The following is a 72,089-nucleotide window of genomic DNA, read 5'->3' as shown; positions in this document are numbered from 1 at the left end:
ATCCCACTGTTGGTCACCCTTGGTTGTTACCCCAAACACCGTCGATAGCCTCTGGCCCTTGGTTGCTCAAGACCGGGAATGCACTACGTATGCCTAAGTCAACCCATGAAATGAGCGTGCGGGTGCTCAGCTGGTCAGAGAGCCAGAATGCGTAAGCTAAGGATCGACCCGATCCCCCTCTACGTGCTGTCAATCTAGCTATGGGTCCTTCGGTCCGATTGGGCCTTAAACTGGGAATGAACTCCGTATGCCCAAGTCAACCCACGAAATGAGTGTGTGGGCGTTTAGTCGGCCGAAAAGACAGGATGTGCAAGTCGAGAATCGGCTCGATCCCCCTCTGCATGCTACTACCAATCCAACTACTGGTCTGATCTTAGATCAGGAATAAAATCTGTATGCTTAGACTGGGAATGAACTCCGTATGCCTAAGTCAACCCACGAAATGAGCATGCGGGCGCTGAGGCAACCGAAGAGGCATAATGTGCAAGCCGGGGATCAACTCGATCCCTCTCTGCTTGTTGTCGGTCCCACTGCCACAACCCTCAGTTTGGCTAGGGCTTAGACATGGAATGAGCTCTGTATGCCTATGCCAACCCATGAAACGAGCGTGCAGGTGCTTAGCTGGTCGGAAAGGCAGAATGCGCAAGCTGGGGATCGACCCGATCCCCTCCTGCATGCTGTCGATCCTGCTGCTGGTCCTACTACCGTAACCCTCAGTCTGGTCCTGTCTTAGACTGGGAATGAACTCTATATGCTTAGACTAGGGATGAACTCTGTATGCCTAAGTCAACCCACAAAACGAGCGTACGGGCGTTCAGCCGACCAAAGAGGCAGGATGTGCAAGCCGAGAATCGACCCAGTCCCCTCTGCATGCTGTCGATCCCGTTGCGGGTCTTACTATCGCAACCCTCAGTCCGATCTGATCTTAAACTGGGAGCGCACTATGTATGCCATAGTCAACCCACGAAACGAGCATGCAGGCACTTAGCCGATCGGAGAAGCGAGATGTGCAAGCCAAGGATCGATCAAGTGGTGGGTAGGTTCAGGCACATCTTCATATTTCTGCTGTGCCAATGCCATTTTTATGGCTTGTAAATTCATATAATGGTCCCTTAAGCCTTCATGTGAAGTTTCGTGGCAAGGAGTTTTGGCCCTAAATTTGGTAGACGTGAGCCTTGTATTTTTGTTGGCACGCACAAAAAAATTCAGCTAAAAACTCGAAGTGGAGAAGATTTTGTGACCGTTTGAAAAAAATCTCCCCATTTCAGACACTTTAATGGCTACTGGTAGCAAACCTATAAAATCTCAAATACTCTTTAAGGGGTGTGAGTTCTCAAGGTTTGATGAGGGATAGGGGGCCAATATAAGGGCCAAGTACCAGTACCCATCACACATCATGTGCGCACACCCCCTGGCCCCCACAATCATCAGAACCCCCAATGCCGTCGGTTAGGTTCTCTGATGATGCTCACGCAATAGTGCCCCGGGCGAAAAAAATGGGGCACCAGCACATGCCCGAGCCCAGCATGTGCAACGTGGCTCAAAATCAAACTTCGGCCAAGGCCTCGACCATCAATGGTAGGTGATGGTGCATGGTGATGGTGTCACGCACTGGGCGGGCGCGCCAGGCACATCAGGTGGACCAACAAGCGAGCCAGAGGTTGAGGGCCGTAGACCAGGCATGCTAGCGGGTATCTACGTGCAAAGCCTAGCAAACGAGTTCAGAACACCCGCCCAACTTGCAGGCCAGCCCATGAGACCAAGGCCTGGCATACAAGCTACCCGCACCATATCCAGAAGGGCCCAAGGTGCTGGACACACAAAGGAAGCTTCTGGAAGCAGGCAGGATCAGCAGGAGCATCCTGGCAGATTTGGTTGACCCTGAAAATCAGGAGTTAGCATCCTGATTGATTGTAATCCCATGATTTTAGCCTTTATTCTAGGGATATTGCCATTAAGTTGTAGCTGGAGCCTCAACTATAAATAGAGGGCTGCTCCACCCTTATTTGTACAACATCAAACACTTCTGTTTCAGTGAATACAAGAGCATTTCTAGAATTCTACCTTCTTATCCTGTTTCTCTTTAACTTGCGTAATCAGCCCTTGTCGTTGTTCTAGTCCCCACACACTTGTGTTTTAGGTTGACTTAGGGATAAAGGAGGAGATTTCAAGCCTAAGGCCACATGGATTCTGAGTCTAAGGTCGGAGCCTGTGACAGTTGGTATCAGAGCAAGTTCGATTCTGCGTGTTTGTGTTGTGTAGGTTAGATCGTGATTGAGGAGATGGCATCCCAAAGCAATGTTGCTAGCCAATAACCAAAGGCCCAAGAGCATGGGCGTGGAAGAGGCAAGAAAGCCAGTTCTAGAGATATCTGGTCTACCATGGACGATAGGCTGGCCAAGGTGGAGGTGACCATGGGCGACATGGGGGAGAAGCTTGAGGAGGTAGAGACTCACATTGCATTGTTAGACTCCATGGGGGAGGAGATCCAAAGTGAGCTGGAAGTTGCTCTCAACAAAGGCATGGACGTGATCACCTAGAAGAATAAGGCCTTGGAGGTTAAAGTGCTAACCTTGCACGATGGCAAGGAGGCCATGCGCTAGCGGATGGAAGAGCTTGCCAGTGAGCTTGTTGCTTGCAAGACTGCCATTAGGAATGGCATGTTTGCCGGAGTGTCCAAATCTAGATTGGATGTCCCTAAGCCTAGGGAGTTCAAGGGGACTAGGGCGGCCAAAGAAGTAGGCAACTACCTTTGGGGTATGGAGTAGAGTAGTACTTCCAGGCCATGGGCATGCAAGACGAGGCGATAAAGGTAAGCACTGATGCTATGTATCTCACTGATGTTATGTATCTCACTGATGTAGCCTTATTGTGGTGGAGGTGTAGGTGTGATGATGTCAGGCATTAGAGTGCAAAGATTGGACCTGGGCAGAGTTTCGAAAAGAGTTTAGAGAACAATTTTACCTAGAGTATGCCAATGATGAGGCACGGGCAAAGTTGCGCAGGCTGAGCCAGCAAAGGAACATAAGGGAGTATGTCCAGAAATTCTCTGAACTAATGCTACAGATCTTGGATCTAGGTGAGAAGGATGCTTTTTTTGCTTTCATGGATGGGCTGAAGCCGTGGGTGAAGCATGAGCTACAAAGGAGGGGAGTTCATGACTTGGCTAAAGCCATGACTACTACCGAGGCCTTGATAGAGTTCAAGCCTCTGAACAAGTTCGAGTGTTCCAAGCCCAAGGGTAAGGGCAGGGACGATAGAGACTGGAAGAAGTAGTCCAAGAGGAAGGACCCTGGCCGAGAGTCTAAGGATGAAGATCAAGACTGTTCAACCAAGGATGGCGAGAGGAAGCCACCAGCAGGCAAGTGGAAAGCAAAAGGGGACTGAGAGCCACTAGTATGCTACCTATGTGGAAGGAGCCACATAGCACGCAATTGCTCACAAAAGGGCAAGCTAGTTGCTGTAGACAAGGAGTCTGACGAGGAGCCAGAGTCAGGGGTAGCAAAGCTTGGGTCGTTGGTGCTCAATGCTGTCTAGAGTAAGGGGAGTCGCAAGCCAAAGGGCTTGATGTTTACGAATCTAATGGTTGCGGGTCAGAAGGTGAGCGCACTGGTGGACACAGGTGCCTCACACTTTTTATTTCAGGTTATGGAGCCCAGAAGCTCGGACTAAAGGTGCAGAAAGGGACTGGTACAATTAAAACGGTGAACTCCAAGAAAGTTCCAGCCATTGGAGTAACGCGGGGAGTGGGGTTGCAACTTGGAGACTGGAAAGGCAAAGAGACCATAAAGGTAATATCCCTTGACGACTATGAGTTTGTGATTGGGTTGGATTTCCTTGTTCAGATTAACGCCCTCCTTGTGCCTTTTGCCGATTATGTTTGCATCTTGGATGCAAGGTGCCAATGCCTAGTACCATTGAAGAGAGGGTCTGGAGTTAGGTCACGGGTGGTGTCAACCATCCAATTTGCCAAGGCGGTAAGCAGACAAGAAGACACCTTCTTAGCAGGCTTGAAATATGATGAGCCAAGGGAGAAAGAGACCGAGTCACCCTTGGAGGTGCTAAAGGTGCTGAAGACCTTTAGTGATGTGATGCCCACAAAGCTGCCTAGCAAGCTATCACCTAAGAGGGAGGTGGACCACAAGATTGAGCTGGTGTTCGAGGCCAAGCCACCAGCTAGAGCCCATTACCGAATGTCTCCACTAGAGTTGGAGGAGTTGAGGAAGCAGCGCAAAGAGTTAGTTGATGCTGGCTTCATCAGGCCATCGAAGACACCCTATGGTACACCGATTCTATTCCAACGCAAGCATGATGGGTCGTTACGACTGTGCATAGACTACCGAGCTTTGAACAAGCTGACCATCAAGAACAAGTACCCCATCCCACTCATTGCAGACTTGTTCGATCAACTTGGAAACGCAAGGTGGTTCACCAAGTTAGATTTGAGGTCGGGCTACTATCAAGTTAGGATCACGGAGGGAGATGAGCCAAAGACAGCATGTGTCACCCGGTATGGTTCGTATGAGTTCTTGGTGATGCCTTTTGGACTCACGAATGCCCCAGCAACATTTTGCACCCTTATGGACAAGGTATTTCAGTTATTCCTTAATCGGTTTGTTGTGGTTTATTTGGATGACATTGTGATCTACAGCTAGACTTTGAGAGAGCATGTAGACCACTTAAGATAGGTGTTCGAGGTGTTATGGGTGCACAAGCTATTTGTCAAGAGGGAGAAGTGCTCATTCACCTAGCAGGAGATCTCGTTCCTTGGCCACATAGTGGGAAGTAGCAGGATACGCATGGATGAAGGCAAGATACACACCATCCTGGAGTGGCAACCACTAGCCAAGGTCACTGAGTTGAGATCGTTCCTCGGGCTGGTTAACTACTACAGGCACTTTATCAAAGGTCACTCAGTAATAGCCACACCATTGACTGACTTGCTCAAGAAAGGGAGAGCATGGGAGTGGAGCGCAGGGTGCTAGGAAACTTTTGACAGGTTAAAGCGGGCTGTGACTGAGGAGACAGTCTTGGCCTTGCCAGAACATGCCAAGCCATATGAGGTGCATACGGATGCATCAGACTTTGCCATAGGGGGCGTGTTGATGCAGGAGGGACGTCCAGTCACGTTCAAGAGCAGGAAGCTGAATGAGACTGAACGTAGGTACACAGTCCAAGAGAAGGAGATGACTGCAGTGGTGCACTGCTTGCGCACTTGGTGCCATTACCTGTTGGGGTCGAGGTTTTTGGTGAAGATGGACAATGTGGCGACCAGCTACTTCTAAACGCAAAAGAAACTGTCCCTTAAGCAAGTGAGATGGCAAGATTTTCTTGCAAAATTTGATTTCCAGATTGAGTACAAGCCGGGGGGTGAACCTAGTGGCAGACGCCCTGAGCAGGAAGGCTAACCTTGCTGCCATTAGCCATTCGGAGGGGTCACTGGTGTCACGCATCAAGAAGGGACTTGCACATGATCCTATAGCCAAAGCTCTGATGGAGCACGCCCAGCAAGGTAAGACTAGGTGATTTTGGTTACAGGATGGCTTGCTGTACACCAAGGGCAGTAGACTATTTGTGCCGCAGCATGGGAAGCTCTGAAAGTAAGTTTTGCAAGAGTGTCATGATTTAAGGTGGGCTGGACAACTCGGAGTGAGCCGCACCTTGGCGCTGATCGAGGATCGATACTACTGGCCACACATGAGGGACGATGTGGAGGCCTATGTGAAAACTTATCTTGTGTGCCAACAAGACAAGGTGGAGCTCAAGAAACCAGGTGGTCTCTTAGAGCCATTGCCAGTGTCAGAGTGACCACGGGAGAGCGTTTCTCTGGACTTTATAGTCGGTCTACCCAAAGCAGAAGGGTTTGGAAGCATCATGGTAGTGGTGGATAGGTTTTCCAAATATGGAATCTTCATTCCAGCAACCAAGGAGTGCCCAGCCGAGGAGGCAGCTCGATTGTTCCTGAAGAACATGGTTAGGTACTGGGGAGTGCCGAGGACCATTGTTAGTGATTGGGACGGGCGGTTCACGAGCAGGTTCTAGACTGAGTTGTTCAAGTTGTTGGGGTCAGACTTGAACTTTTCCACTAGCATGCATCCGTAGACCGATGGGTGGACAGAACGAGTGAATGGACTATTGAAGGTCTACCTCAGGCACTATGTGAGTGCCATACAAAGGGACTGGCCAAAGCTGCTAGATATTGCGCAGTTTTCCTACAACTTACGAAGGAACGAGGCAACGAACCAGAGCCCATTTGAGGTTGTGATAGGGCAACAACCACTAACACCCGGTTTGATTACTGCAGGTTATATAGGGCCGAATCCAGTAGCATACAAGTTTGCTAAGGCATGGCAGGAGCAAACTGACTTAGCCAGAGTTTGTCTACACAAGGCAGCCAAGAGGTCGAAGAAGTGGGCAAACCAGAAGAGGTGGGATGTGTAGTTCTAGGTTGGAGACTTTGTGTTGGTTAAGCTGCATCCCATTGTGCACCATAGGGAGCTACACAAAGGCCTAGTTCGGAGGTATGAAGGACCTTTTCAAGTAGTCAAGAGGGTAGGCAAGGTTGCCTACAAGCTGGATATGCCACCTAAGCCGAGGGTACACCCGACGTTCCATGTGAGCATGCTTAAGCCATTCCGTGAGGATGAGGAAGAACCAGGATAGGCAGAGTCAAAGCGTACGCCATTGGGAGCAAAGGCTTCATATGAGAAGGAGGTCCACAGCATCATAGCTGACCGAAGGTGAGACGAAAGAACTATCAACCAAGACATGAGTACTTGGTGTGCTGGAAGGGACTTCCAGACAGTGAGGCGAGCTGGAAACTAGCAGGACTATGGCAGTTTGGGGACTAGATTAGGCAGTACCATGCAGAAGACACAATAAGGGCATTGTGCAATCAGGTGGGGGAGAATGTCACACCCTGGGCGGGTGTGCCAGGCACATCAGGTGGACCAGCAGGCAAGCCAGAGGTTGAGGGTAGTAAAGCAGGTGTGCTGGCGGGTATCTGCATGTAAAGCCTAGCAAACGAGTTCAGAACGCCCGCCCAACTTGCAGGCCAGCCCGTGAGACCAAGGCTTGGCATACAAGCTGCTCGCACCACATCCAGAAGGGCCCAAGGTGCTGGACATGCAAGGAAAGCTTTTGGAAGCAGGCAGGATCAGCAGGAGCATCCTAGCAGATTTGGTTGACCCTAAAAATCAGGAGTTAGCATCCTGATTGATTGTAATCCCATGATTTTAGCCTTTATTCTAGGGATATTGCCATTAAGTTGTAGCTGGAGCCTCAACTATAAATAGAGGGTTGCTCCACCCTCATTTGTACACCATCAAACACTTCTGCTTCAGTGAACAAAATTCTACCTTCTTATCCTATTTCTCTTTAACTTGCGTAATCAGCCCTTCCCATTGTTCTAGTGCTCGCACACTTGTGTTTTAGGCTGACTTAGGCATAAAAGAGGAGATTCCAAGCCTAAGGCCGCATGGATTCTGAGTCTAAGGTCAGAACCCGTGACAATGGCACATGCATCGACCATCATCAGCACAGGCTACCCTTTGGTACGAGCACTTGCCTCGACAGCCATCGGGATAAGCTGGGCCCTAGTGAGGGCGATTGCCTCGATCGCCATCGGCACATGCCGACCCTTGGTGAGGGTGATTGCCTCGACCACCATCGGCACATGCCGACCCTTGGTGAGGGTGATTGCCTCGACCACCATCGGCACAAGATGGCCCCTGATGCAGGCGGTTGCATCGAACACCATCGGCACATGCTGGGCCATGGTGCGGGCGGTTATCTTGACCACCATCGATACATGCCGAGCCCCGGTCGACCCTTGAAATGAGCATGTGGACACTGAACCGACCGTTGAGGGCGGGATGCGTGAGCCGACCAAGGATCTAGCTGCTGGTCCCCCTCGGTTGTTACCCCAAATGTCGTCGATAGCCTCTAGCCCTTGGTTGGTCAAGATCGAGAATGCACTACGTATGCCTAAGTCAACCCATGAGACGAGCATGCGGGCACTCAGTCGATCGGAGAGCCAAAATGCATAAGCCGAGGATCGGCCTGGTCCCCCTCTGCATGCTGTCAATCCCGTTGCGGTCCCTCGATTCGATTGGGGCTTAGACTGGGAATGAACTTCGTATGCCTAAGTCAACCCATGAAACGACCGTGTGGGTACTCAGCCGACCAGAGAGGTAGGATGCACAAGTCGAGGATCGACCCGGTCCCCCTCTGCGTGCTACTGTCGATCCCGCTATCGGTCCGATCTTAGACTGGGAATGAACTCCATATGCTTAGACTGGAATGAACTTCGTATGCCTAATTCAACCCACAAAACGAGCGTGTGGGCGCTGAGTCGGCTGAAAAGGCCTAATGCGCAAGCCGGGGATTGGTTTGGTCCCCCTCTATGTGCTACTGATCCTGCTGCCACAACCCTCGGTTCGGCTAGGGCTTAGACATGGATTGAACTCCGTATGCCTAAGCCAACCCATGAAATGAGCGTACGGGCTTGGACTACTTTTTTTGGTCCCTATCATCCCTACCCTTACCCTTGGGCTTGGTAGACTCGAACTTGTTCAGAGGCTTGAACTCTATCAAGGGCTCGGTAATAGTCATGGCTCTAGCCAAGTCATGAAATCCCCTCCTTTGTAGCTCATGCTTCACCCATAGCTTCAGCCCATCCATGAAAGCAAATAAGGTGTCCTTCTCGCCTAGATCCGAGATCTGTAGCATCAGTTCAGAGAATTTCTAGACATACTCCCTTATGTCCCCTTCCTGGCTTAGCCTGTGCAACTTTGCCCGTGCCTCATAATCGGCATACTCTGGGTAAAATTGTTCTCTAATCTCATTTTGGAACTCTGCCCAGGTTCCAATCTTGGTGCTCTCACGCCTGACATCATCACACCTACGCCTCCACCATAATAAGGCTACATCAGTGAGATACATAGCAGCGGTGCTTACCTTTATCACCTCGTCTTACATGCCCATGGCTTGGAAGTACTGCTTTATACCCCAAAGGTAGTTGTCTACTTCTTTGGCTGCCCTAGTCCCATTGAACTCCTTATGCTTTGGGACCTCCAATCTGGATTTGGACACTCCGACAAACATGCCATTCCCAATGGCAGTCTTGCAAACAACAAACTCACTGGTAAGCTCTTCTATCTGCTGGCGCATGGCCTCTATGCCATCGTGCAAGGTCAGTACTTCAGCCTCCAAGGCCTTATTCTTCTAGGTGACCACATCCATGCCTTTGTTGAGAGCAACTTCTAGCTCACTTTGGATCTCCTCCCCCATGGAGTCTAGCAATGCAATGTGAGTCTCTACTTCCTCAAGCTTCTCCCCTATGTCACCCATGGTCACCTTCACTTTGGCCAGCCTACCGTCCATGGTAGACCAGATATCTCTAGAACTGGCTTTCTTGCTTCTTCCATTCCCATGCTCCTGGGCCTCTGGTTGTTGGCTAGTAACGTCGCTTTGGGATGCCATCTCCTCAATCACGATCTAACCTGCACAACATAAAGACGCAAAATCAAACTGGCTCTGATACCAACTGTCATGGGCTCTGACCTTAGACTCAGAATTCATGCGACCTTAGGCTTGGAATCTCCTCTTTTATGCCTAAGTCAGCCTAAAACACAAGCATGCGGGCACTAGAACAATGGGAAGGGCTGATTACGCATGTTAAAGAGAAACAGGATCACAAGACAGAATTCTGGAAATGCTCTTGTATTCACTGAAAGAGAAGTGTTTGATGATGTACAAATGAGGGTGGAGCAGGCCTCTATTTATAGTTGAGGCTCCAGCTACTACTTAATGACAATATCCCTAGAATAAAGGCTAAAATCATGGGATTACAATCAATCAGGATGCTAACTCCTGATTTTCAGGGTCAACCAAATCTGCTAGGATGCTCCTGCTGATCCTGCCTACTTCCAAAAGCTTCCCTTGCGTGTCCAACACCTTGGGCCCTTCTGGATGTGGTGCGGGCAGCTTGTATGCCAGGCCTTGGTCTCACGGGCTGGCCTGTAAGTTGGGTGAGCGTTCTGAACTCGTTTGCTAGGCTTTGCGCACAGATACTTGCCAGTACACTTAGTCTGCGGTCCTCAACCTCTGGCTCACCTGTTGGTCCGCCTGATGTGCCTGGCGCGCCCGTCCAAGGTGTGGCACTTAGACATGGAATGAACTCCGTATGCCTAAGCCAACCCACAAAATGAGCGTACGGGTGCTCAGCCAGCCAGAGAGGCAGAATACATAAGCTGAGGATCGGCTCGATCCCCCCTGCGTGCTGTTAATCCTGCTGCTGGTCCTACTGCCGCAACCGTCGATCCAGTCTGATCTTAGACTAGGAATGAACTCCGTATGCTTAGATTGGGGATGAACTCCATATGCCTAAGTCAACCAACAAAACAACCATGCGGGGCGCTTAGCCAGCCAGAGAGGCAGGATACGTAAGCCGAGGATCGACCCGGTCCCCTCGACCATCAATGGCACATGATGGTGCATGGTGATGGCACATGCATCGACCATCATCGACACAGGCTGCCTTTTGGTATGGGCACTTGCCTCGATCGCCATCGGCACAAGGGCCTTGGTGCAGGTGGTTGCCTCGATCACCATCGACACATGCTGGCCCTTGGTGCAGGTGATTGCCTCGACCACCATCGGCATAAGATGGCCCCTGGTGCACGCGGTTGCATCGAACACCATCGGCACATGCTGGGCCGTGGTGAAGGCGGTTGCCTTCACCACCATTGGCACATGTCGAGCCCCGGTCGACCCCCGAAATGAGCGTGTGGGCATCGAATCGACCGCTGGGGGTGGGATGCACGAGCCGACCAAGGATCCTACTGCTGGTCCCCCTCGGTTGTTGCTCCAAACACCGTTGATAGCCTCTGGCCCTCGGTTGGTGGAGACCAAGAATACACTACGTATGCCTAAATCAACCCATGAAACGAGCGTGTGGGTGCTCAGTCAGTCGGAGATCCCCATCTGTGTGCTATCGATCCTGCTGCGGGTCCCTCGGTCTGGTTAGGTCTTAGACTGAGAATAAACTTTGTATGCCTAAGTCAACCCACAAAATGAGCGTGCGGGCGCTCAGTCGGCCAGAGAGGCAGGATGCTGAAGCCAAGGATCGGCTCGGTCCTCCTCTGCATGCTGCTGTCGATCCCATTGCCGGTCCAATCTTAGACTGGGAATGAACTCCATGTGCTTAGACCGGGAATGAACTAAGTATGCCTAAGTCAACCCATGAAACGAGTGTGCAGCACTAAGCCGACCGGAGTGGTATAATGCACAAGTCAGGGATCGGCCCGATTCCCCTCTGCATGCTGTCAGTTTCGCTGCCACAACCCTCGGTCCGACTGGGGCTTAGACATGGAATGAACTCCGTATACCTAAGCCAACCCAAGGAACGAGCGTGCAGGCGCTCAGTCGACCGGAGAGGCAGAATGTGCAAGCCGGGGATCAGCTGTTGATCCTGCTGCGTGCTGTCGATCCTACTACTGGTCCTACTGTCACAACCCTCGATCCGGTCGGATCTTAGACTAGGAATGAACTCCATGTGCTTAGACTGGGGATGAACTCTGTATGCTTAAGTTAACCCACGAAACAAGCGTGCGGGTGCTCAGTCGGCCAGAGAGGCAGGATGTGTAAGTCGAGGATCGACCCGATCCCCTTTGCGTGCTGTCGATCCCGTTACGGGTCCTGCTACCACAATCCTCGGTCTGGTCTGATCTTAGACTGGGAGCGCACTACGTATGCCTAAGTCAACCCACGAAATAAGCGTGCGGGCACTTAGCAGGCCGGAGAGGCGGGATGCGCAAGCCGTGGATCGATTGAGTGGTAGGTGGGTTCAGGCACATCTTCATATTTTTGCCGTGCCAATGCCATTTTTATGGCTTGCAAATTCAAACAATGGTCCCCTAAGCCTTCATGTGAAGTTTCGTGGCAAGACGACCCGTTTTCTATTTTTCACGATTTTTAAAAACTTTTTACGGTTCGAGATTTTTTAAAATATTTTTAGAAGGAGTTTTAGCCCCAAATTTGGTAGATGTGATCCTTGTATTTTTGTTAGCATGGACTAAGAAATTCAGCTAAAAACTCGAAATGGAGAAGATTTTGTGACCGTTTGAAAAAAATGTCCACATTTCAGACACTTTAATGGCTACTGGGAGCAAACCTATAAAATCTCAAATGGTCTTTAAGGGGGTGTGAGTTCTCAAGGTTTGATGAGGGATAGGGGGCCAATATAAGGGCCAAGTACCAGCACCCATCGTACATCATGTGCGCACACCCCCCGGCCCCCCTAATCATCGAAACCCCCAATACCGCCGGTTAGGTTCTTCGGTGATGCTCCGACGATGGTGCCTCAGGCGAAAAAAATGTGGCACCAGCACATGCCCGAGCCCAGCATGTGCACCGTGGCTCAAAATCAAACTTCGGCCAAGGCGTCGACCATCAATGGCACATGATGGTGCATGGTGATGGCACATGCATCAACCATCTTTGGCACAGGCTGCCCTTTGGTACGGGCACTTGCCTCGACTGCCATCGGCACAAGCTGGGCCCTGGTGTGGGCGGTTGCCTTGATCACCATCGGCACATGCCGGCCCTTGGTGTGGCTGATTACATCAACCACCATCAGCATAAGATGGCCCCTGGGGTGGGCGGTTGCATCAAATACCATCGGCACATGCTGGGTCGTGGTGCGGGCTGTTGCTTCAACCACCATCGACATATGCCAAGCCCCGGTCGGCTAATGAAACGAGCGTGCGAGCATCGAATCGACCACTGGGGGTGGGATACGCGAGCCGACCAAGGATCCCGCTGCTGGTCCCCCTCAGTTGTTGCCCCAAACGCCGTCGATAGCCTCTGGCCCTTGGTTGGTTGAGATCGAGAATGCACTACATATGCCTAAGTCAACCTATGAAAGGAGCGTGCGACTGCTTAGCCAGTTGGAGAGCCAGAATGTGTAAGTCAAGGATCAGCCCGATCCCCCTCTGTGTCCTATCGATCCCGCTACAGGTCCCTTGGTCTGGTTAGGGCTTAGACCGAGAATGAACTCCGTATGCCTAAGTCAACCCATGAAACGAGCGTGTGGGTGCTCAATCGACTGGAGAGGCAAGATGCGAGAGCCGAAGATTGGCCCGATCCCCTTCTGCGTGCTGCTGTCGGTCCGATCTTAGACTGGGAATGAACTCCGTATGTTTAGACTAGGAATGAACTCCGTATGCCTAAGTCAACCCACGAAACAAGCGTACGGGCATTGAGCAGGTCGGAGAGGCATAATTCGTAAGCCAGGGATCGGCTCGGTCCCCCTTGCGTACTGTCAGTCTCGCTACCACAACCTTCGATCCGGCTGGGGCTTAGACATGGAATGAACTCTGTATGCCTAAGCCAACCCATGAAAGGAACGTGCAGGGGCTCAGTCGGCCGGAGAGGTAGAATGTGTAAGCCAGGGATCGGTTCGATCGCCCCTTGCAAGCTGCCGATCCTGCTGCCGGTCCTGCTACCACAACCCTCGATCAGGTCTGATCTTAGACTGGGAATGAACTCCATCTACTTAGACTGGGGATGAACTCTGTATGCCTAAGTCAACCCACGAAACGAACGTGCGGGTGCTCAATCGGCCAGAGAGGCAGGATGCGCAAGTCGAGGATCGACTCGATCCCTTCTGCGTGTTGTCGATCTCGCTATGGGTCCTGCTGCCACATCCTCGGTCCGATCTGATCTTAGACTGGGAGTGCACTACTTATGCCTAAGTTAACCCATGAAACGAGCATGCGGGCACTTAGCCGGTCGAAGAGGCAGGATGCGTAAGTCATGGATCGATCGAGTGGTAGCTGGGTTCAAGCACATCTTCATATTTTTACCATGCCAATGCCATTTTTATGGCTTGTAAATTCATGCAATGGTCCCCTAAGCCTTCATGTGAAGTTTCGTGGCAAGACGACCCGTTTTCTATTTTTCACGATTTTCAAAACTTTTTACGGTTCAAGATTTTTTAAAATTTTTTTAGAAAGAGTTTTGGCCCCAAATTTGGTAGACGTGATCCTTGTATTTTTGTGGGCATGCATAAACAAATTCAGCTAAAAGCTCAAAGTGGAGAAGATTTTGTGATCGTTTGAAAAAAATGTCCCCATTTCAGACATTTTAATGGCTACTGGGAGCAAACCTATAAAATCCCAAAAGCTCTTTAAGGGGGTGTGAGTTCTTGAGGTTTGATGAGGGATAGGGGGCCAATATAAGGGACAAGTACCAGCACCCATGACACATCATGTGCGCACAGCCCCCGGCCCCCGCAATCGTCGGAACCCCCAATGTCGCCGGTTAGGTTCTCCGACGATGCTCCAACGATGGTGCCCCGGGCATAAAAAATGTGGCACCAGTACATGCCCAAGCCCAGCATGTGCACCGTGGCTCAAAATTGAACTTCGACCAAGGCCTCGACCATCAATGGCACATGATGGCACATGGTGATGGCACATGCATCGACCATAATTGGCACAGGCTGCCCTTTGGTACGGGCACTTGCCTCAACTGCCATCAGAACAAGCTGGGCCCTGGTGTGGGTGGTTGCCTTGACCACCATCGGCACAAGATGGCCCCTGGTGCAGGCAGTTGCATCAAACACCATCGGCACATGCTGGGTCATGCTGCGGGCGATTTCCTCGACCACCATCAGCACATGCCTAGCCCCGGTCGGCCCCCGAAATGAGCATGCCAACATCGAATCGACCACTGGGGGTGGGATGCGCGAGTCGACCAAGGGTCCCACTACTGGTCCTCCTCGGTTGTTGCCCCAAATGTCGTTGATAGCCTCTAGCCCTTGGTTGGTCAAAATCGAGAATGCACCACGTGTGCCTAAGTAAACCCATGAAATGAGCGTGCGGGCGCTCAGCTGACCAAAAAGCCAGAAAGCGCAAGACGAGGATCAGCCCAGTCCTACTCTGTGTGCTACCTATCCCGCTGCGGGTCCCTCGGTCCAATTGGGGCTTAGACCGAGAATGAACTCTGTATGCCTAAGTCAACCTACGAAACGAGCGTACGGGTGCTCAACCGGTCAGAAAGGTAGGATGCGGAAGCTGAGGATCAGCTCGATCCACCTCTGCGTGCTACTACCAGTCTGATCTTAGACTGGGAGTGAACTCCGTATGCTAAGACTGGGACTGAACTCTGTATGCCTAAGTCAACCTAAGAAATAAGCCTACGAATGCTGAGCAGGCGGAAGAGCCATAATCCGTAAGCCAGGGATCGGCCCGGTCCCCCTCTACGTGCTGTCAGTCCCGCTGCCACAACCTTCAGTCCGGCTGGGTCTTAGACATGGAATGAACTCCGTATGCCTAAACCAACCCACGAAAAGATCGTGCGGGGGCTCAGTTGGTTGGAGAGGCAGAATGCGTAAGCAGGGGATCTTAGACTGGGAATGAACTCTGTATGCTTAGACTGGGGATGAACTCTGTATGCCTAAGTTAACCCATGAATGAGCGTACGGGCACTCAGCCTGCCAGAGAGGCAGGATACGCAAGCCGGGGATCGACCCTGTCCCCTCTACGTACTGTCAATCTTGCTGCAGGTCCTGCTGTCGCAACCCTCGGTCCAATCCGATCTTAGACTGGAAGTGCACTATGTATGCCTAAGTCAACCCACGAAACGAGCGTGCGGGCACTTAGCCGGTCGGAGAGGCGAGATGCACAAGCTGTGGATCGATCGAGTGGTAAGTGGGTTCAGGCTCATCTTCATATTTCTGTCGTGCCAATGCCATTTTTATGGCTTGTAAATTCATACAATGGTCCCCTAAGCCTTCATGTGAAGTTTTGTGGCAAGACGAGCCGTTTTCTATTTTTCATGATTTTCGAAACTTTTTACGGTTCAGGATTTTTTAAAATTTTTTGAGAAGGACTTTTGGCTCCAAATTTGGTAGACGTGATCCTTGTATTTTTGTTGGCACGTACAAACAAATTTAGCTAAAAACTCGAGGTGGAGAGATTTTGTGATCGTTTGATGTCCCCATTTTAGACACTTTAATGGCTACTGGGAGCAAACCTATAAATTCTCAAATGCTCTTTAAGGGGTGTGAGTTCTTAAGGTTTGATGAGGGATAGGGGGCCAATATAAGGGCCAAGTACCAGCACCCATCGCACATCATGTGCGCACACCCTCCAGCCCCCCAATCATCGGAACCCCCAATGCTGTCGGTTAGGTTCTCCGACGATGCTTTAACGATGATGCCTTGGGCAAAAAAAATGTGGCACCAGTACATGCCCGAGCCCAGCATGTGCACCGTGGCTCAAAATTGAACTTTGGCCAAGGCCTCGACCATCAATGGCACATGATGGCGCATAGTGATGGCACAAGCATCGACCATCATCGGCATAGGCTACCCTTTGGTACGGGCACTTGCCTCGACCGTCATAAACACAAGCTGGGCCCTGGTACGAGCGGTTGCCTCAATCACCATTGGTGCATGCCAACCCTTGGTGCGAGCGATTGCCTCAACCACCATCGGTACAAGATGGCCCTTGGTACGGGCAGTTGCATCGAACACCATCGGCACATGCTGGGTCGTGGTATGGGCGGTTGCCTCAGCCAACCGAAGAGGCAGGATGCGCAAGCTGAAGATCGGCCTGATCCCCCTTTACGTGCTACTATCGGTCCAATCTTGGACTGGGAATGGACTCTGTATGCTTATACTGGGAATGAACTCCATATGCCTAAGTCAACCCATGAAATGAGCGTGCGGCCGCTGAGCAGGCCGAAGAGGCATAATGCGTAAGTCGGGAAGGCCCAGTCCCCCTCTGCATGCTGTCGGTCCCGTTGCCACAACCCTCGGTCTAGCTGGGGCTTGACATGGAATGAACTCCGTATGCCTAAGCCAACCCACGAAACGAGCGTGCGAGGGCTCAACTGACCGAAGAGGCAGAATGCTCAAGCCGGGGATCTACCCGATCACCCCCCGCGTGCTGCTGATCCTGCTACTGGTCCAGCTGCCGTAACCCTCAGTTCGGTCCGATCTTAGACTGGGAATGAACTCCATATGGTTAGACTAGGGATGAACTCCGTATGCCTAAGTCAACCCATGAAACAAACGTGCAGGCGTTCAGCCGGCCAGAGAGGCAAGATGCGCAAGCCAGGGATCGACCCGATCCCCTCTATATGCTATCGATCCCACTGCGGGTCCTACTACCACAACCCTCAATTTTGTCTGATCTTAGACTGGGAGCGCACTACATATGCCTAAGTCAACCCACGAAATGAGCGTGCGGGCAATTAGCCGGCCGGAGAGGCGAGATGCGCAAGCCGTGGATCGATCAAGTGGTAAGTGGGTTCAGGAACATCTTCATATTTTCGCCATGCCAATGCCATTTTTATTGCTTGTAAATTCATACAATGGTCCCCTAAGCCTTCATGTGAAGTTTCGTAGCAAGATGACTCGTTTTCTATTTTTCATGATTTTTGAAACTTTTTACAGTTTGGGATTTTTTAAAACTTTTTTAGAAGGAGTTTTGGCCCCAAATTTGGTAGACCTAATCCTTGTATTTTTGTTGGCACGCACAAAAAAATTCAGCTAAAAACTCGAAGTGGAGAAGATTTTGTGACTGTTTGAAAAAAATGTCCCCATTTCAGATACTTTAATGGCTACTGGGAGCAAACCTATAAAATCTCAAATGCTCTTTAAGGGGGTGTGAGTTCTAGAGGTTTGATGAGGGATAGGGGGCCAATATAAGGGCCAAGTACCAGCACCCATCTACATCATGTGCGCACACCCCCCGGCCCCCTAAATTGCTAGAACCCCTAATGCCGCCGGTTAAGTTCTCTAGCGATGCTCCGGTGATGGTGCCTCGGGTGAAAAAAATGTGGCACCAGCACATGCCCGAGCCCAACATGTGCACCGTGGCTCAAAATCAAACTTCGGCCAAGGCCTCGACCATCAATGGTACATGATGGTACATGGTGATGGCACATGCATTGACCATCATCGGTACAGGCTACCTTTTGGTACGGGCACTTTCCTCGACCGCCATCGACACAAGCTGGGTCCTGGTGCGGGTGGTTGCCTTGACCACCATCAGCAAAAGATGGCCCCTGGTACAAGTGGTTGCATCGAACACTATCAGTACATGCTGGGTCGTGGTGCAGATGATTGCCTCGACCACCATCGACATATGCTGAGCCTCGATCAGCCCTCGAAATAAGCGTGCGAGCACCGAACCGACTGTTGAGGGAGGGATACGTGAGCCGATGAAGGATCTCGCTGCTGGTCCCCCTCGGTTGTTGCCCCAAACATCGTCGATAGCCTCTGGCCCTTGGTTGGTCGAGACCGGGAATGCACTACGTAAGCCTAAGTCAACCCATGAAACAAGCGTGCGGGTGTTCAGCCGGCCAAAGAGCCATAATCCGTAAGCTGAGGATCGGCTCGATCCCCTTCTGCATGCTGCCAATCCCGCTACGAGTCCCTCGGTCCGGTTGGGGCTTAGACTGGGAATGAACTCTGTATGCCTAAGTCAACCCATGAAACGAGTGTGCGAGCGCTCAACCGGTAGGAGAGGCGAGATGCACAAGCCAAGGATCTGCCCGATCCCCTCCTACATGCTGCTGCCAGTCTGATCTTAGACTGGGAATGAACTCCATATGCTTAGACTGGGAATGAACTCTGTATGCCTAAGTCAACCCATGAAATTAGCGTGTGGGTGTTGAGCTGACTGGAAAGCATAATGTGCAAGTTGAGGATCGGTCCGATCCCCATCTACGTGCTGCCTGTCTTGCTACCACAACCTATAGTTCGACTGGGGCTTAGACATGGAATGAACTCCGTATGCCTAAGTCAACCCACGAAACAGGCGTGCAGGTGCTCAGCCAGCTAAAGAGGCAAGATGCATAAGCCGAGGATCGACCCGATCCCCTCTGCGTGCTGTCGATCCCGCTGTGGGTCCTCTAGCCACAACCCTCGATCTGATTCTATCTTAGACTGAGAGCGCACTACGTATGCCTAAGTCAACCCACGAAACGAGCATGCAGGAACTTAGCCGGTTGGAGAGGCTGGATGCGCAAGCCGTGGATCGATCAAGTGGCAGGTGGGTTCATGCACATCTTCATACGTATGCTTAGACTGCGAATGAACTTCATATGCTTAGATTGGGAATGAACTCCGTATGCCTAAGTCAACCCATTAAATGAATGTACAAGCGCTGAGCCGATCGAAGAGGCATAATTCACAAGCTGGGGGTCGGCCCGATCCCCGTTACGTACTGTCGGTCCCGCTGCCACAACCCTCGGTCTGGTTGGGGCTTAGACATGGAATGAACTCTGTATGCCTAAGCCAACCCACAAAACGAACGTGCGGGGCTCAATCGGTCGAAGAGGCAGAATGCGAAAGCCAGGGATCGGCCCGGTCCCCCCTGTGTGCTGTCGATCCTGCTGCTGGTCCTGCTACCGGTCCTGCTACCGGTCCTGCTACCGCAACCCTCGGTCCAGTCAGATCTTAGACTTGGAATGAACTCTATATGCTTAGACTGGGAATGAACTCCGTATGCTTAGACTGGGGATGAACTCCATATGCCTAAGTCAACCCATGAAACGAGCATGTGGGCGCTCAGTCGGCCAGAGAGGCAGGATGCGCAAGCCTGGGATCGACCTGGTCCCCTCTACGTGCTGTCGATCCCATTGCATGTCCTGCTGCCGTAACCCTTGATCCGGTCCAATCTTAGATAGGGAGCGCACTACGCATGCCTAAGTCAACCCATGAAACGAGCGTGCGGGCACCTAGCCAACTGGAAAGGCGGGATTCACAAGCCGTGGATCGATCGAGTGGTTGGTGGGTTCAGGCACATCTTCATATTTCTGTCATGCCAATGCCTTTTTTATGGCTTGTAAATTTATACAATGGTCCCCTAAGCCATCATGTGAAGTTTCGTGGCAAGACGACCCGTTTTCTAGTTTTCATGATTTTCGAAACTTTTTATGGTTCGGGATTTTTTAAAATTTTTTTGGAAGGAGTTTTGGCCCCAAATTTGGTAGATGTGATCCTTGTATTTTTGTTGGCACGCACAAACAAATTCAGCTAAAAACTTGAAGTGGAGAAGATTTTGTGATCGTTTGAAAAAAAATCTCCCCATTTCAGACACTTTAGTGGCTACTGGGAGCAAACCTATAAAATCTCAAATTCTCTTTAAGGGGGTGTGAGTTCTCGAGGTTTGATGAGGGATAGGGGGCCAATATAAGGGCCAAGTACCAGCACCCATCGCACATCATGTGCGCACACCCCCCGGCCCCCCCAATCGTCGAAACCCCCAATGCCGCCGGTTAGGTTCTCCAGTGATGCTTCGACGATGGTGCCCCGGGCAAAAAAAATGTGGCACCAGCACATGCCCGAGCCCAGCATGTGCACCGTGGCTCAAAATTGAACTTCGGCCAAGGCCTCGACCATCAATGGCACAAGATGGCGCATTATGATGGCTCATGCATCGACTATCATTGGCACAGTTTGCCCTTTGGTACGGGCACTTGCCTCGATCGCCATCGGCACAAGCTAGGCCCTGGTGCGGGAGGTTACCTCAGCCACCATCGGCACAAGATGGCCCTTGGTGGGGGTGGTTGCATCGAGCACCATTGGCACATACCGAGCCTCAATCGGCCCTCGAAATGAGTGTGTGAGCACCGAATCGACCGCTGGGGTGGGATGCACGAGCCGACCAAGGATCCTGCTGCTGGTCCCCCTTGGTTGTTGCCCCAAACGTCGTCGATAGCCTCTGGCCCTTGGTTGGTCAAGATCGAGAATGCACTACGTATGCCTAAGTCAACCCATGAAACGAGCGTGCAAGCATTCAGCCGGTCGGAGAGCCAGAATGCGTAAGTCGAGGATCAGCCTGATCCCTTTCTACGTGCTGTCGATCCTGCTGTAGGTCCCTCGGTCTGATTAGGGCTTAGACCAAGAATAAACTCTATATGCCTAAGTCAACCCATGAAACGAGTGGACGGGCGCTCAACCGACAGGAAAAGCAGGATGCGTAAGTCAAGGATCGATTTGGTCCTCCTTTGCGTGCTGCTGCTGATCTGATCTTAGACTGAGAATGAACTCCGTATGGTTAGACTGGGAACGAACTCCGTATGCCTAAGTCAACCCATGAAACGAGCGTGCAGGAGCTGAGCCGACCAGAGAGGCATAATGCTCAAGTCGGGGATCGACCCGGTCCCCCTTGCATGCTGTCGGTCCCGCTACCATAACCCTCGGTCCGACTGGGGCTTAGACATGGAATGAACTCCGTATGCCTAAGCCAACCCATGAAACGAGCCTGCGGGAGCTCAGCCAACCGGAGAGGCAGAATGAACAAGATGAGGATCGACCTAGTCCCTCCCTATGTGCTATTGATCCCACTGCTGGTCCTGCTGCCGCAACCCTCGGTCTGATCGAATCTTAGATCGGGAATGAACTCTGTATGCTTAGACTGGGGATGAACTTTGTTCGCCTAAGTTAACCCACGAAACGAGCATGTGGGTGCTTAGTCGGCCGAGAGGCAGGATGCATAATCCGGGGATCGACCCGGTCCCCTCTTCGTGCTGCCAATCCCGCTGCGGGTCCTGCTATCACAACCCTCAATCCGGTCTGATCTTAGACTTGGAGCGCACTACGTATGCCTAAGTCAACCCACAAAACGAGCGTGCGGGCACTTAGCCAACCGGAGAGGCGGGATGCGCAAGCCGTGGATCGATTGAGTGGTAGGTGGGTTCAGGCACATCTTCATATTTTTGCCATGCCAATGCCATTTTTATGGCTTGTAAATTCACACAATGGTCCCCTAAGCCTTCATGCGAAGTTTCGTGGCAAGATGACCTGTTTTCTAGTTTTCAAGATTCTTGAAACTTTTTACAGTTCGAGATTTTTTAAAAATTTTTTTGGAGGAGTTTTGGCCTCAAATTTGGTAGACGTGATCCTTCTATTTTTGTTGGCACACACAAACAAATTCAACTAAAAACTCAAAGTGGAGAAGATGTTGTGACCGTTTGAAAAAATGTCCCCATTTCAGACACTTTAATGGCTACTGGGAGCAAACCTATAAAATCTCAAATGCTCTTTAAGGGGGTGTGAGTTCTTGAGGTTTGATGAGGGATAGGGGGCCAATATAAGGGCCAAGTACTAGCACCCATCGTACATCATGGGTGCACACCCCCCGACCCCCAATCGTCGAAACCCACAATGCCGCCGGTTAGGTTCTTCGGTGATGCTCCGACAATGGTGCCCAGGCGAAAAAAATGTGGCGCCAGCACATGCCCGAGCCCAGCATGTGTACTGTGGCTCAAAATCAAACTTTGGCCAAGGCCTTGACCATCAATTACAGATGATGGTGCATGCTGATGGCACTTGCATCGACCATCATCGGCACAGGCTACCCTTTGGTACGGGCGGTTGCCTCGACCACCATCGACTCAAAATGGCCCCTGGTGCGACCGATTGCATCGAACACTATCGACACATGCTAGGTCGTGGTGCAGGTGGTTGCCTCGACCACCACCAGCACATGTGTTGCCCCGGTTGGCCCTCGAAATGAGTGTGCGAGCACCGAACTGACCACTGGGGGCGGGATGCATGAGTCGACAAAGGATCCCGCTGCTGGTCCCCCTCGGTTGTTCCCTCAAATGCCATCAACAGCCCTGGCCCTTAGTTGGTCGAGACCGAGAATGCACTACATATGCCTAAGTTAAACCATGAAATGAGCACGCAGGCACTCAACCGACCCTTTTGCATGCTATCGATCCCGCTACGGGTCACTCGGTCCGATTGGGGCTTAGACTGAGAATGAACTTAGTATGCCTAAGTCAACCCACGAAATGAGTGTTTAGGCGCTCAACCGACCTGAGAGGCAGGATGCATAAGCCGAGGATCAGCTCGGTCCCCCTTTGCGTGCTGCTACCGATCCGATCTTAGACTGGGAATGAACTCCATATGCTTAGATTGGGAATGAACTCCGTATGCCTAAGTCAACCCATGAAACGAGCGTATGGGTGCTGAGCCGGTTGGAGAGGCATAATGAACAACCGGGGATGGCCCGATCCGTCTCTGTATGCTATCGATCTCACTGCCACAACCCTCAGTCCGGCTGGAGCTTAGACATGGAATGAACTTCATATGCCTAAGCCATCCCACGAAATGAGCGTATGGCCACTCAGCCTGTCGGAGAGGTAAAATGCACAAGTCGGGGATCAACCCGGTTCCCCCTGTGTGCTATCGATCCTGCTGTTGATCCTGCTATCACAACCCTCAGTCCAATCCGATCTTAGACTGGGAATGAACTCTGTATGCTTAGACTGGGGATGAACTCCGTATGCCTAAGTCAACCCACGAAATGAGCGTTCGGGCGCTAAGCCGGCCAGAGAGGCAGGATGCGTAAGCCAGAGATCGACCCGGTCCCCTCTACGTGCTGCCGATCCCACTGCAGGTTCTGCTACTGCAACCCTTGGTCCAGTCCGGTCTTAGACTGGGAGTGCACTACGTATGCCTAAGTCAACCCATGAAATGAGCGTGTGGGAACTTAGCCGACATGAGAGGCGGGATGCGCAAGCCGTGGATTGATCGAGGGGTAGGTGGGTTCAGGCACATCTTCATATTTCCACCATGTCAATGCCATTTTTGTGGCTTGTAAATTCATACAATGGTCCCCTAAGCCTTCATGTGAAGTTTCGTGGCAAGACGACCCGTTTTCTATTTTTCATGATTTTTGAAACTTTTTATGGTTTGGATTTTTTAAAAATTTTTTTAGGAGGAGTTTTCACCCGAAATTTGGTAGACGTGATCCTTTTATTTTTTTTGGCACGCATAAAAAAATTTAGCTAAAAACTCGAAGTGGAGAAGATTTTGTGACCGTTTGAAAAAAATGTCCCCATTCTAGACACTTTAATGGCTACTGGGAGCAAACCTATAAAATCTCAAATGCTCTTTAAAGGGGTGTCAGTTCTCGAGGTTTGATGAGGGATAGGGGACCGATATAAGGGCCAAGTACCAGCACCCATCGCACAACATGTGCGTACACCCCCCGGCCCCCCCAATCATCAGAACCCCCAATGCCGTTGGCTAGGTTCTCTGATAATGCTCCGATGATGGTGCCCCGGGCCAAAAAAATGTGGCACCAGCACATGCCCGAGCCCAGCATGTGTACCGTGGCTCAAAATCAAACTTCAGCCAAGGCCTCAACCATCAATGGCACATGATGGTGCATGGTGATGGCACATGCACCGACCATCATCGGCACAGGCTGCCCTTTGGTACCTGCACTTGCCTCGATTGCCATCAGCACAAGATGGCCTCTGGTACAGGCGGTTGCATCGAACACCATCGGTACATTCTGGGTCGTGGTGCAGACGATTGCCTTGACCACCATCGGTACATATCGAGCCCCGGTCGACCCTCAAAACGAGCATGAGAGCACCGAACAGACCGTTGGGAGGGATCCCAAACACCATCGATATCCTCTGGCCCTTGGTTTGTTGATACCGAGAATGCACTACGTATGCCTAAGTCAACCCATGAAACGAGTGTGCGGGCGCTCAGCCGACCGGAGAGCCAGAATGCACAAGCTGAGGATCGGCCTGATCCCCCTCTGCGTGCTGCAGATCTTGTTATGGGTCCCTCAGTCCGGTTGGGGCTTAGACCGATAATGAACTTCGTATGCCTATGTCAACCCATGAAACAAGCATGCGGGCCCTCTACCGGTCGGAGAGGTAGGATCCGTAAGTCGAGGATCGGTTTGGTTCCCCTCTGCGTGCAGCTACCGGTCCGATCTTAGACTAGGAATGAACTCCGTATGCTTAGACTTGGAATGAACTTCGTATGCCTAAGTCAACCCACGAAATGAGCATGCGGGCACTGAGCTGGTCGAAGAGGCAGGATGCACAAACGGGGGATCAACCCGGTCCCCTCTGTGTGCTACCGATCTCACTGCGGGTCCCGTTATCGTAACCCTCGGTCCAGTCTGATCTTAGACTGGGGGCACACTATGTATGCCTAAGGGGGTGTGAGATTTCGGGGTTTGATGAGGGATAGGGGGCAAATATAAGGGCCAAGTACCAGCCCCCATCACACATCATGTGCGCACACCCGCTGGTTCCCCAATCACCGGAACCCCCAATGCCGTCGGTTAGGTTCTCCTGTGATGCTCTGGCGATGGTACCCTAGGTGTAAAAAATGTGGCACCAGCACATGCTCGAGCCCAGCTTGTGCACCGTGGCTCAAAATTAAACTTCGGCCAAGGCCTCGACCATCAATGGCACATGATGGCGCATGGTGATGGCACATGCATTGACCATCATCGGCACAGGCTGCCCTTTGGTACGAGCACTTGCCTCGACCACCATCGACACAAGCTGGGCCCTGGTGCAGGCGATTGCCTCAATCACCATTGCCACATGCCAACCCTTGGTGTAGGCGATTGCCTCGACCACCATCGGCACAAGATGGCCCTTGGTGCGCGCTGTTGCTTCGAACACCATCGACACATGTTGGGTCATGGTGCGGGTAGTTGCGTCAACCAACATCAGCAAATATCGAGCCTCGGTTGGCCCCCAAACTGAGTGTGCAAGCATGAAACCAACCGCTGGGGGCGGGATGCACGAGCCGACCAAGGATCCCGTTGCTGGTTCCCCTCGGTTGTTACCCTAAACATCATTGATAGCCTCTGGCCCTTAGTTTGTCGAGACCAAGACTGCACTACATATGCCTAAGTCAACCCATTAAATGAGCGTGCGGGCGCTCAACCGGCCAGAGAGGCAGAAAGTGTAAGCCAAGGATCAGTCCGGTCCCTCTCTACGTGCTATCGATCCCGCTGTGGGTCCCTCGATTCGGTTGGTGCTTAGATCGGGAATGAACTTCGTATGCCTCAGCCAACCCACGAAATGAGCTTACAGGCACTCAACCGACCGGAGAGGAGGATGCGCAAGCCGAGGATCGGCCTGATCCCCCTATGCGTGCTACTGTCGGTCCGATCGTAGACTGGGAATAAACTCTGTATTCTTAGACTGGGAATGAACTCCGTATCCCTAAGTCAACCCATGAAATGAGCGTGTGGGCGATGAGCATGCCGGAGAGGCATAATGCACAAGCTTGGGATCGGCTCGAACCCCCCCTGCGTGCTGTCGGTCCCATTGCCACAACCCTCAATCCGACTGGGCTTAGACATGGAATGAACTCCGTATGCCTAAGCCAACCCACTAAATGAGTGTGCGGGGGCTCAGCCGGTCGAAAAGGCAGAATGCACAAGCTGAGGATCGGCCCGATCCCCCCTATGTGCTGCAGATCCCATTGTCGGTCCTGCTACTGTAACCCTCGGTCTGGTTTGATCTTAGACTAGGAATGAACTCTGTATGCTTAGACTGGGGATGAACTCCCTATGCCTAAGTCAACACAAGAAACGAGTGTGCAGGCACTCAGTCGGCCAAAGAGGCAGGATGCACAAGCCGAGGATCAGCCCGGTCCCCCTCTGCGTGCTGCTACCGGTCTGATCTTAGACTGGGAATGAACTTTGTATGGTTAGACTGGGAATGAACTCCGTATGCCTAAGTCAACCCACGGAACGAGCGTGCGGGCACTGAGCTGGCCGAAGAGGCATAATGCGCAAGTCGGGGACCAGCCTGGTCCCCCTCTGCATACTGTCAGTCTCACTGCCATAACCCTCGGTCCAACTGGGGCTTAGACATGGAATGAACTCTGTATGCCTAAGCCAACCCACGAAACGAGCGTGCAGGCACTCAGCCGGTCGGAGAGGCATAATGCGCAAGCCGGGGATCGACTCGATCCCCTCCTACGTGCTGTCGATCCTACTGCTGGTCTTGTGCTGTAACCCTCCGTCCGGTCTGATTTAGACGGGGAATGAACTCCGTATGCTTAGACTGGTGATAAACTTTGTATGCCTAAGTCAACCCACGAAACGAGCTTACGGGCGCTCAGCTGACCAGAGAGCTAGGATGCGTAAGCCAGGGATTGACCCGGTCTCATCTGCATGCTATCAATCCCGCTGCGGGTCCTGCTGCTGCAACCTCGATCCGGTTTGATCTTAGACTGGAGTGTACTACGTATGCCTAAGTCAACCCACGAAATGAGCGTGCGGGCACTTAGCCGACCGGAGAGGTGGGATGCGCAAGCCGTGGATCGATCGAGTGGTAGGTGGGTCCAAGCACATCTTCATATTTCTGCCGTGCCAATACCATTTTTATGGCCTGTAAATTCATACAATGGTCCCCAAAGCCTTCATGTGAAGTTTCGTGGCAAGACGACCCTTTTCCTATTTTTCATGATTTTCGAAACCTTTTACGGCTCGGGATTTTTTTAAATTTTTTTAGGAGTTTTGGCCCCAAATTTGGTAGACGTGATCCTTGTATTTTTGTTGGCACGCACAAAAAAAATTCAGCTAAAAACTCAAATTTCAGACACTTTAATGGCTACTGGGAGCAAACCTATAAAATCTCAAATGCTCTTTAAGAGGGTGTGAGTTCTCAAGATTTGATGAGGGATAGGGGGCTAATATAAGGGCCAAGTACTAGCACCCATCGCACATCATGTACGTACACCCCTCCACCCCCCCAATCATCGAAACCCCTAATGCCGTCGGTTAGGTTCTCCAATGATGCTCCGATGAACTCCATATGCCTAAGTTAACCCACGAAACGAGCGTACGGGTGCTGAGCCGGTCGGAAAGGCATAATGCGCAAGTCGAGGATTGGCTAGGTCCCCCTTTGCATGCTGCCGATCCCACTACCACAACCCTCGATCCGGCTGGGGCTTAGACATGGAATGAACTCTGTATGCCTTAGCCAACCCATCAAACGAGCGTTCGGGTGCTCAACCAGCCGGAGAGGCAAAATGCGCAAGCCGACGATCGACTCGATCCGCCCCTGCCTGCTGTCGATCCTATTGCTGGTCCTGCTATCGCAACCCTCGATCTGGTCAAATCTTAGACTGGGAATGAACTCCGTATGCTTAGACTGGGGATGAACTCCGTATGCCTAAGTCAACCCATGAAACGAGCGTGCGGATGCTCAACCGGCCAGAGAGGCAGATGCGTAAGTCGAGGATTGACCCGATCCTCTCTGCGTGCTACCGATCCCACTACGAGTTCTACTGTCGCAACCCTCAGCCCGATCCGATCTTAGACTGGGAGTGCACTACGTATGCCTAAGTCAACCCACGAAACGAGCGTGTGGGCACTTAGCCGATAGGAGAGGCGGGATGCGCAAGCCGTGCATCAATCGAGTGCTAGGTGGGTTTAGGCACATCTTCATATTTCTACATTGGCAATGCCATTTTTATGGCTTGTAAATTCATACAATGGTCCCCTAAGCCTTCGTGTGAAGTTTGGTGGCAAGACAACCCGTTTTCTATTTTTCACGATTTTTAAAACTTTTTACAGTTCGAGATTTTTTGGAATTTTTGGAGGAGTTTTGGCCCCAAATTTGGTAGACATGATCCTTGTATTTTTGTCGGCACGTACAAAACAATTCAACTAAAAACTCGAAGTGGAGAAGATTTTGTGACCGTTTGAAAAAAATGTCACCATTTTAGACACTTTAATGGCTACTGGGAGCAAACCTATAAAATCTCAAATGCTCTTTAAGGGGGTGTGAGTTCTTGAGGTTTGATTGGGGATAGGGGGCCAATATAAGGGCCAAGTACCAGCACCCATCGCACAACATCTGCGCATACCCCCGGCCCCCCAATCGCTGGAACCCCTAATGTCGCCAGTTAGGTTCTTCGACGATGCTCCGACGATGGTGCCCCGGGTGAAAAAAATGTGGCACCAGCACATGCCCGAGCCAAGCATGTGCACCGTGGCTCAAAATTAAACTTCGACCAAGGCCTCGACCATCAATGGCACATGATGGCGCATGCTGATGGCACATGCATCGACCATCATCGGCACAGGCTGCCCTTTGGTACGAGCACTTGCCTCGATCACCATCAGCACAAGCTGCGCCCTGTTACGGGCGGTTGCCTTGATCACCATCGGCACATGTCGGCCCTTGGTACGAGCGATTACCTCAACCACCATCGGCACAAGATGGCCTCTGGTGCAGGCGGTTGCATCAAACACCATCGACACATGCTGGGCTATGGTGCGGGCGGTTGCCTCGACCACCATCAGCACATGCCGAGCCCCAATCGACCTCTGAAATGAACGTGCGGGCACCAAACCAACTTTGTGGGGTAGGATGCACTAGCTGACCAAAGATCCCACTGCTGGTCCCCCTCGGTTGTTACCCTAAACGCCGTCCATAGCCTCTGGCCCTTGGTTGGTTGAGACCGGGAATGCACTACGTATGCCTAAGTCAACCCATGAAATGAGCGTGTGGGTGCTCAGCCAGTCGAAGAGCCAGAATGTGCAAGCTGAGGATCGGCTTGGTCCCCCTCTGTGTGCTGTCGATACAGCTACGGGTCCTTCGGTCCGATTGGGGCTTAGATCGGGAATGAGCTCTGTATGTCTAAGTCAACCCATGAAACGAGTGTGTGTGTGCTCAACCGGTCGGAGAGGCAGAATGCACAAGCTGACGATCGACCCGATCCCCCTCTGCGTGCTGCTGCTGGTCCGATCTTAGACTGGGAATGAACTCGGTATTCTTAGACTGGGAATGAACTCCGTATTTATAAGTCAACCCATGAAACAAGCATGTGGGCGCTGAGCAGGTCGGAGAGGCATAACACGCAAGCCAAGGATCTGCCAGTCCCCCTCTGAGTGTTGTCGATCCCGCTGCCACAACCCTCGGTCTGGCTGGGGCTTAGACATAGAATGAACTCCGTACGCCTAAGCCATCCCACGAAACGAGCGTGCGGGTGCTCAATCGATCGAAAAGGCAGAATGCACAAGTTAGGGATCGGCCCGATCCCCCCTACGTGCTATCGATCTTACTGCTGGTCCTACTACCGCAACCCTCGATTCAGTCTGATCTTAGATTGGGAATGAACTCCGTATGCTTAGATTGGGGATGAACTCCGTATGCCTAAGTCAACCCACGGAACGAGCGTGCGGGCGCTCAGTCGGCCAGAGAGGCAGGATGTGCAAGCCGAGGATCGACCCGATCCTCTCTACGTGCTGTCGATCCTGCTGCGGGTCTTACTACCCCAACCCTCAGTTTGGTCTGATCTTAGACTGGGAGTGCACTACGTATACCTAAGTCAACCCACGAAATGAGCGTGCAGGCACTTAGCCAACCGGAGAACCGGGATGCGCAAGCCGTGGATCGATTGAGTGGTAGGTGGGTTTAGGCACATCTTCATATTTCTGTTGTGCCAATGCCATTTTTAAGGCTTTTAAATTCCTACAATGGTCCCCTAAGCCTTCATGTGAAGTTTCGTGGCAAGACGACCCGTTTTCTATTTTTCATGATTTTCGAAACTTTTTGTGGTTCAGGATTTTTTAAAATTTTTTTAGGAGTTTTGGCCCTAAATTTGGTAGACGTGATCCTTGTATTTTTATTGGCACGCACCAAAAAATTCAGCTAAAAACTCAAAGTGGAGAATATTTTGTGACCGTTTGAAAAAAATGTCCCCATTTTCAGACACTTTAATGGCTACTGGGAGCAAACCTATAAAATCTCAAATGCTCCTTAAGGGGGTGTGAGTTCTCAAGGTTTGATGAGGGATAGGGGGACAATATAAGGGCCAAGTACCAGCACCAATCGCACATCATTTGCGCACACCCCTCGGCCCTCAAATCTTCTGAACCCCCAATGCCGTCGGTTAGATTCTCCGACGATGCTCAGGCGATGGTGCCTCAGGCAAAAAAAATGTGGCACCAGCACATGCCGAGCCTAGCATGTGCATCGTAGCTCAAAATCAAACTTCAGCCAAGGCCTCGACCATCAACGGCACATGATGGCACATGGTGATGGCGCATGCATCAACCATCATCGGCAGAGGCTGCCCTTTGGTACGGGCACTTACCTCGACCGCCATTGGCACAAGCTGGGCCCTAGTGCGGGCGGTTGCTTCGATCAACATCAGCACATGCCAGCCCTTGGTGCGGGCGATTGCCTTGACCACCATCGACACAAGATGGCCTCTGGTGTAGGCGGTTGCATCGAACACCATCGGCACATGCTGGGCCATGGTGCGGGCGGTTGCCTCGACCATCATCGGCACATTTCGAGCCCCAGTCGGCCCCTGAAACGAGTGTGTAGGCACTAAACCGACCGTTGGGGGTGGGATACGGAAGTCGACCAAGGATCCCACTACTGGCCCCCCTCGGTTGTTGCCCCAAACACCGTCGATAGCCTCTGTCCCTTGGTTGGTCGAGATCGGGAATGCACTAAGTATGCCTAAGTCAACCCATGAAACGAGTGTCCGGGCGCTCAGCCAGTCGGAGAGGCAGAATGCGCAAGCTGAGAATTGGCCCTGTCCCCCTCTGCATGCTATCAATCCTGCTACGGGTCCCTCAATCTGGTTGGGACTTAGATCGGGAATGAACTCTGTATGCCTAAGTTAACCCACGAAACGAGCGTGTGGGCGCTTAGCCGATCGGAGAGGCAGGATGCTCAAGTCGAGGATCGGCTCGGTCCCCCTCTACATGCTACTATCGGTCTGATCTTAGACTGTGAATGAACTCTGTATGCTTAGATTGGGAATGAACTCTGTATGCCTAAGTCAACCCATGAAACGAGCGTGCGGGCACTGAGCAGGTCGGAGAGGCATAATGCGCAAGTCAGGGATCGGCTTGGTCCCCCTCTGCGTGCTGCCAGTCCCGCTGCCACAACCCTCGGTCCGACTGGGGCTTAGACATGGAATGAACTACGTATGCCTAGGCCAACCCATGAAACGAGTGTACAGGGGCTCAGCCAGTCGGAGAGGTAGAATGCGCAAGCCGGGGATCAGCTCGGTCCCCCCTACGTGCTATCGATCCGACTACTGGTCCTGTTGCCGCAACCCTCTGTCCGATCTAATTTTAGATTGGGAAAGAACTCCGTATGCTTAGACTGGGGATGAACTGCATATGCCTAAGTCAACCCGCGAAACGAGCGTGCGGGTGCTCAACCAACCAGAGAGGCAGGATGCGTAAGCCGGGGATCGACCCAGTCCCCTCTACGTGCTGTCGATCTCGCTGCGGGTCCTACAGTCGCAACCCTCGGTTCGATCCAATCTTAGACTGGGAGTGCACTATGTCACGCCTTGGGCGGGCGCTCCAGGCACATCAGGACCAGCAGGCAAGCTAGAGGTTGAAGCCCGCAAACTAGGCATGCTGGCGGGTATCTATGCGCAAAGCCTAGCAAACGAGTTCAGAACACCCACCCAACTTATAGGCCAGCCTGTGAGACCAAGGCCTGGCATACAAGCTGCCTGTACCACATCCAGAAGGGCCCAAGGTGCTGGACATGCAAGGGAAGCTTCTGGAAGTAGGCAAGATCAGTAGGAGCATCTTGACAGATTTGGTTGACCCTGAAAATCAGGAGTTAGCATCCTGATTGATTGTAATCCCATGATTTTAGCCTTTATTCTAGGGATATTGCCATTAAGTTGTAGCTAGAGCCTCAACTATAAATAGAGGGCTACTCTACCCTCATTTGTACATCATCAAACACTTTTGTTTTAGTGAATACAAGAGCATTTCTAGAATTCTGTCTTGTTATCCTATTTCTCTTTAACTTGCGTAATCAGCCCTAAAGCCCGTGACAGTTGGTATCAGAGCCAATTCGATTCTGCGTGTTTGTGTTGTGCAGGTTAGATTGTGATTGAGGAGATGGCATCCCAAAGTGACGTTGCTAGCCAACAACCAGAGGCCTAGGAGCATGGGCATGGAAGAGGCAAGAAAGCCAATTCTAGAGATATCTGGTCTACCATGGACGGTAGGCTAGCCAAGGTAGAGGTGACCATGGGCGACATGGGGGAGAAGCTTGAGGAAGTAGAGACTCACATTGCATCACTAGACTCCATAGGGGAGGAGATCCAAAGTGAGCTGGAAGCTGCTCTCAACAAAGGCATGGACGTAATCACCCAGAAGAGTAAGGCCTTGGAGGCTAAAGTGCTGACCTTATGCGATGGCATGGAGGCCATGCGCCAACGGATGGAAGAGCTTACCAGTGAGTTCATTGCTTTGTAAGACTGCCATTGGGAATGGCATGTTTGCCAAAGTGTCCAAATCCATATTGGAGGTCCCCAAGCCTAAGGAGTTCAAGGGGACTAGGGTGGCCAAAGAAGTATACAACTACCTTTAGGGTATGGAGAAGTACTTCCAGGCCATAGGCATGCAAGACGAGGCGATAAAGGTAAGCACCGCTACTATGCATCTCACTAATGTAGCCTTATTATGGTGGAGGCGTAGGTGTGATGATGTCAGGCGTGGGAGCACCAAGATTGGAACCTGGGCAGAGTTCTAAAAAGAGTTTAGAGAACAATTTTACTCAGAGTATGTCGATGATGAGGCATGGGCAAAGTTGCGCAGGCTGAGCCAATAAGGGGACATAAGGGAGTATGTCTAGAAATTCTTGGAACTGATGCTATAGATCTTGGATCTAGGTGAGAAGGATGCCTTATTTGCTTTCATGGATGGGCTGAAGCTGTGGGTGAAGCATGAGCTACAAAAGAGGGGAGTTCATGACTTGGCTAAAGCCATGACTACTGCCGAGGCCTTGATAGAGTTCAAGCCTCTGAACAAGTTCTAGTCTACCAAGCCCAAGGGTAAGGGCAAGGACGATAGGGACCAGAAGAAGCAGTCCAAAGGGAAGGACTGTGATCGGGAGTCCAAGGATGGAGATCGAGATCGTTCAACCAAGGATGGTGAGAGGAAGCCACCAGCAGGCAAGTGGAAAGCAAAGGGGGGCCGAGAGCCACTAGCACGTTACCTATGTGGAAGGAGCCACATAGAGCGCAATTGCCCGTAGAAGGGCAAGCTGGCTATTGTAGACAAGGAGTCTGATGAGGAGCTAGAGTCAGGGGCAGCAAAGCTTGGGTCGTTGGTGCTCAATGCTGTCCAGAGTAAGGAGAGTCACAAGCCAAAGGGCTTGATGTTTACAGATCGGATGGTTGCAGGTCAGAAGGTGAGTGCACTAGTGGACACAGGTCCCTCACATCTTTTTATTTTAGGTGATGGAGCCTGAAAGCTTGGACTAAAGGTGCAAAAAGGGACTGGTACCATCAAAACGGTAACTTCAAAGAGGTTTCAGCCATTGGAGTAACACAGGGAGTGGAGTTACAGCTTGGAGACTGGAAAGGCAAGGAGACCATAGAGGTAATACCCCTTGACGACTATGAGTTTGTGATTGGGTTGGATTTCCTTGTTCGGATTAACACCCTCTTTGTGCCTTTTGCTGATTGTGTTTGCATCTTGGATGCACGGTGCCAATGCCTAGTACCATTGAAGAGAGGGTCTGGAGTTGGGTCGCGGGTGGTTTCAGCCATCCAATTTGCCAAAGCAGTAAGCAAACAAGAAGACACCTTCTTGGCAGCCTTAAAATATGATGAGCCAAGGGACAAGGAGACCAAGTCACCCTTGGAGGTGCTAAAGGTGCTGAAGACTTTTAGTGATGTGATGCCCGTAAAGCTGCCTAGCAAGGTACCACCTAAGAGGGAGGTGGACCACAAGATCAAGCTGGTGTTCGAGGCCAAGCCACCAGCTAGAGCCCCTTACCAAATGTCTCCACCAGAGTTGGAGGAGTTGAGGAAACAGCTCAAAGAGTTATTTGATACTAGCTTCATCAGGCCATCGAAGGAACCCTATGGTGCACCGGTTCTATTCCAGTGCAAGCATGACGGGTCATTTTGGCTGTGCATAGACTACCGAGCTTTGAACAAGCTGACCATCAAGAACAAGTACCCCATCCCACTCATTGCGGACTTATTCGATCAACTTGGAAGCGCAAGGTGGTTCACCAAGTTGGATTTGAGGTCGGGCTACTATCAAGTCAGGATCACAGAGGGAGATGAGCCAAAGATAGTATGTGTCACTCAGTATGGTTCGTATGAGTTCTTGGTGATGCTTTTCGAACTCACGAACGCCTCAGCAACATTCTACACCCTTATGAACAAGGTACTTCAGTCATTCCTTGATCGGTTTGTTGTGGTTTATTTGGATGACATTGTGATCTATAGCCAGACTTTGAGAGAGCATGTAGACCACTTGAGACAGGTGTTTGAGGTGTTGTGGGTGCACAAGCTATTTGTCAAGAGGGAGAAGTGTTCATTCGCCCAGCAGGAGATCCCGTTCCTTGGCCACATAGTGGGAGGTGGCAGGATACGCATGGATAAAGGCAAGATAGACGCCATCCTAGAATGGCAACCACCGGCCAAGGTCACTGAGTTGAGATCATTCCTTTGGCTAGTTAACTACTACAGGCACTTCATCAAAGGTCACTCAACAATAGCCACGCCATTGACTGACTTGTTCAAGAAAGGGAGAGCATGAGAGTGGAGCACAGGGTGCCAGGAAGCCTTTGACAGGTTGAAGCAGGTTGTGATCGATGAGCCAGTCTTGGCCTTGCCAGACCATGCCAAGCTGTATGAGGTGCATACGGATGCATCAGACTTTGCCATAGGGGGTGTGTTGATGTAGGAGGGACATCCAGTTGCATTCAAGAGCAGGAAGCTAAATGAGACTGAACGTAGGTACACGGTCTAAGAGAATGGATGACTGCAGTGGTGCACTGCTTGCGCACTTGGTGCCATTACCTGTTGGGGTCGAGGTTTATGGTGAGGATGGACAATGTGGCGACCAACTACTTCCAAACACAAAAGAAGCTGTCCCCCAAGCAGGCAAGATGGCAAGATTTTCTTGCAGAATTTGATTTCTAGATGGAGTACAAGCCAGGACGGGCGAACCTAGTGGTAGACGCCCTGAGCAGGAAGGCTAACCTTGCTACCATTAGCCAACTAGAGGGTCACTAGTGCCGCGCATCTAGGAGGGACTTACACATGATCCTACAGCCAAGGCTTTGATGAAGTACACCCAGCAAGATAAGACTAGGCAATTTTGGTTGCAGGATGGCTTGCTGTACACCAGGGGCAGTAGACTGTTTATGCCACAGCACGAGAAGCTTTGCAATGAAGTTTTGCAAAAATACCATGATTCAAGGTGGGCTAGACACCCCGGAGTGAGCCACACCTTGGCGCTGATCGAGGACCGATACTACTAGCCGCACATGAGGGATGATGTGGAGGCCTATGTGAAGACTTGTCTTGTGTGCCGACAGGACAAGGTGGAGCTCAAGAAACTAGGCGGTCTCTTGGAGCCATTGCCAGTGTTAGAGTGACCATGGGAGAGTGGTTCTCTGGACTTTATAGTTGGTCTACCCAAAGCAGAAGAGTTTGGAAGCATCATGGTAGTGGTGGACAGGTTTTCCAAGTATGGAATCTTCATTCCAGCAACCAAGGAGTGCCCAGTCGAGGAGGCAGCTCGATTGTTCCTGAAAAACATGGTTAAGTATTGGAGAGTGCCGAGGACCATTGTTAGTGATAGGGATGGGCGGTTCACGGGCAGGTTTTGGACTGAGTTGTTCAAGCAGTTAGGGTCAGACTTCAACTTTTCCACCAGCATGCATCTGCAGACTGATGGGCAGACAGAACGAGTGAATGGACTATTGAAGGTCTACCTCAGGCACTATGTGAGTGCCATACAAAGGGACTGGCCAAAACTGCTAGATATTGCACAGTTTTCCTACAACTTGCAAAGGAACGAGGCAACGAACCAGAGCCCATTTGAGGTTATGACAGGGTAACAACCACTAACACCCAGTTCGATTGCTGCAAGTTATACAGGGCCAAATCCAGCAGCATACAAGTTTGCCAAGGCATGGTAGGAGCAAACTGACTTGGCCAGAGTTTGTCTACACAAGGCAGCTAAGAGGTCGAAGAAGTGGGCAAACCAAAAGAGGCGGGATGTGCAGTTCCAGGTTGGAGACTTGGTGTTGGTGAAGCTACATCCCATTGTGTGCCATAGGGGGCTGCACAAAGGCCTATTTCGAAGGTATGAGGGACCTTTCTGAGTAGTCAAGAAGGTAGGCAAGGTTGCCTACAAGCTGCATATGCCACCCAAGCTGAGGGTACACCCAGTGTTCCATGTGAGCATGCTCAAGCTGTTCCATGAGGATGAGAAAGGTCCAGACAGGCAGAGTCAAAGCGTGTGCCATTGGGAGCAAGGGCCTCATATGAGAAGGAGGTCCACAGCATCATAACTGACTGGGAGGTGAGACAGAAGAACTATCAACCAAAACATGAGTACTTTGTGTGCTGGAAGGGACTTCCAGACAGTAAGGTGAGTTGGGAACTAGCAGAGGACTTATGGCAGTTCGGGGACCAAATCAGGTAGTACCATGCAGAAGATGCAATGAGGGCATTGCACAATCAGGTGAGGGAGAATGTCATGCCCTAGACAGGCGCGCCAGGCACATCAGGCGGACCAGCAGGTGAGTCAGAGGTTGAGGCTCACAGACTAGGTGGGCTGGTAGGTATCTATGTGCAAAGCCTAGCAAATGAGTTTAGAATGCCCGCCCAACTTGTAGGTCAGCCTGTGAGATCAAGGCCTGGCATACAAGCTATTCGCACCACAGGCAGGATTAGTAGGAGCATCCTGGCAGATTTGGTTGACCCTGAAAATCAGGAGTTAGCATCCTGATTGATTGTAATCCCATGAAACGAGTGTGTAGGCACTTAGCCGGCCGGAGAGGTGGGATGCGCAAGCCATGGATCGATCGAGTGGTAGATGGGTTTAGGTACATCTTCATATTTTTGCCATGCCAATGCCATTTTTATGGCTTGTAAATTCATACAATGGTCCCCTAAGCCTTCATGTGAAGTTTCGTGGCAAGACGACCCGTTTTCTATTTTTCATGATTTTTGAAACTTTTTACGATTCGAGATTGTTTAAAATATTTTTAGTAGGAGTTTTGGCCCCAAATTTGGTAGACGTGATCCTTGTATTTTTGTTGGCACGCACAAACAAATTCAGCTAAAAACTCGAAGTGGAGAAGATTTTGTGACCGTTTGAAAAAAATGTCCCCATTTTTTCAAACACTTTAATGGCTACTGGGAGCAAACCTATAAAATCTCAAATGCTCTTTCAGGGAGTGTGAGTTCTCGAGGTTTGACAAGGGATAGGGGGCCAATATAAGGGCCAAGTACCAGCACCCATCGCACATCATGTGCGCACACCACCTGGCCCCCCCAATCGCCGGAACCCCAATGTCGCCGATTAGGTTCTCCGATGATGCTCCGATGATGGTGCCCTGGACGAAAAAAATGTGGCACCAGCACATGCCCGAGCTCAGCATGTGCACCGTGGCTTAAAATCAAACTTCGGCCAAGGCCTCGAGCATCAATGGCACATGATGAAGCATGGCGATGGCACATACTTCAACCATCATCGGCACAGGCTGCCCTTTGGTACTGGCACTTGCCTCGACTGCCATTAGCACAAGCTGGGCCCTAGTATGGGCGGTTGCCTCGATCACCATCAGTACATGCCAGCCCTTTGTGTGGGTGATTGCCTCGACCACAATCGGCATAAGATGGCCCCTAGTGCGGGTCGTTGCCTCGACCACCATCGGCACATGCCGAGCCCCGGTCGACCCCCGAAATGAGTGAGCGGGCATCGAACCAACCGCTGGGGGCATGATGCGCGAGTCAACCAAGGATCCCGCTGCTGGTCCCCCTTGGTTGTTGCCTTAAATGCCATCGATAGCCTCTGGCCCTTGGTTGGTCGAGATCGGGAATGCACTACGTTTGCCTAAGTCAACCCATGAAACTAGCGTGCAGGCACTCAGTCGGTCGGAGAGGCAAGATGCATAAGCTAAGGATCGGCCCGCTCCCTCACTGCGTGTTATTACCGGTCTGATCTTAGACTTGGAATGTACTCCATATGCGTAGACTGGGATTGAACTCCGTATGCCTAAGTCAACCCATGAAATGAGCGTGCGGGCGCTGAGCAGGCCGGAGAGGCATAATGCACAAACCGGAGATCAGCCCGGTCCCTGTCTACGTGCTGCCGGTCCCACTACCACAACCCTCAATTCGAATGGGGCTTAGACATGGAATGAACTCCGTATGCCTAAGCTAACCCACGAAACGAGCGTGCGGGGGCTCAGCCGGTTAGAGAGGCAAAATGTGCAAGCCGGGGATCGACCTTGTCCCCCACTGTGTGCTACCGATCCTACTATCGTAACCCTCGATCTGATCCAATCTTAGACTGGGAATGAACTCCGTATGCTTAGACTGGGGATGAACTCCGTATGCCTAAGTTAACCCACAAAACGAGCGTGCGGGTGCTCAGCCAGCAGAGAGGTAGGATGTGTAAGTCGGGGATCGATCTGGTCCCCTATGCGTGCTGTCAATCCCGTTACGGGTCCTACTACCATAACCCTCAGTCCGATCTGATCTTAGACTGGGAGCGCACTACGTATGCCTAAGTCAACCCACGAAATGAGCATGCGGGCACTCAGCCGACCGGAGAGGTGGGATGCGCAAGCCGTGTATCGATTGAGTGGTAGGTGGGTTTAGGCACATCTTCATATTTTTGTAGTTCCAATGCCATTGTTATGGCTTGTAAATTCATACAATGGTCCCCTAAGCCTTCATGTGAAGTTTCGTGGCAAGACGACCCGTTTTCTATTTTTCACGATTTTCAAAAATTTTTGCGGTTTGGGATTTTTTAAAATTTTTTTAGAAGGACTTTTGGCCCTAAAATTGGTAGACGTGATCCTTGTATTTTTGTTGGCACGCATAAAAAAATTCAGCTAAAAACTCGAAGTGGAGAAGATTTTGAGACCGTTTGAAAAAAATGTCCCCATTCCAGACACTTTAATGGCTACTGGGAGCAAACCTATAAAATCTCAAATGCTCTTTAAGGGGGTGTGAGTTCTTGAGGTTTGATGAGGGATAGGGGGCCAATATAAGGGCCAAGTACCAGCACCCATCGCATATCATGTACGCACACCCCCCGGCCCTTCCAATTGTCGGAACCCCAATGCCGCTAGTTAGGTTCTCCGATAATGCTCCAACGATGGTGCCCCAGGCAAAAAAAATGTGGCACTAGGACATTCCCGAGCCCAGCATGTGCACCTGGCTCAAAATCAAACTTCAGCCAAGGCCTCGACCATCAATGGCACATGATGGCGCATGGTGATGGCACATGCATCGACCATCATCGGCATATGCTGCCCTTTGGTACGGGCACTTGCCTCGATCGCCATCGGCACAAGATGGGCTCTGGTGAGGGCGGTTGCCTTGACCACCATCAGCATAAGATAGCCCCTGGTCCAAGCAGTTCCATCGAACACCATCGGCACATCTGGGCTGTGGTGCGGACGGTTGCATTGACCACCATCGGCACATGCCGAGCCCCGATTGGCCCTCGAACTGAGCGTGTGAGCACCAAATCGATCGCTGGGGGCAGGATGCGTGAGCCGACCAAGGATCCCACTGTTGGTCCCCCTCAGTTGTTGCCCCAAATGCCGTTGATAGCCTCTGGCCCTTGGTTGGTCAAGATCGGGAATGCACTACGTATGCCTAAGCCAACCCATGAAACGAGCGTGCGAGCACTTAGCCGGTCGAAAAACCAGAATGCGTAAGCCAAGGATCGGTTTGACCCCTCCCTGCGTGCTGTCGATCCCGCTGCAGGTACCTCGATCTGATTGGGGCTTAGATCAGGAATGAATTCTGTATGCCTAAGTCAACCCATGAAATGACCATGCGAGTGCTCAGACGATCGAAGAGGCAGGATGCGTAAGTCGAGGATCGGCCTGATCCCCCTCTGCATGCTGCTATCGGTCTGATCTTAGACTGGGAATGAACTTTGTATGCTTAGACTGGGAATGAACTCCATATGCCTAAGTCAACCGATGAAACAAGGGTGCGGGCACTGAGCCGTTGGGAGAGGCATAATGTGCAAGTCGGGGATCGACCCAATCCCCCTTTACGTGCTGTCAGTCCCGCTACCACAACCCTCGGTCTGGTTGGGGCTTAGATCAAGAATGAGCTCTGTATGCCTAAGTCAACCCATGAAACGAGCATGCGGGTGCTCAGTCTGCCGGAGAGGTAGGATGTGCAAGCCAAGGATCAGCTCGGTCCCTCTCTGCATGCTGTCGGTCCCACTGCCATAACCCTCGGTTCGACTGGGGCTTAGACATGGGATGAACTCTGTATGCCTAAGCCAACCCATGAAAGGAGTGTACGAGTGCTCAGTCGGCCGGAAAAGCAAAATGCGCAAGCCGAGGATCCACCCGATCCCTTCTACATGCTATCGATCCTGCTGTTGGTCCTGCTACCGTAACCCTCGGTCTGGTCTGATCTTAGACTGTGAATGAACTCTGTATGCTTAGACTGGGGATGAACTCTGTATGCCTAAGTCAACCCATGAAACAAGGATGCAATTGCTCAACTAGCCAGAGAGGCAGGATGCGCAAGCTGGGGATAGACCCGATCCCCTTTGCATGCTGCCGATCCCGCTACGGATCCTACTACCGTAACCTTAGACCGGATCAGCCTGTTCCCCCTCTTCGTGCAGCTGGTCCTGCTGCTGGTCCTGCTGCCACAACCGTCAGTCTGATCGATCTTAGATTGGGAATGAACTCTGTATGCTTAGACTGGGGACGAACTCCGTATGCCTAAGTCAACCCACGAAACGAGCGTACAGGCGCTCAGTCGGCCAAAAAGGTAGGATGCGCAAGCCGGGGATGGACCCGATCCTCTTTGCATGCTGTCAATCCCACTGTGGGTCCTGCTGCCACAACCCTCGGTCCGGTCTGATCTTAGACTAGGAGCGCACTATTTATGCCTAAGTCAACCCACAAAAAGAGCATGCGGGCACTTAGCCGGCCGGAGAGGCGGGATGCGCAAGCAGTGGATCGATTGAGTGGTAGGTTGGTTCAGGCACATCTTCATATTTCTGCCATGCCAATACCATTTTTATGGCTTATAAATTCATAAAATGGTCCCCTAAGCCTTCATGTGAGGTTTCGTGGCAAGACAACCCATTTTCTATTTTTCACGATTTTCAAAACTTTTTGTGGTTTGAGATTTTTTAAAAATTTTTTAGCAGGTGTTTTGGCCCCAAATTTGGCAGACGTGATCCTTGTATTTTTGTTGGCATGCATATAAAAATTCAGCTAAAAACTTAAAGTGGAGAAGATTTTGTGACCATTTGAAAAAAATGTCCCCATTTCAGACATTTTAATAGCTACTGGGAGCAAACCTATAAAATCTCAAATGCTCTTTAAGGGGGTGTGAGTTCTCGAGGTTTGATGAGGGATGGGGGGCCAAATAAGGGCCAAGTACAAGCACCATCACAAATAATGTGCGCACACCCCCGGTCCCCAATCATCGGAACCCTCAATGCCATCGGGTAGGTTCTCCGGTGATGGTGCCCTGGGCAAAAAAAATGTGGCACCAGCACATGCCTGAACCCAGCATCGGTCAAGGCCTCAACCATCAATGGCACATGATGGTGCATGGTGATGGCACATGCATCTACCATTATTGGCACAGGTTGGCTTTTGGTACGGGGACTTGCCTCAAAAACCATCGGCACAAGTTGGTCCCTAGTATGGGCGGTTGCCTCAATCACCATCGGCACATGTCGACCCTTGGTGTGGGTGATTGCCTTGACCACCATCGGCACAAGATGGCCGTTGGTGTGGGCGGTTGCATCGAACACCATCGGCACATGCTGGGCCGTGGTGTAGGCGGTTGCCTCGACCACCATCGGCACATGCCGAGCCCCGGTCGGCCACCGAAATGAGCGTGCGGGCATCGAACCAACCGTTGGGGGTGCGATACGTGAGCCAACCAAGGATCCTGCTGCTGGTTCCCCTCTGCGTGCTGCTGTCGATCCCACTGCCAATCCGTTCTTAGACTAGGAATGAACTCCGTATGCTTAGACTGGGAATGAACTTCGTATGCCTAAGTTAACCCATAAAATGAGTGTGAGGGCGTTGAGTTAACCGAAGAGGTATAATGCGTAAGCCAAGGATCAGCTCTGTCCCCCTCTGCGTGCTACCGATCCCGCTGTCACAACTGTCGGTCCAACTGGGGCTTAGACATGGAATGAACTCCGTATGCCTAAGCCAACCCATGAAACGAGCATCCGGGCGCTTAGCCGGTCGGAGGCAAAATGTGCAAGCAGGGGATCGACCCAGTCCCCCCTACGTGCTATCGATCCTGCTGGTGGCCCTGTTGTCACAACCCTCGGTCCGGTCTGATCTTTAGACTAGGAATGAACTCCGTATGCTTAGACTCGAGATGAACTCCGTATGCCTAAGTCAACCAACGAAACGGGTGTGCGAGCGCTTAGCCGACCAGAGAAGCACGATGCGTAAGCCGGGGATTGACCCGATCCCCTCTGCATGCTGTCGATCCCGCTATGAGTCCTGCTGCCACAACCCTCGGTTCGGTCTGATCTTAGACTGGGAATGAACTCCGTATGCCTAGACTGGGGATGAACTGCGTATGCCTAAATCAACGCATGAAATGAGCGTGCGGGTGCTCAGTCGGCTAGAGAGGCAAGATGAGTAAGTTAGGGATTGACTCGATCCTCTCTACGTGCTGTCGATCCCGCTGCGGGTCCTGCCACCGCAACCCTCAGTCCGGTCTGATCTTAGACTGGGAGTGTACTATGTATACCTAAGTTAAGCGACGAAATGAGCGTCCAGGCACTCAGTCGGCTGAAGAGGCAGGATGCGCAAGCCGAGGATCGACTCGATCCCCCTCTGCGTGCTGCTGCCATAGCCCTCGGTCTGACGATGGTGTCTCGGGTGAAAAAAATATGGCACTAGCACATGCCCGAGCCCAGCATGTGCACCGTGGCTCAAAATCAAACTTCGGCCAAGGCATTGACCATCAATGGCACATGATGGTGCATGGTGATGGCACATACATCGACCATCATCAGTACAGGATGCCCTTTGGTATGAGCACTTACCTCGATCGCCATCGGCACAAGCTGGGTCTTGGTGCGGACGGTTGCCTCGATAACCATCGGCACATGCCGGTCCATGGTGCGAGCGATTGCCTTAACCACCATCGGTACAAGATGGCCCCTGGTACGGGCAGTTGCCTCAAACACCATCGGCACATGCTGGACCATGGTGCGAGCGGTTGCCTCGACCACCATCGGCACATGCCAAGCCCCAGTCGACCCTCGAAATGAGCATGCGGGCACCGAACCGACCGCTAGGGGTAGGATGCGTGAGTTGACCAAGGATTCCATTGTTGGTCCCCCTCGGTTGTTGCCCCAAATGCCGTCGATAGCCTCTGGCCCTTGGTTGGTCAAGATCGAGAATGCACTACGTATGCCTAAGTCAACCCATGAAACGAGCGTGCGGGCACTCAGCTGGCCGAAGAGCCAGAATGCATAAGCCAAGGATCAGCTCGGTCCCCCTCTGCGTGCGGTCCCCCTCGGTTGTTACCCCAAATGCCATCGATAGCCTTTGCACCTTGGTTGGTCGAGACTGGGAATGCACTACGTGTGCCTAAGTCAACCCATGAAACGAGTGTACGGGCGTTCAGCCGATGGGAGAGCTAGAATGTGCAAGCCGAGGATCGGCCCAGTCCCCTTCTGCATGCTGTCGATTTGACTGCGGGTCTCTCAGTCTAGTTGGGGCTTAGATCGGGAATGAACTCCGTATGCCTAAGTACACCCATGAAACGAGCATGCGGGCGCTCAGCCAACCGAAGAGGTAAGATGCGTAAGTCGAGGATCGGGTCGGTCCCTCTCTGCGTGCTACTACTGGTCGATCTTAGACTGGGAATGAACTCTGTATGCTTAGACTGGGGATAAACTCTGTATGCCTAAGTCAACCCACGAAACGGGCGTGCGGGTGCTCAGTCGACCAGCGAGGTAAGATGCGCAAGTTGAGGATCGACCCGATCCCCTCTGCGTGCTACAGATCCCGCTACGGGTCCTGCTGCTGCAACCCTCAGTCCGGTGAAATCTTAGACTGGGAGCATATTACGTATGACTAAGTCAACCGACGAAATGAACGTGCGGGCACTTAGCCGGCCGGAGAGGCGGGATGTGCAAGCCGTGGATCGATCGAGTGATAGGTGGGTTCAGGCACATCTTTATATTTCTACCATGCCAATGCCATTTTTATGGCTTGTAAATTCATACAATGGTCCCCTAAGCCTTCATGTGAAGTTTCGTGGCAAGACGACCCGTTTTCTATTTTTCACGATTTTTGAAACTTTTTACGATTTGAGATTTTTTAAAATTTTTTTAGAAGGAGTTTTGGCCCAAAATTTGGTAGACGTGATCCTTGTATTTTTGTTGGCACGCATAAACAAATTTAGCTAAAAACTCGAAGTGGAGAAGATTTTGTGATCGTTTGAAAAAAATGTCCCCATTTCAGACACTTTAATGGTTACTGGGAGCAAACCTATAAAATCTCAAATGCTTTTTAAGGGGGTGTGAGTTCTCGAGGTTTGATGAGGGATAGGGGGCCAATATAAGGGCCAAGTACCAGCACCCATTGCACATCATGTGCGCGCACCCCCCGGTCCCCCTAATCGATCGAACCCCCAATGCTGTCGGTTAGGTTCTCTGGGTGATGCTCTGGCGATGGTGCCCCAGGTGAAAAAAATGTGGCACCAGCGCATGCCCAAGCCCAGTATGTGCACCGTGGCTAAAAATTGAACTTCGACCAAGGCCTCGACCATCAATGGCACATGATGGCACATGCATCGACCATCATCGGTACAGGCTACCCTTTGGTACGAGCACTTGCCTCGTTCACCATCAGCACAAGCTGGCCCTGGTGCGGGTGGTTGCCTCGACTACCATCGGCACATGCTGAGCCCTGATCGACCCCCGAAATGAGAGTGCGAGCACCCAACCAACCGCTGGGGGCGAGATGTGTGAGCCGACCAAGGATCCCGCGGTTGGTCCCCCTCGGTTGTTGCCCCAAACACCATCAATAGCCTCTGGCCATTGGTTGGTCGAGATCGATAATGCGCTACATATGCCTAAGTCAACCCATGAAACGAATGTGTGGGTGCTCACCTGACCAGAGAGCCAGAATGCGCAAGTTGAGGATCCACCCTGTCCCTCTCTACGTACTGTTGATCCCACTGTGGGTGCCTCGGTTCGGTTGGGGCTTAGACCGGGAATGAACTCCGTTTGCCTAAGTCAACCCACGAAACGCGCACGCAGGCGCTCAGTCTGTCAGAGAGGTAGGATGTGCAAGCTGAAGATCGGCCCGGTCCCTCTCTGTGTACTGCTGTCGGTCCGATCTTAGACTATGAATGAACTCCGTATGCTTAGACTGGGAATGAACTCCATATACCTAAGTCAACCCACGAAACGAGCGTGCGGGTGCTGAGCCGATCGGAGAGGCATAATGCGCAAGCCGAGGATCGGCTCGGTCCCCCTCTACGTGCTGCCTGTCCCATTGCCACAACCCTCGGTCTGGCTGGGCCATAGACATGGAATGAACTCCGTATGCCTAAGCCAACCCACGAACGAGCGTGTGGGTGCTCAGCCGGTCGGAGAGGCAGAATGCGTAAGCTGGGGATCGGCCTGGTCCCCCATTGCGTGCTGCTAATCCTGCTACTGGTCCTGCTACCGCAACCCTCGGTCCAGTCCGATCTTAGACTGGGAATGAACTCCGTATACTTAGACTGGGGATGAACTCCGTATGCCTAAGTCAACCCATGAAATGAGCGTGTGGGGGCTCAGCCGGCTTGAGAGGTAGGATGCACAAGCCGGGGATCGACTCGTCCCCTTTACGTGCTACCGATCCCGCTGTGGGTCCTGCTATTGCAACCCTCAGTCCAGTTCGATCTTAGACTGGGAGCGCAATACGTATGCCTAAGTCAACCCATGAAACGAGCGTGCGGGCACTTAGCCGACTGGAGAGGTGAGATGTGCAAGCCGTGGATCAATGGAGTAGTAGGCCAGTTTAGGCACATCTTCATATTCTTGTCATGCCAATGCCATTTTTATGGCTTGTAAATTCATACAATGGTCCCCTAAGCCTTCATGTGAAGTTTCGTGGCAAGACGACCCGTTTTCTATTTTTCATGATTTTCAAAACTTTTTACGGTTCAGAATTTTTTAAAATTCTTTTAGAAGGAGTTTTGGCCCCAAATTTGGTAGACGTGATCTTTGTATTTTTGTTGGCACGCACAAACAAATTCAGCTAAAAACTCTAAGTGGAGAGGATTTTGTGACCATTTGAAAAAAATGTCCCCATTTCAAACACTTTAATGGCTACTGCGAGCAAACCTATAAAATCTCAAGTGCTCTTTAAGGGGGTGTGAGTTCTCGAGGTTTGATGAGGGATAGGGGGCCAATATAAGGGCCAAGTACCAGTACCCATCGCACATCATGTGCGCACACCCCCTTGCCCCCTCAATCGTCGGAACCCCCAATACCGTCGGTTAGGTTCTCCGACGGTACTCTGGTGATGGTGCCTTGGGTGAAAAAAATGTGGCCCCAGCACATGATCGAGCCCAGCAATGGCACATGATGGTGCATGGTGATGGCACATGCATCGACCATTATCGGCACAGGCTGCCCTTGGGTACGGGCACTTGCCTCGACCGCCATTTGCACAAGCTGGGCCCTGGTGCGGGCGGTTGCCTCGACCACCATCGGCACAAGATGGCCCCTGGTGTAGACGGTTGCATCGAACACCATCGGCACATGCTGGGTCATGGTACGGGCAGTTCCGTTGACCACCATCGGCACATGCTGGGCCGTGGTACGAGCAGTTTCGTTGACCACCGGCCCCTGAAACGAGCGTGCGAGCACCGAACCGACTGCTGGGGGTGGGTTACGTGAGCCGAACAAGGATCTGTTTGCTGGTCCCCCTCAGTTGTTGCCCCAAACGCTATCGATAGCCTCTAGCCCTTGGTTGGTCAAGACCGGGAATGCATTACGTATGCCTAAGTCAACCCATGAAATGAGCGTTCGGGCATTTAGCCGATTGCAGAGCCAGAATGTGCAAGCTGAGGATCAGCCCGATGCCCCTCTGCATGCTGTCGATCCCTCTGTGGGTCCCTCTGTCCAGTTGGGGTTTAGACCGAGAATGAACTCCATATGCCTAAGCCAACCCATGAAACGAGCGTGCGAGTGCCCAGCCGGTCAGAGAGGTAGGATGTGCAAGCCGAAGATCGGCCCATTCCCCCTCTACGTGCTGCTACCGATCCCGCTGTCGATCCGATCTTAGACTGGGAATGAACTCCGTATGCTTAGACTGGGAATAAACTCTGTATGCCTAAGTCAACCCATAAAACAAGCGTGTGGGCGTTGAGCCAGCCAAAAAGGCATAATGCACAAGTCGGGGATCGGTCCGATCCCCCTCTAGGTGCTACCAGTCTCGTTGCCAAAACCCTTAATCCAGCTGGGGCTAAGACATGGAATGAACTTCGTATGCCTAAGCCAACCCATGAAACGAGTGTGCGGGTGCTCAATCGATCAGAGAGGTAAAATGCGCAAGCCAAGGATCGGCGCGATCCATTTCTGTGTGCTGGCAATCCCGCTACGGTTCCCTTAGTCCGGTTGGGGTTTAAACCAAGAATGAACTCCGTATGCCTAAGTCAACCCATGAAACGAGCGTGCGGGCGCTCAGTCGGTCGAAAAGGTAAGATGCGCAAGTCGAGGATCGACCCGGTCTGCCTTTGCGTGCTGCCGTCGGTTCGATCTTAGACTGGGATTGAACTCCGTATGCTTAGACTGGGAATGAACTCCGTATGCCTAAGTCAACCCACGAAATGAGCGTGCGGGCACTGAGACGGTCGGAGGGCATAATGCGCAAGCCGAGGATCGACCCGGTCCCTCTCTGCATGCTGTAAGCCCCGCTGCCACAACCCTCAGTCCGGCTGGGGCTTAGACATGGAATGAACTCCGTATGCCTAAGCCAACCCATGAAACAAGCGTGCGGGTGGTCAGTCGACCGAAGAGGCAGAATACGCAAGACGGGGATCGGCCTGTATGCTTAGAGTGGAATGAACTCTGTATGCCTAAGTAAACCCACGAAGCAAGCATGCAGACGCTGAGCCGGTTGGAGAGGAATAATGCGCAAGCTGGGGATCGGCCCGGTCCCCCTCTGCGTGTTGTCGATCCTGCTGCCACAACCCTCGATCCGACTAGGGTTTAGATGCGGAATGAACTCTGTATGCCTAATCCAACCCACGAAATGAGCGTGCTGGCGCTCAACCAACAGGAGAGGCAGAATGTGCAAGCCGGGGATCGGCCCGGTCCCCCCTACGTGCTGCCAATCCTGCTACTGGTCCTGTTGTCGCAACCCTTGGTCCAGTCCGATCTTAGATTGGGAATGAACTCCGTATGCCTAAGTCAACCCATGGAATGAGCGTACCAGTGCTGAGCCAGCCGAAGAGGCATAATGCTCAAGCCAGGGATCGGCCCGGTCCCACTCTGCGTGCTGTCGATCCCGCTGCCACAACCCTCGGTTTGGCTGGGGCTTAGACATGGAATGAACTTTGTATGCGTAAGCCAACCCACGAAACGAGCGTGCGGGCGCTCAGCCGATCGGAGAGGTAGAATGCGTAAGCCGAAGATTGGACCGGTCCCCCCTGCGTGCAGTCAATCCTGCTACTAGTCCTGCTGCCGCAACCCTCGGTCTGATCTGATCTTAGACTAGGAATGAACTCCGTATGCTTAGACTGAGGATGAACTCCGTGTGCCTAAGTCAACCCATGAAACGAGCGTACGGGCGCTTAGTCGGCCAGAGAGGCAAGATGCGTAAGCTGGGGATCGACCCGATCCTCTCTGCATGCTGTTGATCCTGTTGCGGGCCCTGCAGTCTTAACCCTCGATCTGATCCGATCTCTGACTGGGAGCGCACTACGTATGCCTAAGTCAACCTATGAAATGAGCACGCGGGCACTTAGTCGGTCGGAGAGGCAGGATGCGTAAGTCGTGGATCGATCGAGTGGTAGGTGGGTTCGTGCACATCTTCATATTTCTGCCTTGCCAATGCCATTTTTATGGCTTGTAAATTCATGCAATGGTCCCCTAAGCCTTCATGTGAAGTTTCATGGCAAGACGACCCGTTTTCAACCGGCCGGAGAGGCATAATGCGTAAGGTGATGGCACATGCATCGACCATCATCGACACAGGCTACCTTTTGGTACGGGCACTTACCTCGACTGCCATCGACACAAGCTGGCCCTGGTGTGGGCGATTGCCTCGATCACCATCGGCACATGCCGGCCCTTGGTGTGGGTGATTGCCTCGACCACCATCGGCACAAGATGGCCCTTGGTGCGGGCGGTTGCTTCGAACACCTTCGGCACATGTTGGGCCATGGTGCGGGCGGTTGCCTCAACCACCATCGGCACATGTCAAGCCCCAGTTGACCCCCAAAATGAGTGTGCGAGCACTGAACTGACCGCTGGGGCCAAGATGTGCGAGCCAACCAAGGATCCCGCTGTTGGTCACCCTCGGTTGTTGCCACAAACGCCATCGATAGCCTTTGGCCCTTGGTTGGTCGAGACCAAGAATGCACTACGTATGCATAAGTCAACCCATGAAATAAACGTGTGACTGCTCAGTCGATCGGAGAGCTAGAATACGTAAGCCGAGGATCAACGCAATCCCCTTCCGCATGCTGCTGATCCTGTTACGGGTCCCTCAATCCGGTTGGGGCTTAGACCGGGAATGAACTCCGTATGCCTTAGTCAACCCATGAAACGAGCGTACGGGCGCTCAGTCGAATGGAGAGGTAGGATGCGCAAGCCGAGGATCAGTCCAATCCCCCTCTGCGTGCTGCTGTCGATCCGATCTTAGATTGGGAATGAACTCCATATGCCTAAGTCAACCCATGAAACGAGCGTGCGGGCACTTAGTCAGTCGGAGAGGCATAATGCTCAAGCCAGGGATTGGCCCGATCCCCCTCTGCATGCTACCGGTCCCACTGCCACAACCTTCGGTCCGACTAGGGCTTAAACATGGAATGAACTCCGTATGCCTAAGCCAACCCACAAAACGAGCATGCGGGCGCTCAGCCGACCGGAGAGGCAGAATGCGTAAGCCGGGGATCGGCCCGGTCCCCCTTGCATGCTGTTGGTCCTACTGTCGCAACCCTCGGTCTGGTCTGATCTTAGACTGGAAATGAACTCCGTATGCTTAGACTGGGAATGAACTCCGTATGCCTAAGTCAACCCACGAAACGAGCGTGCGAGAACTTACCCGATCAGAGAGGTGGGATGCGCAAGCAGTGGATCGATCGAGTGGTAGGTGGGTTCAGGCACATCTTCATATTTCTACCATGCCAATGCCATTTTTATTGCTTGTAAATTCATACAATGGTCCCCTAAGCCTTCATGTGAAGTTTCGTGGCAAGATGACCCATTTTCTATTTTTCACGATTTTTGAAACTTTTAATGGTTCGGGATTTTTTAAAATTTTTTTAGAAGGAGTTTTGGCCGTAAATTTGGTAGACGTGATCCTTGTATTTTTGTTGGCACGCACAAGTAAATTCAGCTAAAAACTCAAAGTGGACAAGATTTTGTGACCGTTTGAAAAAAATGTCCCCATTTTAGACACTTTAATGGCTACTGGGAGCGAAACTATAAAATCTCAAATGCTCTTTAAGGGGGTGTGAGTTCTCAAGGTTTGATGAGGGATAGGGGGCCAATATAAGGGTCAAGTACCAGCACCCATCGCACATCATGTGCGCACACCCCCCGGCCCCCTAATCACCGGAACTCCCAATACCGTCGGTTAGGTTCTCCGACGATGGTGCCCCAGGAGAAAAAAATGTGGCACCAGCGCATGCTCGAGCCCAGCATGTGCACCGTGGCTCAAAATCAAACTTCGGCCAAGGCATCGGCCATCAATGGCACATGATGGTGCATGGTGATGGCACATGCATCGACCATCATCGACACAGGCTACCCTTTGGTATGGGCACTTGCCTCGACCGCCATCAGCACAAGTTGGGCCCTGGTGCGGGCAGTTGCCTTGACCACTATTGGTACAAGATGGCCCCTAGTGTAGGCGGTTGCATCGAACACCATCGGCACATGTTGGGCCGTGGTGCGGGCGGTTGCCTCGACCGCCATCGGCACATGTCGAGCCCCGATCGGCCCCTGAAATGAGCGTACGAGCACCGAACTGACCTGTGGGGGTGGGATGCATGAGCCGACCAAGGATCCCGCTGCTGGTCCCCCTTGGTTGTTGCCCCAAACGTCGTTGATAGCCTCTGGCCCTTGGTTGGTCGAGACCGGGAATGCACTACGCATGCCTAAGTCAACCCATGAAACGAGCGTGTAGGTGCTTAGCTGGCCGAAGAGCCATAATGCGCAAGCCGAGGATCGACTTGGTCCCCTTTTGTGTCTTGTCGATCCCGCTACGGGTCTCTCGATCCAATTGGGTCTTAGACCGAGAATGAACTCCATATGCCTAAGTCAACCCACAAAACGAACGTGCAGGTGTCACGGGCTCTGACCTTAGACTCAAAAATAGTGCGACCTTAGGCTTGGAATCTCCTCCTTTATGCCCAAGTAAGCCTAAAACACAAGCGTGCGGGCACTAGAATAATAGGAAGGGTTGATTATGCAAGTTTAAGAGAAACAGGATAAGAAGGCAGAATTCTGGAAATGCTCTTGTATTCACTGAAACAGAAGTGTTTGATAGTGTACAAATGAGGGTGGAGCAGCCCTCTATTTATAGTTGAGGCTCCAGCTACACTTAATGGCAATATCCCCAGAAAATAAGGCTAAAATCAAGGGATTATACAGATTACAATCAATCAGGATGCTAACTCTTGATTTTCAGGGTCAACCAAATCTGCTAGGATGCTCCTGCTGATCCTGCCTGCTTCCAGAAGCTTCCCTTACATGTCCAGCACCTTGGGCCCTCTGGATGTGGTGCGGGTAGCTTGTATGCCAGGCCTTGGTCTCACAGGCTGGCCTACAAGTTGGGCGAGCGTTTTGAACTCGTTTGCTAGGCTTTACACATAGATACTCGCCAGCACGCCTGGTCTGCAGGCCTCAACCTCTGGCTCACCTGCTGGTGCACTTGATGTGCCTGGCGTGCCCACCCAGGGCATGACATTCTCCCCCACTTGATTGCACAATGCCCTCGTTGCATTTTCTGCATGGTACTGCCTGATCTGGTCCCTGAACTGCCATAAGTCATCTTCTGGTTCCCAGCTCACCTCACTATCTGGAAGTCCCTTCTAGCGCGCCAAGTACTCTCGTCTTGGTTGATAGTTCTTTCGTCTCACCTCTTGATCAGCTATGATACTGTGGACCTCCTTCTTATATGAGGCCCTTGCTCCAAATGGCACACGCTTTGACTCTGCCCATCCTGGATCTCCCTCATCCTCATGGAACACTGAGTGTACCCTCGGCTTGGGTGGCATATCCAGCTTGTAGGCAACCTTGCCTACCCTCTTGACTGCTCGGAAAGGTCTTTCATACCTCCGAACTAGGCCTTTGTGCATCCCCCTGTGGTGCACAATGGGACGTAGCTTCACCAACACCAAGTCTCTAACTTGGAACTGCACATCCCACCTATTCTGGTCTGCCCACTTCTTCGACCTCTTGGCCATCTTGTGTAGAAAAACTCTGGCCAAGTCAATTTACTCTTGCCATGCCTTGGCAAACTTGTATGTTGCTAGATTTGGCCCAGTTTAACCTATAACAATCGAACCGGGTGTTAATGGTTGTTGCCCTATCACAACCTCAAATGGGCTCTAGTTCGTTACCACTCCTTTGCAAGTTGTAGGAAAACTGCGCAATATCTAGCAGCTTTGGCTAGTCCCTTTGTGTGGCACTCACATAGTGCCTGATGTAGACCTCCAATAGTCCATTCACTCGTTCTATCTGCCCATCAGTCTGTGAATGCATGCTACTGGAAAAGTTCAAGTCTGACCCCAACAGCTTGAACAACTCAGTCCAGAACATGCCCGTAAAATGCCCGTCCCGATCACTAACAATGGTCCTCGGCACACCCTAGTACTTAACCATGTTCTTCATGAACAATTGAGCTACCTCCTCGGTTGGGTACTCCTTGATTGCTGGAATGAAGATTCCATACTTGGAAAACCTGTCCACCACTACCATGATGCTTCCAAAGCCTTCTGATTCGGGTAGATAGACTATAAAGTCTAGAGAAACACTCTCCCATGGTCGCTCTGGCACTGGCAATGGCTCCAAGAGATCGCCTAGTTTCTTGAGCTCCATCTTGTTCTGTTGGCACACAAGACAAGTCTTCACATAGGCCTCCACATCATCCCTTATGTGTGGCCAGTAGTACCGATCCTCGATCAGCACCAAGGTACGGCTCACTTCGGGGTGTCCAGCCTACCTTGAATCATGGCATTCTTGCAAAACTTCCTTGCGGAGCTTCTTGTGCTGCGGCACAAATAGTCTACTGCCTCTGGTGTACAGCAACCCATCCTGTAACCAAAATTGCCTAGTCTTACCTTGCTGGGCGTATTCCATCAAAGCCTTGGCTGTAGGATCATGCGAAAGTCCCTCTTTGATGCGCGACACCAGTGACCCTTCTGGTTGGCTAATGGCACAAGGTTAGCCTTTCTGCTCAGGGTGTCTACCACTAGGTTCACCCGTCTTGGCTTATACTCCATCTGGAAATCAAATTCTGCAAGAAAATCTTGCCATCTCGCTTGCTTGGGGGACAGCTTCTTCTACATCTGGAAGTAGCTAGTCGCCACATTGTCCATCCTCACCATGAACCTTGACCCCAACAGGTAATGGCACCAAGTGCACAAGCAGTGCACCACTGCAGTCATCTCCTTCTCTTGGACCGTGTACTTGCGTTCAGTCTCGTTTAGCTTCCTGCTCTCGAACACGACTAGACATCCCTCGTGCATCAACACACCCCCTATGGCAAAGTTTGATGCATCCGTATGCACCTCGATCTGGCAAGGCAAAGACTGGCTCCTCGGTCACAGCCCGCTTCAACCTGTCAAAGGCTTCCTGGCACCTTACGCTCCACTCCCATGCTCTCTTTTTCTTGAGCAAGTCAGTCAATGGCGTGGCTATTGCTGAGTGACCTTTGATGAAGCACCTGTAGTAGTTAACCAGCCCAAGGAACAATGTCAACTCAGTGACCTTGGCTGGCAGTTGCCACTCCAGGATGGCATGTATCTTGCCTTCATCCATGCGTATCCTGCCACCTCCCACTATGTGGCCAAGGAACAGGATCTCCTGTTGGGCGAATGAGCATTCTCTCTCTTGACAAATAGCTTGTGCACCTGCAACACCTCGAACACCTATCTCAAGTGGTCTACATGCTCTCCCAAAGTCTAGCTATAGATCACAATGTCATCCAAATAAACCATAAGAACTCATATGAATGACTGAATTACCTTGTTCATAAGGGTGCAGAATTTTGCTGAGGCATTCGTGAGTCTGAAAGGCATCACGAAGAACTCATACGAACCATACCGAGTGACACATGCTGTCTTTGGCTCATCTCCCTCTGTGATCTTGACTTGGTAGTAGCCCGACCTCAAATCCAGCTTAGTGAACCACCTTGTGCTCCCAAGTTGATCGAACAAGTCCACAATGAGTGGGATGGGGTACTTGTTCTTGATGGTCAGCTTATTCAAAGCCCGATAGTCTATGCACAGCCACAACGACCCATCATGCTTGCGTTGGAATAGAACCGGTGCACCATAGGGTGCTTTAGATGGCCTGATGAAGCCAGCATCAACTAACTCTTTAAGCTGCTTCCTCAACTTCTCCAAGTCTGGTGGAGACATTCGGTAAGGGGCTCTGGCTGGTGGCTTGGCCTCGAACACCAGCTCGATCTTGTGGTCTATCTCCCTCTTAGGTGGTAGCTTGCTAGGCAGCTTTACAGGCATCACATCACTAAAGGTCTTCAGCACCTTTAGCACCTCTAAGGGTGACTCGGTCTCCTTCTCCCTTGGCTCATCATATTTTAGGGCTGCCAAGAAGGTGTCTTCTTGTCTACTTACTACCTTGGCAAATTGGATGGCTGACACCACCCATGACCTAACTCCAGCACCTCTCCTCAATGGCACTAGGCATTAGCACCGTGCATCCAAGATGCAAACACAATTGATAAAAGGCACAAGGAGGGCATTAATCTGAACAAGGAAATCTAACCCAATCACAAACTCATAGTCATCAAGGGGTATTACCTCAATAGTCTCCTTGCCTTTCCAGTCTCCAAGCTGCAAATCCACTCCCTGTGCTACTCTAATGGCTGGAACTTCCTTGGAGTTCACCATTTTAATGGTACCAGTCCCTTTCTTCACCTTTAGTCCGAGCTTTCAGGCTTCATCACTTAAAATAAAAAGATGTGAGGCACCTATGTCCACCAATGCGCTCACCTTCTGGCCCGTAACCATCAAATCCATAAACATCAAGCCCTTTGGCTTACGGCTCCCCTTACTCTAGACAGTATTGAGCACCAACGACCTAAGCTTTGCTGCCCCTAACTCTAGCTCCTCGTCAGACTCTTCGTCTACAGCAGCCAGCTTGCCCTTCTGCGGGCAATTATATGCTATATGGCTCCCTCCACATAGGTAGCATACTAGTGGCTCTCGGTCCCCCTTTGCTTTTTGCTTACCTGCTGGTGGCTTCTTCTCGCCATCTTTGGTTGAACGGTCTCAGTCTCCATCCTTGGACTCCCGGTCATGGTCCTTCCCCTTGGACTACTTCTTTCGGTCCCTATCATCCCTGCCCTTACCCTTGGGCCTGAAAAACTCGAACTTGTTCAGAGGCTTGAACTCTATCAAGGCCTTGACAGTAGTCATGGCTTTAGCCAAGTCATGAACTCCCGTCCTTTGTAGCTCATGCTTCACCCATAGCTTCAGCCTATCCATGAAAGTAAATAAGGCGTCCTTCTCACCTTATGTTCAGAGAATTTTTGGACATACTCCCTTATGTTCCCTTGCTGGCTAAGCCGATATAACTTTGCCCACACCTCATCATCGACATACTCCAGGTAAAATTGTTCTCTGAACTCCTTTTGGAACTCTGCCCAGGTTCCAATCTTAGCGCTTCCATGCCTGATATCATTACACCTACGCCACCACCACAATAAGGCTACATCAGTGAGATACATAGTAGCAGTGCTTACCTTTATCGCCTCGTCTTGCATGCCCATGGCCTGAAAGTACTGCTCCATACCCCAAAGGTAGTTGTCTACTTTCTTGGCCGCCCTAGTCCCCTTGAACTCCTTAGGCTTGGTGACCTCCAATCTAGATTTGGACACTCTGACAAACATGCCATCCCAATGGCAGTCTTGCAAGCAACGAACTCACAGGTAAGCTCTTCATCCGCTGGCGCATGGCCTCCATGCCATCGCACAAGGTCAGCACTTCAGCCTCCAAGGCCTTATTCTTCTGGGTGATCACGTCCATGCCTTTGTTGAGAGTAGCTTTTGGCTCACTTTGGATCTCTTCCCCTATGGAGTCTAGCGATGCAATGTGAGTCTCTACTTCCTCAAGCTTCTCCCCCATGTCGCCTATGGTCACCTCCACCTTGGCCAGCCTACCGTCCATGGTAGACTAGATATCTCTAGAACTAGCTTTCTTACCTCTTCCACGCCCATGTTCCTGGGCCTCTGGTTGTTGGCTACCAACATCGCTTTGGGATGTCATCTCCTCAATCACGATCTAACCTGCACAACACAAACATGTAGAATCAAACTTGCTTTGATACCAACTGTCACGGGTTCCAACCTTAGACTCAAAAACCATGTGGCCTTACGCTTGGAATCTCCTCCTTTATGCCTAAGTCAGCCTAAAACACAAAGCGTACGGGCACTAGAACAATAGGAAGGGTTGATTACGTAAGTTAAAGAGAAATAGGATAAAAAGGCAGAATTCTAGAAATGCTCTTGTATTCACTGAAAAAGAAGTGTTTGATGGTGTACAAATGAGGGTAGAGCAGCCCTCAATTTATAGTTGAGGCTCTAGCTACACTTAATGGCAATATCCTTAGAATAAAGGCTAAAATCAAGGGATTATACAGATTACAATCAATCAGGATGCTAACTCCTGATTTTTAGGGTCAACCAAATCTGTCAGGATGCTCCTGCTGATCTTGCCTGCTTTCAGAAGCTTCCCTTACGTGCCCAGCACCTTGGGCCCTTCTGGATGTGGTACGGGCAGCTTTTATGCTAGGACTTGGTCTCACGAGCTGGCCTGCAAGTTGGGTGGGCGTTCTAAACTCGTTTGCTAGGCTTTGCGCACAGATACTCGCCAACACGCCTGGTCTACGGGATTCAACCTCTGGCTCGCCTGTTGGTGCACCAGATGTGCCTGGCGTGCCTGCCCAGGGCATGACACAGGCACTCAACCAATCAGAGAGGTAGGATGCACAAGCTGAAGATCGGCTCGGTCCCCCTCTGCGTGCTGCTGTCGATCCCGCTGCCGATCCGATCTTAGACTGGGAATGAACTCCGTATGCCTAGACTGGGAATGAACTCCGTATGCCAAAGTTAACCCATGAAACGAGCGTGCGGGCGCTGAGCCGGTCGGAGAGACATAATGCATAAGCCAGGGATCAGCCCAATCCCCCTCTGCATACTGTCGGTCCCGCTGCCACAACCCTCGGTCCGACTAGGGCTTAAACATTGAATGAACTCCGTATGGCTAAGCCCAACCCACAAAACGAGCATGCGAGCGCTTAACTGACCGGAGAGGCAAAATGTGCAAGCCGGGGATCGGCCTGGTCCCCCCCTGCGTGCTACCGACCCTGCTGCTGGTCCTGCTATCGCAACCCTTGATCCAGTCTAATCTTAGACTGGAAATGAACTCCGTATGCTTAGACTGGGGATGAACTCCGTATGCCTAAGTCAACCCACGGAACGAGCGTACGGGCGCTCAACCGGCCAGAGAGGCAGGATATGCAAGTCGAAGATCAACCCGGTCCCCTCTGCGTGCTGTCAATCCTGCTGTGGGTCTTGCTGCCGCAACCCTCAGTCCGATCTGATCTTAGACTGGGAGCACACTACGTATGCCTAAGTCAACCCACGATATGAGCGTGCGGGCACTTAGCCAGCCAGAGAGGCAAGATGCGCAAGCCGTGGATCGATCGAGTGGTAGGTGGGTTTAGGTACATCTTCATATTTCTACCGTGCCAATGCAATTTTATGGCTTGTAATTTCATACAATGGTCCCCTAAGCCTTCATGTGAAGTTTCGTGGCAAGACGACCCGTTTTCTATTTTGCACGATTTGGAAACCTTTTATGGTTCGAGATTTTTTTAAATTTTTTTAGGAGTTTTGGCCCCAAATTTGGTAGACGTGATCCCTGTATTTTTGTTGGCATGCACAAAAAAATTCAGCTAAAAACACGAAGTGGAGAAGATTTTGTGACCATTTGAAAAAAATGTCCCCATTTTAGACAATTTAATGGCTACTGGGAGCAAACTTATAAAATCTCAAATGCTCTCTAAGGGGGTGTGAGTTCTCGAGGTTTGATGAGGGATAGGGGGCCAATATAAGGGCCAAGTACCAGCACCCATCGCACATCATGTGCGCACACCCCCTGGCCCCCCCAATCGCTAGAACCCCCAATGCCGCCGGTTAGGTTCTCCGACGATGGTGCCCCAGGCAAAAAAAATGTGGCAGCAACACATGTTCGAGCCCAGTATGTGCACCGTGGCTTAAAATCAAACTTCAACCAAGGCCTCGACCATCAATGGCACATGATGGTGCATGGTGATGGCACATGCATCGACCATCATCGGCACATGTTGCCCTTTGGTACGGGCACTTACCTCGACCGCCATAGGCAAAAGCTGGGCACTGGTGTGAACGGTTGCCTCAATCACCATCGGCACATGTCCGCCCTTGGTGCGAGCGATTGCCTCGACCACCAACAGCACAAGATGGCCCCTGGTGCGGGGGGTTGCATCGAACACCATCGACACATGCTGGTCCATGGTGCGGGCGGTTGCCTCAACCACCATCGACACATGTCGAGCCTCGGTCGACCCCCGAAACGAGCGTGCAGGCATCGAACCAACCGTTGGGGGTGGGATGCGCGAGCCGACCGAGGATCCCGCTGCTATTCCCCCTCGATTGTTGGCCTAAACGCCATCGATAGCCTTTGGTCCTTGGTTAGTCAAGACCAGGAATGCACTACGTATGCCTAAGTCAACCTATGAAACGAGCGTGTGGGCGCTCAGTCGGTTGGAGAGCCAGAATGCGTAAGCCGAGGATCGGCCCGATCCCTCTCTACGTGCTGTCGATCCCGCTGCGGGTCTCTCGGTCCGATTGGGGCTTAGACCGGGAATGAACTCTGTATGCCTAAGCTAACCCATGAAACAAGCGTGCGGGTGCCCAGCCAGCCGGAGAGGCAGGATGCGTAAGTTGAGGATCGGTTCTGTCCCCCTCTACTTGCTGCTGCCGGTCTGATCTTAGACTGGGAATGAACTCCATATAATTAGACTGGAATGAACTTCGTATGCCTAAGTCAACCCATGAAATGAGCCTGGGGACGCTGAGCCGACCAAAGAGGCATAATATGTAGACCGGGGTTTAGCTCGATCCCCCTCTACGTGCTATCGGTCCCGCTGCCACAACCCTCAGTCTGGCTGGGGCTTAGACATGGAATGAACTCTGTATGGCTAAGCAAACCCACGAAATGAGCGTGCGGGTGATCAGCCGACTGGAGAGGCAGAATGCGTAAGCCGAGGATCGACCCGGTCCCCCCTACGTGCCGTTGATCCTGTTGCTGTAACCTTCAGTCTGGTCTAATGACAGACTGGGAATGAACTCTGTATGCTTAGACTGGGGATGAACTCCGTATGCCTAAGTTAACCCACGAAATGAGTGTGCGGGTGCTTAGTCGGCCAGAGAGGTAGGAGGCGTAAGCCAGGGATCGACTTGGTCCCCTCTACGTGCTGTCGATCTTGCTGTAGGTCCTGCTGCCGCAACCCCCAATCCGGTCTGATCTTAGACTGGGAGCACACTACGTATGCCTAAGTCAACCCACGAAACGAGCGTGCAGGCATTTAGCCGATCGGAGCCTAGCATGTGCACCATGGCTCAAAATCAAACTTCAGCCAAAGCCTCAACCATTAATGGCGCATGATGATGCAAGGTGATGGCACATGCATCAACCATCATTGGCACAGGCTACCCTTTGGCACGGGCACTTACCTCGACCGCCATCGGCACAAGCTGGGCCCTGGTGCAGGCGGTTACCTCGATCACCATCGGCATATGCCGGCCCTTGGTGCGGGCGATTGCCTCAACCACCATCAACATAAGATGGCCCCTGGTATAGGCGGTTGCATCGAACACCATCGGTACATGCTGGGTCACGGTGCGGACGGTTGCCTCGACCACCATCGACACATGCCGAGCCTCGATCAGCCTTCGAAACGAGCGTGCAGGCAACGAACCGACTGCTGAGGGTGGGATGCACGAGCCGACCAATGATCCCACTGTTGGTCCCCCTCAGTTGTTGCCCCAAACACCATCGATAGCCTCTGGCACTTGGTTGGTCGAGACCGGGAATTCACAACATATGCCTAAGTCAACCCATGAAATGAGAGTATGGGCGGTCAACCGATCAGAGAGCCAGAATGCATAAGCTGAGGATTGACCCTATCCCCCTCTTCGTGCTATCGATCCCACTGCAGGTCCCTCGGTCAGGTTGGGGCTTAGACCGAGAATGAACTCCATACGCCTAAATCAACCCACAAAACAAGCGTGCAGGCGCTCAATCGACCGGAGAGGCAGGATGCGCAAGCTGAGGATTGGCCCTGTCCCCCTCCTAAACTGGGAGCACACTACATATGCCTAAGTCAACCCATAAAACGAGCGTGCGGGCACTTAGCCAATCAGAGCCTAGCATGTGCACCGTGGCTCAAAATCAAACTTCGACCAAAACCTTGACCATCAATGGCACATGATGATGCATGGTGATGGCACATGCATCAACCATCATTGGCATAGGCTGCCCTTTGGTACGGGCACTTGCCTCGACTGCCATCGGCACAAGCTGGGCCCTGGTGTGGGCGGTTGCCTCGATCACCATCGGCACTTAACCGACCGGAGAGGTGGGATGCGCAAGCCGTGGATCGATCGATAGGTCGGCTCAGGCACATCTTCATATTTCTACCATGCCAATGCCATTTTTATGGCGTGTAAATTCATACAATGGTCCCCTAAGCCTTCATGTGAAGTTTCGTGGCAAGATGGCCCGTTTTCTATTTTTCATAATTTTTGAAACGTTTTACGGTTCAAGATTTTTTAAAATTTTTTTAGGAGTTTTGGCCCTAAATTTGGTAGACGTGATCCTTTTATTTTTGTTGGTACGTACAAAAAAATTCAGCTAAAAACTCGAAGTTGAGAAGATTTTGTGACAGTTTGAAAAAAATGTCCCCATTTCAGACACTTTAATGGCTACTGGGAGCAAACCCATAAAACTCAAATGCTCTTTAAGGGGGTGTGAGTTCTCGAGGTTTGATGAGGGATAGGAGGCCAATATAAGGGCCAAGTACCAGCACCCATCGCACATCAAGTGTACACGCCCCCCGACCCCCGCAATCGTCGGAACCCCCAATGCCGTCGGTTAGGTTCTCTGATGATGCTCCGATGAAGGTGCCCCGGGCAAAAAAAAAGTGGCACCAGCACATGATCGAGCCCAGCATGTGCACTGTGGCTTACAATCCAACTTCAGCCAAGGCCTTGACCATCAATGGCACATGATGGCGCATGGTGATGTTACATGCATCGACCATCATCGGCACAGGTTGCCCTTTGGTACGGGCATTTTCCTCGACCGCCATCGGCACAAGCTGGGCCCTGGTGTGGGCAATTGCCTCGATCACCATCAACACATGTTGGCCTTTGGTATGAGCGATTGCCTCGACCACTTTCGAGACAAGATGGCCCCTGGTGCGGGCGGTTGCATCGAACACCATCGGCACATGCTGGGCTGTGGTGCGGGCGGTTGCCTCAACCACCATCGGCACATGTCGAGCCTCGGTCGGCCGTCGAAACGAGTGTGTGGGCATCAAATCAACCGCTGGGGGTGGGATGCATGAGCCGACCAAGGATCCCACTGCTGGTCCCCCTCGGTTGTTACCCCAAACGTCGTCGATAGCCTCTGGCCCTTGGTTGGTCGAGATCGGGAATGCACTACGTATGCCTAAGTCAACCCATGAAACGAGCGTGTGGGCACTCAGCCGACCAATGAGCCAGAATATGCAAGTCGAGGATCGGCTCGATCCCCCTCTACGTGCTGTCGATCCCACTATGGGTCCCTCGATCTGGTTGGGGCTTAACAGGGAATAAACTCCGTATGCCTAAGTCAACCCACGAAACGAGCGTGCGGGCGCTCAGCTGGTCAGAGAGGCAGGATGCGCAAGTGGAGGATCGGCCCAGTCCCCCTCTGTGTGCTACTGCCAGTCTGATCTTAGACTGGGAATGAACTCCGTATGCTTAGATTGGGAATGAACTCCGTATACCTAAGTCAACCACGAAACGAGCGTGCAGGCGCTGAGCAGGCTGGAGAGGCATAATGCACAAGTCGAGGATCGGCCCAGTCCCCCTTTACGTGATGTCGATCCCGTTGCGACAACCCTCGATCTGATCAGAGCTTAGACATGGAATGAACTCCGTATGCCTAAGCCAACCCACGAAACGAATGTGCGGAGGCTCAGTCGATCGAAGAGGTAGAATGCGCAAGTCGGGGATTGGCCCGGTCCCCCCTATATGCTACCGATCCTGCTACTGGTCCTACTGTCGCAACCCTCGATTCGATCTGATCTTAGGCTAGGAATGAAATTCGTATGCTTAGACTAGGGATGAACTCCATATGCCTAAGTCAACCCATGAAACGAGTGTACGGGCGCTCAAGCAGCCAGAGAGGCAGGATGCGCAAGTCGGGGATCGACCCGGTCCCTTCTGTGCGCTATCACTCCCACTGCGGGTCCTACTGCCACAACCCTTAGACTGGGAGCACACTACGTATGCCTAAGTCAACCCATGAAATGAGCGTGCGGGCACTTAGTCGGCCGAAGAGTCGGGATGCGAAAGTCGTGGATCGATCGAGTGGTAGGTGTGTTCAGGCAGATCTTCATATTTTTTCCATGCCAATGCCATTTTTATGGCTTGTAAATTCATACAATGGTCCCCTAAGCCATCATGTGAAGTTTCGTAGCAAGACGACGCATTTTTTTTTTCATGATTTTTGAAACTTTTTACGGTTTGGGATTTTTAAAATTTTTTTTTAGAATGCGTTTTGGCCCCAAATTTGGTAGACGTGATCCTTGCATTTTTGTTGGCACGCAAAAAAAAATTCAGCTAAAAACTCAAAGTGCAGAAGATTTTGTGACCGTTTGAAAAAAATGTCCCCATTTCAAACACTTTAATGCTACTGGGAGCAAACCTATAAAATCTCAAATGCTCTTTAAGGGGGTGTGAGTTCTTGAGGTTTGATGAGGGATAGGGGGCCAATATAAGGGCCAAGTACTAGCACCCAATGCACATCATGTGCGCACAGCCCCCGGAACCCCCAATGCCGCCGGTTAGGTTCTTCAGCGATGCTCCGACGATGGTGCCCCGAGCAAAAAAAATGTGGCACCAGCACATGCCCGAGCCTAGCAAGTGCACCGTGGCTCAAAATCAAACTTCGACCAAGGCCTCGACCATCAATGGCACATGATGGCGTATGGTGATGGTACATGCATCGACCATCATCGGCATAGGCTGCCCTTTGGTACCGACACTTACCTCGACCGCCATCGGTACAAGCTGGGCCCTGGTGTGGGCGGTTGCCACGATCACCATCGGCACATGCCGACCCTTGGTACGGGCGATTGCCTCGACCACCATTGGCATAAGATGGCCCTTGGTGCGGGCGGTCGCCTCGACCACCATCGGCACATGGTGATGGCACATCCATCGACTATCATCGGCACAGGCTACCCTGGTACGGGCACTTACCTCGACCATTATTGGCACAAGCTGGGCCTTGCTCTGGATGGTTACCTCGATCACCATCGGCACATGCCAGCCCTGGGTGCAATCTTCATATTTCTACCATGCCAATGCCATTTTTATGGCTTGTAAATTCATACAATGGTCCCCTAAGCCTTCATGTGATGTTTCATGGCAAGACGACCCGTTTCCTATTTTTCATGATTTTTTAAACTTTTTACAGTTTGGGATTTTTTAAAATTTTTTTAGAAGGAGTTTTAGCCTCAAATTTGCTAGACGTAGTCCTTGTGTTTTTGTTCACATAGATAAAAAAGTTCAGCTAAAAACTCAAAGTTTTTTAGGTTCTCCGGTGATGCTCCGGTGATGGTGCCTCGGGTAAAAAAAAATATGGCACCAGCACATGTCCAAGCCCAGCATGTGCACCATGGCTCAAAATCGAACTTCGACCAAGGCCTCAACCATCAATGGCACATGATGGCACATGCATCGACCATCATCGACACAGGCTACCCTTTGGTGCGGGCACTTGCCTCGACCACCATCGGCACAAGCTGGGCCCTGGTGCAAGTGGTTGCCTCGACCACCATCGGCACAAGATGGCCCCTGGTGTGGGCAGTTACATCGAACACCATCGACACATGCTGGGCCATGGTGCGGGCAGTTGCCTCGATCACCATCGGCACATGCCAAGCCCCGATCGACCCCCGAAATGAGCGTGCGAGCACCGAAATTGACCGCTGGGGCCGTGATGCGTGAGCCGACCAAGGATCCTACTGCTAGTCCCCCTCGGTTGTTGTGCCAAACGCCGTCGATAGCCTCTGGGCCTTTGTTGATCGAGATCGGGAATGCACTACGTATGCCTAAGTCAACCCATGAAACGAGTGTGCGGGCACTCAATCGATCGGAGAGCCAGAATACGTAAGCTGAGGATCAGCCTGGTCCCCCTCTACGTGCTGTCGATCCCGCTACGGGTCCCTCAGTTCAGTTGGGGCTTACACTAGGAATGAACTCTGTATGCCTAAGTCAACCCATGAAACGAGCGTGCGAGTGCTCAGTCGGTCAGAAAGGCAGGATGCGCAAGTCGAGGATCGACCCGATCCCCCTCTGCGTGCTGCTGTCGATCTGATCTTAGACTGGGAATGAACTCCATATGCTTAGACTGGGAATGAACTCCTTATGCCTAAGTCAACCCACGAAACGAGCGTGCAAGCGCTGAGCCGGCAGGAGAGGCATAATGAGTAAGCTGAGAATCGACCCAGTCCCCCTCTGCGTGCTGCAGGTCCTGCTGCCACAACCCTCGGTCTGGCTGGGGCTTAGACATGGAATGAACTCCGTATGGCTAAGCCAACCCACAAAACAAGCGCGCGGGTGCTCAGCTGGCCAGAGAGGTAGAATGCGCAAGCCGAGGATCGGCTCGGTCCCCCCTGTGTGCTACCAATCCTGCTGCGGGTCCTGTTGCTGCAACCCTCGGTTCGGTCTGATCTTAGACTAGGGGATGAACTTCGTATGCTTAGACTGGGGATGAACTTCGTATGCCTAAGTCAACACACGAAACGAGCATACGGGCGCTGAGCCAGTCGGAGAGGCATAATGCACAAACTGAGGATCATCTCGGTCCCCCTCTGCATGCTGCAGGTCCCACTACCACAACCTTCTGTTTGGCTGGGGCTTAGACATGGAATGAACTTCGTATGCCTAATCTAACCCATGAAACAAGCATGCTGGCACTCAGCCAACCGGAGAGGCAAGATGTGCAAGCTGGGGATCGGCCCAGTCCCCCCCTGCGTGCTACCAATCCTACTGCTGGTCCTGCTACCGCAACCCTTGGTCCGGTCCGATCTTAGACTGGGAATGAACTCCGTATGCTTAGACTGGGGATGAACTCCGTATGCTTAGACTGGGGATGAACTCCGTATGCCTAAGTCAACCTACGAAACGAGCGTGCGGGCGCTCAGTCGACCAGAGAGGTAGGATGCACAAGCCAGGGATTGACCCGATCCCCTTTGCGTGCTGCTGATCCCGTTGTGGGTCCTACTACCACAACCCTCAGTTCGGTCTGATCTTAGACTATGAAAGCACTATGTATGCCTAAGTCAACCCATAAAAAGAGCGTACGGGCACTTAGCCGACCGGAGAGGTGAGATGCTGAAGTCGTCGATCGATCGAGTGGTAAGCGGGTTCAGGCACATCTTCATATTTCTACCGTGCCAATGCCATTTTTATGGCTTGTAAATTCATACAATGGTCCCCTAAGCCTACATGTGAAGTTTCATGGCAAGACGAACCGTTTTCTATTTTTCACAATTTTAGAAACCTTTTGCGGTTCGAGATTTTTTAAAATTTTTTTATAAGGAGTTTTAGACCCAAATTTACTAGACATGATCCCTGTATTTTTGTTGGCATGCACAAAAACATTGAGCCAAAAACTCGAAGTGGAGAAGATTTTGTGTCCGTTTGAAAAAAATGTCCCCATTTAAGACACTTTAATGGCTACTGGGAGCAAACGTATAAAATCTCAAATGCTTTTTAAGGGGGTGTGAGTTCTTGAGGTTTGATGGGGGATACGGGGCCAATATAAGGGCCAAGAACCAGCACCCATCGCACATCATGTGCGCAGACCCCCCGGCCCCCTAATTGCTGGAACCCCTAATGCCGTCTATTTGGTTCTCCGACGATGGTGCCCCAACCGAAAAAAATGTGGCACCAGCACATGCCCCAACCCAGCACGTGCACCGTGCCTTAAAATTAAACTTCGTCCAAGGCCTCGACCATCAAAAGCACATGATGGCGCATGGTGATGGCACATGCATTGACCATCATCGGCACAAGCTGCCCTCGGGTACGGGCAGTTGCCTCGACCACCATCGGCATAAGATGGCCCTCAGTGCGAGCGGTTGCATCGAACACCATTGGCACATGCTGGGTCGTGGTGCGAGCGGTTGCCTCAACCACCATAGGCACATGTCGAGCCCTGGTCAGCCCTCGAAACGAGCGTGCAAGCACCGAACCGACCTCTGGGGGCTGGATGCGTGAGCCGACCAAGGATCCCGCTGCTGGTCCCCCTCGGTTGTTCCCCAAACGCCATTGATAGCCTCTGGCCCTTGGTTGGTCGGGATCGGGAATGCACTATGTATGCCTAAGTCAACCCATGAAATGAGCATACGGGCGCTCAGTCGACCGGAGAACCAGAATATGCAAGTCGAGGATCGACCCAGTCCCCCTCTGCGTGCTGTCGATCCCACTGCGGGTCCCTCGGTTCATTGGGGCTTAGACCGGGAATGAACTCTGTATGGCTATGTCAACCCACGAAACGAGCATGCGGGCACTTAGCCGGTCGGAGAGGCTAGATACACAAGCCGTGGATCGATCGAGTGGTAGTGGGTTCAGGCACATCTTCATATTTCTGCCATGCCAATGCCATTTTTATGGCTTGTAAATTCATACAATTGTCCCCTAAGCCTTCATGTGAAGTTTCATGGCAAGATGACCCATTTTCTATTTTTCATGATTTTTGAAACTTTCAGCGGTTTGAGATTTTTTAAAATTTTTTTAGAAGGAGTTTTGGCCCCAAATTTGGTAGACGTGATCCTTGTATTTTTATTGGTACACACAAAAAAATTCAGCTAAAACCTCGAAGTGGAGAAGATTTTGTGACCGTTTGAAAAAAAATGTCCCTATTTCAGACACTTTAATGGCTACTGGGAGCAAACCTATCAAATCTCAAATGCTCTTTAAGGAGGTGTGAGTTCTCGAGGTTTGATGAGGGATAGGGGGCCAATATAAGGGCCAAGTACTAGCACCCATTGCACATCATGTGCACACACCCCCCAACCCCCCCAATCACCGGAACCCCCAATGTCGTCGGTTAGGTTCTCCAGTGATGCTCCGACGATGGTGCCCCGGGTGAAAAAAATGTGGCACCAGCACATGCCCAAGCCCAACATGTGCATCGTGGCTCAAAATCAAACTTCGGCCAAGGCCTCAACCATCAATGGCACATGATGGCGCACGGTGATGGCACATGCATCGACCATCATCGGCACAGGCTTCCCTTTGGTACGGGCACTTGCCTCGACCGCCATCGGCACAAGTTGGGCCCTGGTGTGGGCATTTGCCTCGACCACCATCAGCACAAGATGGCCCTTGGTCCGAGCAGTTGCATCGAACACAATCGTCACATGTTGGGCCATGGTGCGGGTGGTTGCTTTGACCATTATCGACACATGCTGAGCCCCGATCAGCCCTCGAAATGAGCGTGTGAGCACTGAATGGACCGCTGGGGGCAGGATGCGCTAGCCGACCAAGGATCCCATGCTGGTCCCCCACGGTTGTTGCCCCAAACACCATCAATAGCCTCTGGCCCTTGGTTGGTCAAGATCGGGAACGCACTACGTATGCCTAAGTCAACCCATGAACGAGCGTGCGGGGCTCGACTGGTTGAAGAGCCAGAATGCACAAGCCAAGGATTGGCCCAGTCTCCCTCTACGTCCTGCCAATCCCACTATGGGTTCATCGCTCCGATTGGGGCTTAGAGCGGGAATGAACTTCGTATGCCTAAGTCAACCCACGAAACAAGCGTGTGGGCACTTAGCCGGTCGAAGAGACGGGATGCGCAAGCCATGGATCGATCGAGTGGTAGGTTGTTTCAGGCACATCTTCAGATTTCTACCATGCCAATGCCATTTTTATGGCTTGTAAATTCATACAATGGTCCCCTAAGCCTTCATGTGAAGTTTCGTGGCAAGACGACCCATTTTCTATTTTTCACAATTTTTGAAACTTTTTATGATTTGGGATTTTTTTTAAATTTTTTAAAAGGATTTTTGGCCCCAAATTTAGTAGACGTGATCCTTGTATTTTTGTTGGGACGCACAAAAAAATTCAGCTAAAAACTCAAAGTGGAGAAGATTTTGTGACCTTTTGAAAACAATGTCTATATTTCAGACACTTTAATGGCTACTGGGAGCTAACCTATAAATTCTCAAATGCTCTTGAAGGGGGAGTGAGTTCTCGAGGTTTGATGAGGGATAAGGGGCCAATATAAGGGCTAAGTACCAGCACCGATCGCACATCATGTGCGCACACCCCCCGACCCCCCAATCACCGGAACCCTCATTGTCACCGATTAGGTTCCCGGTAATGCTCCGACGATGGTGCCTTGGGCGAAAAAAATATGGCACCAGCACATGCCCGAGCCCAACATGTGCACCATGGCTCAAAATCAAACTTCGGCCAAGGCCTCGACCATCAATGGCACATGATGGCGCATGGTGACGGCACATGCATCCACCATCATCGGTACAGGCTGCCCTTTGGTATGGGCACATGCCTCGACCGCCATCGGCACAAGCAGGGCCTTGGTGTGGCTGGTTGCCTCGATCACCATCGGCATATGCCGGCCCTCACCATCGGCGCAAGATGGCCCCTGGTGCAGGCGGTTGGCTCGACCACCATCCGCACATGTCGAGCACCGATCGACCCCCGAAATGAGCGTGTAGGCATCGAACAGACCGCTGGGGGTGGGATGCACAAGCTGACCAAGAATCCCACTGCTGGTCCCCCTCGGTTGTTGCCCTAAACGAGCGTGCAGGCGCTCAGCTGGCCAGAGAGGCAGAATGCGTAAGCCGAGGATCAACCCGGTCCCCCCTGCGTGCTGTCGATCCCACTACGGGTCCTGCTGCCACAACCCTCTATCCGGTCCAATCTTAGATTGGGAGCGCACTATGTATGCATAAGTCAACCCACGAAACGAGCGTACGGGCACTTAGTCGACTGAAGAGGCGGGATGCGCAAGTCGTGGATCGATCGAGTGGTAGGTGGGTTCAGGCATATCTTCATATTTCTGCCTTGCCAATGGCATTTTTATGGCTTATAAATTCATACAATGGTCCCCTAAGCCTTCATGTGAAGTTTCATGGCAAGACGACCCGTTTTCTATTTTTTATGATTTTTGAAACATTTAACGGTTTGGGATTTTTTAAAATTTTTTTAGAAGGAGTTTTGGCCCCAAATTTGGTAGACGTGATCCTTGTATTTTTTTTGGCATGCATAAACAAATTCAGCTAAAAACTCAAAGTGGAGAAGATTTTGTGATCGTTTGAAAAAAATGTCCCCATTTTCAAACACTTTAATGGCTACGTTCTCTGATGATGCTCCGATGATGGTGCCCTGAGTGAAAAAAATGTGGCACCAGCAAATGATCGAGCCCAGCATGTGCACCATGGCTCACAATCCAACTTCGGCCAAGGCTTCGGCCATCAATAGCACATGATGGTGTATGGTGATGGCACATGCATTGACCATTATCGGCACAGGCTGCCCTTTGGTACGGGTACTTGCCTCGACCGCCATCGGCACAGGCTGCCCTTTGGTACGGGCACTTGCCTCGATCACCATTGGCACAAGCTGGGCCCTGGTGCGGGCGTTTGCCTCGACCACCATCGACACAAGATGGCCCCAGGTATGGGCGGTTGCATCAAACACCATCGGCATATGCTGGGTCGTGGTGCGGCCGGTTGCCTCTATCACCATCAACACATGTCGAGCCCCGGTCGACCCCTGAAACAAACGTGCGAGCACTGAACTGACTGCTAGGGGCGGGATGCACGAGCCAACCTAGGATCCTGTTGCTGGTCCCCCTCAGTTATTACCCCAAACGCCATCGATAGCCTCTGGCCCTTGGTTGGTCGAGATCGGGAATGCACCACGTATGCCTAAGTCAACCCATGAAATGAGTGTGTGGGCATTCAGCCGGTCAGAGAGCCAGAATGCACAAGTCACGGATCGGCCCGGTCCCTTTCTGTGTGCTATCGATCTCACTACAGGTCCATCGATCTAGTTGGGGCTTAGACCGGGAATGAACTCCATATGCCTAAGTCAACCCACGAAACAAATTCAGCTAAAAACTCAAACTGGAGAAGATTTTGTGATCGTTTGAAAAAAATCTCCCCATTTCAAACACTTTAATGGCTACTGGGAGCAAACCTATAAAATCTCAAATGTTTTTTAAGGGAGTGTGAGTTCTTGAGGTTTGATGAGGGATAGGGGGCCAATATAAGGGCTAAGTACTAGCACCCGTCACACATCATGGCGCACACCCCCTGATCCCCCTAATCACCGAAACCTTCATTATCGTCGATTAGGTTCTCCGACAATGCTCCGGCGATGGTGCCCCGGGCAAAAAAAATGTGGCACCCGCACATGCTCGAGCCCAGCATGTGCACCGTGGCTCAAAATCAAACTTCGGCCAAGGCCTCGACCATCAATCG

Source organism: Durio zibethinus, chromosome 2 (genome assembly GCF_047325235.1).
Source record: "Durio zibethinus cultivar Kanyao isolate XHJ-2024 chromosome 2, ASM4732523v1, whole genome shotgun sequence".
NCBI lineage: Eukaryota > Viridiplantae > Streptophyta > Magnoliopsida > Malvales > Malvaceae > Durio > Durio zibethinus.
The sequence above is the reverse complement of the archived record's forward strand: the minus strand, read 5'-3'. Positions refer to the sequence as shown.